The 72,089-nt window shown below is 42.1% G+C and overlaps 1 protein-coding gene and 3 pseudogenes across 2 annotated transcripts; 2 read left to right on the plus strand and 2 right to left on the minus strand.

The window, feature by feature from the left end:
• Positions 1–2,868: 2,868 nt before the first annotated feature.
• Positions 2,869–14,388, minus strand: LOC100601944 (annotated as a pseudogene).
• Positions 14,389–30,076: 15,688 nt separating this feature from the next.
• Positions 30,077–30,859, plus strand: LOC105739432 (vomeronasal type-1 receptor 45-like). Its single transcript, XM_012505346.2, has one exon. It carries the CDS (start codon positions 30,098–30,100, stop codon positions 30,857–30,859), a length of 762 nt encoding a protein of 253 aa, XP_012360800.2. The 5' UTR covers positions 30,077–30,097.
• Positions 30,860–32,880: 2,021 nt separating this feature from the next.
• Positions 32,881–34,099, minus strand: LOC100600931 (annotated as a pseudogene). Its single transcript, XR_004026664.1, has 2 exons — positions 33,272–34,099; positions 32,881–32,972 (listed from the first exon to the last, which is right to left on the minus strand). The product of XR_004026664.1 is annotated as a UMP-CMP kinase pseudogene (transcript).
• A 16,071-nt stretch (positions 34,100–50,170) lies between these two features.
• On the plus strand, positions 50,171–51,429 carry LOC100601599 (annotated as a pseudogene).
• Positions 51,430–72,089: the final 20,660 nt, after the last annotated feature.

A 72,089-nucleotide genomic window follows, 5' to 3' on the forward strand; every position in this document is an offset into this window, starting at 1 on the left:
TGATACCTCCAGCTTTATTCTTTTTGCTCAAGATTTCTTGGATTTTAGGAGTCTCTTTTTTTATTGTCTTGTTCCTTAGATCCAGGGACAGACTGGATATTCTGGATCTTTTCTGATTCCATATAAGTTTCAGGATTGTTTTTTCTATTTCTGTAAAGAATGTAATTGGCATTTTATTTATTTATTTTTTTGAAGACTGAGTCTTGCTGTCTCGCCCAGGCTAGAGTTCAGTGGCACCATCTCGGCTCACTGCAACCTCCGCCTCCCAGGTTCCAGCAATTCTCCTGCCTCAGCCTCTCGAGTAACTGGGATTACAGGCACATGCCACCTTGCCCAGCTGTTTTTTTTTTGTAGTTTTAGTAGAAATGGGGTTTCACCATGTTAACCAGAATGGTCTCAATCTCCTGACCTCTGACCTCGTGATCAACCTGCCTCGATCTCCCAAAGTGCTGAGATTACAGGTGTAAGCCACCACCCCTGGCCATATTATTTTCTTTTTAAAGACAGAGTCTCACTCTGCCACACAGGCTGGAGTGCGGTGGCACAATCTTGTCTCACTGCAATCTCTGCCTCTTGGGTGGAAGTGATTCTTGTGCCTGAGCCTCCGAGTAGCTGGGACTACAGATGTGCAACACAACACCCAGAAAATTTTTGCATTTTTAGTAGAGATGGGGTTTAACCATGATGGCCAGGCTGGTCTCAGACTCTGGTCCATCCACCTCAACCTCCCAAAATGCTGGGATTACAGGCATGAGCCACCTGGCCTCCTTGGTATTTTTTGTTTTTTGAGACAGAGTCTAACTCTGTTGCCCAGGTTGGGGTGCAGTGTCATGATCATGGCTCACTGCAGCCTCAATCTCCGAGGCTCAAGTGATCTTCCTGTAACAGCCTCTCAAGTAGCTGGGACCACAGTTCTGCACCACCACACCCAGCTATTTTTTTGTTTTTTTGTTTTTTTTTAATAGAAATAGCATCTTACTATGTTGCCCTGGCTGGTCTTGAACTCCTGGGATCAAGAGATCATTCCTCTTCGGCCTCCCAAAGTGCTGAGATTATAGGCCTGAGCCACTGCACCCAGCCATCACTGGTATTTTGATAGGGATTACACTGAACCTGTAGATTGCTTTGGTTGTACGACACATTTTATTTTCTTAGAAACAGTTTGATCCTTTCAGGTCTTGTTTTCATGATTTGTTTAGTTCCCTATCCAATGACGTGTGAATTATGAGCATTTCTAATTTGGCTGGCGAGATCAGCCACTGTTACCCACCCTGTGTGACTGTCCAGCACCGTTTCCTACAATCCTTTCAGGTGGTTCTTGCCCCAGCCCCAGTAGTGTCTTCACACACATGCGGTGATTGATAGTCTGCTGAAGACACTGGGAGGACCCTCTGCCAGTCTCTAGGGTTCTCTGTAAGCAGCTCTCTCATCTATCACTCCCTGTCTCATGAACTCTAGCTGTGTTGGTCTCTTTGGACTCAGCTCTGTCTCCTCAACTTGGGGAGTCTGCCAGGCTCGCCTGAGTTCCCGTCCCTGAGCAGTGAGCTGGAAAACAGGTTAAAGCACAGAACCTGGAAAATCCTAGGGCTTATTATAGTAGGTAGTCAGGCAGACATGAGCAATAGGTAGTCAGGCAGACATGAGACACTCTCCCCACCCCCAGGAATGCCAGGTGACCATCAGGTGATGGTCAGGCCATTGTTATACTGTAACAATTGGGCCACGTGTAGTGGCTCACTCCAGTAATCCCAGCACTCTGGGAGGCCAAGACAGGCAGATCACCGCAGGTCAGGAGTTCAAGACCAGCCTGGCCAACATGGTGAAACCCCCTCCCTACCAAATATACAAAAATTAGCTGGGTGTGGTTGTGCACACCTATAACCTCAGCTACTCTGGAGGCTGAGGCGGGAGAATCTCTTGAACCCAGGAGACATAGGTTGCAGTGAGCCGAGATCGCGCCACTGCACTCCAGCCTGAGTGACGGAGCAAGACTCTGTCTCAAAAAGAAAAAAAATAAAATAAAATAAAACTAAAGTAACAATTGGTCTCAGTGGGCCTGGGGGAAAGGCAGTCTCCTGATAGAAACACATGAAGGTGGTGATCAGCAGCTTCCCGATAAGATCTCAGGAGTTGGGCAAATGGGCTCAAGTAAGCAGAGTAATGGAAAATGGTAGAATCACGGGAGAAGAGATACAATCCCCCAGAAGCATGCCAATGTATAAAACCCCAAGTCAAAGGTTGAATGGTGCACTTGATCTCTCAAGTTGCCCACCTGGCTTTCTTCCAAGTGTACTTTACTTCCTTTCACTTCTAATCTAAAACGTCTCAGTTTCTTTCTCTGCCTCATGCCCTTCAGTCAAATTCTTTATTCTGAGGAGGCAAGAATTGAGGTTGCTGCAGACCTGGATGGAGTTGCCACTGCTAACAGGCTCACCTCATTTGTATCCACTGCCCTTCCTTTTCTGATGTTCATTGTTTTGAAAACTGTCATTGCATGTATTTTGCCTGGCTCTATTGTTTCAAGCAGGAGGTAAGTCTTGTCCTTGTTGCTCCACCTTGGCCGCAAGCAGAAGTGCTTTTCCCCAACTTTTACACGTGTACTTTACTCTTCTTTTTCTCATTTCTTGAGATAGAAGCTTACTTAGCTCAGTAATTATTCAAACATTTTGCCTTGATTTTTTTTTGGAGGAGATAAACCAATTTTATTTTCTATTATGTTTTACAAAAATCTAGACATAATGGATTTTTACAGAGAAAACAAATGATAATAAATGACAGTGCAAAAGAAATTATTTAAATTTGCTACTTTTTCCCCATGATATTAGGATAATCATTTCAAAGCACATGTGTCTGGCTTCAGAGTAGGATTCATTCACTGGCTAACGCCTGCCATAATACTACAGTTTTCAGTGTTTGTCTGCTTTCCTGGCTCTTGACAAAACTTTTGAGGTCTTCAAGAAAAGTAATGTACTCCTGTTGCTCCAGGGCTGTGCTGAGCTCCACCAACTCATCTGCAAAAGTGTTGTCCACCCCTTGGTCCACAATGAAATCCACCAGATGGTCGTATAAGGCTCAGTCCAGGGAATATGTGTTGACTGTATTATTAGCGTCCTCCCATTCAGACTGGCCAGTGGACTGAAAGCTAACTTCTCTGAGAGAGAAAATGTCACTCTCAGGCTTCTCTTCTTGTCCAACCTCATCCTCTGGATAGTGACAGTCCAGCACAAGGGCCTTCTTGCCATCATTCTCTATAACTTCAACCACACAATTGGGAGTTGATGTCAATTGAGGCTCCTGTTCTTCAACCTTCTGCCCTTGTGAGAGTTCCTTCTCACCGTCAAATGTTGGTGGAATGCTGTGTTAATGTTGAAAGTGACAGTAATCTTTTCCCCGGCAACCTTCCACACTAATTTAGCTTCTGTCCCATTCAATTCCAGCTCCCAACCTCCAAATATCTTAGGGAGGGTCTTATGCTTCTGGATTTTCCTTTCCTTCTTAATTTCATCACTCAGGAAATCAACAAAAACTTTGTCTCCTTTGGTGCGCAGCCACGCTGCAGCCAGAGCGGCGAGCTGCGGTCCCTGCTCACAGTCTGAGCAGCCAGAAGCGCCAGGCCCTCTGCCCAGGTGCCGCTGCAGGAACTGCTGGAAAGGCGAGTTGGGCGCGGCAGCGCAGAGGCCGGCCACGGCTGAGCGCAGCAAGCCTGGCACGCAGTGCGGCAGAGGCCGCGTCGCAGAGGGAGCTGGAAATACGTGCGGAGGCAAAGGACGACCAGGGCCTAAGCCGCCTTGATAAGTTTCTTTTTTTTTAATTTTATTTTATTATTATTATACTTTAAGTTTTAGGGTACATGTGCACAATGTGCAGGTTTGTTACGTATGTATCCATGTGCCATGTTGGTGTGCTGCACCCATTGATAAGTTTCTAATCCTAGGTACTAAGCGACAGGAACACGGACTGTAAAAACTCCACATACATACATTTATTACTTTTAACACTGTTGGATTTGTATAGTTCTTTAAATCCAAAAAAAAGGTAATCCATCATGTGAAATGCTTATAGGTTTTTTTGGTTTTGTTTGTTTGTTTTTTGTTTTTTTGCGTGTGTGCCAACATAGACCTCATCATTTAAAAAGTTTCCTTAACTGGACAAAAATGGATCTCAACATGGGTATTTATATGTTTTTAAACTTTTTCTTGTTGCACCTTTTAAAAATTGCACATTCTTTCAGTGTAATAAGGAGATGGGGGGAGAGAAATACAGAAATTAAAAAGGATGAGGGCAGATGAAAACAAGAAGGGGGAATAGAAAAGTAGTAGCTCATGGGTGACCCTTACAGAAATGGCGTGAACCCCTATTTCTGGATCTTCAGTTAGTTTCCATAGAATGCAACGCATGGCTAGTCATGGTCCACATGCATTCACCAGCCACCCCACTGATCTGATCACTGTCTGTGTTCGCTACTCTATAAAATGGTAAAGACAATATGTAACAACACCATAGAAGAAAACTTCAGTGTAAATATAGGTTTTTGGTATTGTTAAAAATGAACATGTTTGAAACCAGGGTTTCAAGGGACCATCCAGTTTTTCTCCCGTTGCCATAGAAAATCTATGTCCTAACTTCTGAACAGCTCTAGAATCTTGCTTCTTTTTACCCTAGAACCTGGCAACATTTTGGTCTTCGTTTTCTTTTTTTTTTTTTTTCCAAGACGGAGTCTTGCTCTGTGGCCCAGGCTGGAGTGCAGTGGCGCGATCTCGGCCTACTGCAAGCTCTGCCTCCTGGGTTCACGCCATTCTCCTGCCTCAGCCTCCCAAGTAGCTGAAACTACAGGTGCCCGCCACCGCGCCTGGCTAATTTTTTGTACTTTTAGTAGAGACGGGGTTTCACCGTGTTAGCCAGGATGGTCTCGATCTCCCGACCTCATGATCCACCTGGCTTGGCCTCCCAAAGTGCTGGGATTACAGGCGTGAGCCACCACGCCCAGCCTGGTCTTGGTTTTCTATAGCACTAACCTGGCTGAGGTTATTTTCTGCTTCTCTCTTTCCCAGGCAGTAGGCTTCTCTGTGCCCAGCTGGTAATGGGGCAGAGGTAGAGATGATTGTTCTCTTTCCAAAAGGAAATTGTTCTGAAACCAGTGAATTTTGTGTCCTTTTGGTAACACTACTGCCTTTCCTGCCCCTCTCTCCAGCTTTAACCTCATATTTTCCCCTTCCCTGCCCTTCCCTCCCCTGCCCTCCCCTTCCCTTCCCTTCTCTTCCCCTCCCCTCCCCTTCCCCTCTTCCCTCCCCTTCCCCCTTCCCCCTCCTCCCTCTCTCCCCCTTCCCGCCTTCCCCCCCTTCCTTCCCCTCCCTTCCCTTCCCTTCCCCTTCCTTCCCCTTCCCTCCCCCTCCCCCTCCCCCTCCCCTCCCCTCCCTTCCCCTTGACTCTTTGTTTTTTGGTAACAGGGTCTCACTCTGTGGTCCAGATTGGAGTGCAGTGGTGTGAGCAGGGCTCACTGCAGCTTCCGTCTCCCAGGATCAGGTGACACATCCATCTCAGCCCCTTGAGTAGCTAGGACTACAGGCATCCACCACCATGCCTGGCTAATTTTTGTATTTTTTGTAGAAACAGGATCTAACCATGTTGTCCAGGCTGGTCTGGAACTCTTGGGCTTAAGCCATCCTCCTACCTTGGTCTCCCAAAGTGCTGAGATTACAAGCATAAGTCACCAAAGCACTTTAATAATTATTAAAAACTGTGCACTGCTCTAGTCTCATAAAAGCAATAATGTATATGGGACTTCAGAAATTACAAAGGGCTTTCAGGTAGATTCTTCTTTGTCCTCTGTGATAACTCTCTGGGATGTGGTATTGATCACTCTCATGTTACAGATGATAGAGCAGCTGCTCAGGAGGCTGGGCATCTTGCCCAAGGTCATGTAGGAAGTAGGGATACCTTTAGCTAGATCTTCTCTCCAGAGCCACACCCTTTCTTCTAACATGTGCCTAAAAGCAATTTTATGTGTTTACAGAAAAGAAAACTACATTTCACTTTTCAGTTCTAATGAACATGATTATACGTAAGCTTTAAAAAAAGAAAAGGAAATGTGAGCCAGGCCTGGTGGCTCATGTCTGGAATCCCAGGACTTTGGGTGGGACAGGTGGATTGCTTGAGCCCAGGAGTTAGAGATCAGCATGGGCAGTATAGTGAGACCTCATCTCTACCAAAAAGAAAAAAAAAGAAATTCAGCTAAGTGTGGTGACATGCATCTGTGGTCCCAGCTACTTGGGAGGCTGAGCCAGGAGGATTGCTTGAGCCCAGTAGGTTCTAGGCTGCCATAAGCTGAGATGGTGCCACTGCACTCCATCCTGGGTGACTAAGACCCTGTCTCAAAAAATAAAAATAAATTAAAAATTGTGAAGAAAGGAAATGTATTGCTATCATTCAAAGGAGTGAGTTATGTGAGTAGGGTAAACTCTAGAAATCAGTTAGTTATTCTAGATCAGCAGTCCCCAACCTTTTTGGCACCAGGGACCGGTTTTATGAAAGATAATTTTTCCATGGACAGGGGCTGGGGAGGATGGTTTCAGGATGATTCAAGCACATTACATTTATTCTGTGCTTTATTTTCATTATTATTAATACATTGTAATATATAATGAAATAAACATACAACTCAACATAAAATAAAATCAGTGGGAGCCCTGAGCTTGTTTTCCTGCAACTAGACCGTCCTATCTGGGGGTGATGGGAGACAGTGACAGATCATCAGGCATTAGATTCTCATAAGGAGAACCTTCACAGTTCACAATAGAGTTGGCGCTCCTGTGAGAATCTAATGCCGCCACCGATCTGACAGGAGGCAGAGCTCAGGTGGTAATGCTGGCTTATCCAATGCTCACCTCCTGCTGTGCTGCCTGTCCTAACAGGCTGTGAACCAGTACTGGTCTGCAGACCAGGAATGGGGATCCCTGCTCTGTATTGTCTCATTCCTTCGCTTTACCTCTTTCTATCCTGCCATGGTAGGATTAATGACATTTTAGTTTGTAAAGGGATTTCTATCACAGGATGGGCAAGGCAGCAGATATTGAAAATTGGCTGGGATTGCTACTTTATTAGTGGTTCTGGCATGAGGTTTGAAAGCAATCAGTTTAACAAAGCTAACTGACTTTCTCTATGATTTTTTTCAAATTTCAGCTATTTGCGGTAGTTCTTCGTCTTTTTTTTTTTTTTTTGAGATGGAGTTTTGCTCTTTTGCCCAGGCTAGAGTGGTGCAATCTCAGCTCACTGCAACCTCTGCCCGCCGGGTGCAAGCAATTCTTCTGTCTCAGCCTCCTGAGTAGCTGGGGTTAAAGGTGCCCACCACCACACCCAGCTAATTTTTGTATTTTTAGTAGAGACAGGGTCCACTATGTCGGCCAGGCTTGTCTCTACCTCCTGACATCGTGATCCACTCGCCTCGGCCTCCCAAAGTGCTAGGATTACAGGCATGAGCCACCACGCCTGGCCAGTCTTCATCCAGAATCAAAAAACTGGAGGTTGTTATTCTGTTGCTGGAGAAGAGAGGGGACATCACCTGCATTGACCGGTACAGTGTACTTCTTCCATTACTCTATTTCTATCTTCCACAACTGCCAAAGCCAAGGGCTGCCTCCCCACTTTTACAGGATATAGAAACACCAAAAGCCTCAGATTGTGCTGTTGTGGAAATAGCCAGTGTTTAGGTGAATCACTTTATTGACAAGAAAATAAGCTAAAAAAGATTATTTTGTGCATTTGGAGAGTGAAGCGTTTGTAATAATCATATTCCAAAGCTATATCTCTTCTAATGTTAAAACTCAGCAAAAAGCTGCAGCAGAAACTTGGAGATAATAGGCTAGGGAACTGCTCAGTAGCATCAGACCCCAGCAAGTAGGCTACTTTGATGGGATTTACTTTATTAAATAGATAATAAGGAAATGTAGTCAATGCATGTGTTACTTGCCATTGACTACATCTGAAGCCCTAATTGCAGCAAAGGGATCTGAGCATGCAAGAAGAGTGCACTGAATGCACAGCTACTGTGTTCTCCAGAGAGCTTTTTTCTTTTATTTCTTTTGAGACAGAGTCTCTAGCTCTGTTATCCAGGCATGATCATAGCTCACTGCAGCCTTGACTTGCTGGGCTCAAGCAGTTTTCCCGCCTCAGCCTCCCGAGTACCTAGGACTACAGACACATGCCACCAAACCTGGCTAATTTTTATTTTTGTAGAGATGAGACCTCCGTCTGTTGCCCAGGCTGGTCTTGAACTCCTGGGCTCATGAAATCCTCCTACCTCAGCCTCCCAAAGTGCTGGGATTACAGGCATGAGCCACCATGCCCAGCTAATGTTTGCATTTTTTGTAGAGATGGGGGTCTTGCTATGTTGCCCAGGCTGTTCTCAAACTCCTGGGCTCAAGTGATCCTCCTGCCTCAGCCTCCCAAAGTGCTGGGATTACAGATGTGAGCCACCACACCATGATCCAGAGAGCTTTTTGAGGGAAGAAAAGACATCTTGAATTTCTTATTGGAATGCTGTGATGTTTCTCATTTTTTCACTCTTCTATCATTCCTTGTACTCTCTGCCCCCACTTTTCCTCCAACAGTCTCTTGAGTAGGATTTGTGGAAAGTGCGTCTGGTTGTTTTTTTTTTTTTAAGTTAAGATTTTATGAGTATTCTCATGAAATTAGGAGTTATGTGCGTATTTTGGAAGCACAGTTTTAAAACCTACAGCTGTCACTTAATAATTTCACTGTATCACTTCAAAAAAAATACTTGCACTCTTAAAGCATTTAGATGAACAAATTAGAGATAAAGGAACAATTCACATCCCAGAGCTCTGTAATGTCCTAAAAATGGTGCTTTATGTGTGATAGACATCATTCTCAAATGTCACAGAGTCTTTCCTTGGTCTGAAGGTTGCATTTCCCAAGTGTCTGTTTCTTTTCTTTTTCTTTTTCTTTGTCTTTTTTGTTGAGACAGAGTTTCGCTCTTGCTTCCCAGGCTGGAGTGCAATGGCGCAATCTTGGCTCACCGGAACCTCTGCCACCTGGATTCAAGCAATTCTCCTGCCTCAGCCTACCGAGTAGCTGGGATTACAGGCATGCGCCACCACACCCAGCTAATTTTTGTATTTTTAGTAGAGACGGGGTTTCACCATGTTGGCCAGGCTGGTCTTGAACTCCTGACCTCAGATGAACCGCCCACCTCGGACTCCCAAACTGCTGGGATTACAGGCATGAGCCACCACACCCTGCAGCCTGGTGTCTTTTTCATACTATCTTGTCCTCAGGAAAAAGGGCACACTTGGGTTCTAGTCAGAACCCTCCTCTTAGCCTCCATTCTGGCCTTGACCTCATTCTCTACAGCTATAAAAGTAATAAGTTGAATAATACTCTGAACAGAGAGATCCTGCAGCTCTGAGTTTTCATGGTTCCAAGAGCACAAATGAAATAAGAGCATCACCTAAATGTTATAGGAACGTGACACTCAACTGTTGTCTGGCCTGTGTGTGCGCATGTGTGTTTTAGTATTCTGGGAAGACAAGAATTACAGTGAATGTGCTTCCAAGCAATGACAAACAATAAAACTGGGTGCAATATGGCTGGCCATCTCTATGGCAACCTCTGTTGACCTGTGTATGCATGTTTTACTTATTTTGGTACACCACACTTTAAAATATAAATGATCTTATGTTGATAATCATGCATTTGTGACCATCAGTTATTTGTGACCGTGACAACTCTGCTATTGTTTTTGCTCTGGAATCTTAAAAAAAAGCTGTGGAGGAGTTTGGGGGAGAAGACACCAGGAGAGGGATGCCTCATTTTAACCTTTTCTGGAACAAACAGGTGATTACTTCAGAAAAAGATGACTTCAGTATCTACTTCCTCCCACCACCCCCAGGAGCTTTTCATGGTGATGTAGAAATACCTGAGTTGGCCCTGTCCTTTAAGCAGTGATATTAGGCTGGCACTCCTGTTCTGTCACCCAGGCAGGAGCACAGAAGCACAATCACAGCTCACTGCAGCCTCCATCTCCCAGGCTTAAAGGATCCTCCCATCTCAGCCTCCTGAGTAGCTGGGACTACAAGCATGCACCAACTTGCCTGGCCAATTTTTAAATATTTTATAGAGATGGAGTCTCACTACTTTGCCCAGGCTTGTCTTGAACTCTTGGGCTCAATTTTCCCACTTTCACCTCCCAAAATGCTAGGATTGTAGGCATGAGCCACTGCACCCAACCACCTCTGTATTTAAATGAGTCTGGGGGAATCTTTTTGGTGAGAGGCTCTGTTGTCTTAAGCTTATTTGGGACAACCCTTTGAGGGCCTCAATTGCTAATGTCTCATCATGGTAATTTAAGAACTGCTATGAAGCATCTTCAACAGCAATTTAATCATGATTAAACCAAATGGCCACGCAAACTCTGACATGGCAAATCTGAGGCGTCCTGAGGTCACAACTAAGACAATGAGTTATGGATTCAGACTATGTCTGGGTGCCATGACTCATGACTGCAATCCTGATGATTTGGGAGACCAAGGTTGGTGGATCTTGAGGCTGGGAGTTCAAGAACAGGCCTTGCTATGTTAGCAAGACTACATCTCTACAAATAATTTGTTTTAAAAAGTAGCCAGGTGTGGTGACACTTGCCTGTGGTCCCAGATACTCAGGAGGCTGAGGTGGGAGAATTAGTGCTTGAGCCCAGGAGGTTAATGCTGCAGTGAGACTAGGTTGCGCCACTGCACTCCAGCCTGGGTGACAGAGCAGGCCTCTGTCTCTTAAAAAAACATTAGATTCAGCCACAACATGTGCAAGGCACAGCATTTGAGAAGTCGCTTCTATCCATGGTCTGGTATTGGTTTTCATGCTGGTATTAGAAATGCATCAGTGCTCCCTAGGGAAGTAGCAAGCGTCACTGGCAACTGCCCCATGTGCTGTGAAAATGCACATTATAAGAAAGAGCCAGACATGGCCCAAGTCACTCCGTGACCCATGGGCTGTGATAAAGGTGTCATGGTGGCCACAGGAAGCATGATTGTTTTCTCCTTGTACATTGCAGAGGACTGGAAGTTGAAGGTGTGACTTGTGCTGTTGTCCCAGAAGCTGGCGCTTTCTCAGGTCCTCTTTTCTTGTGATACCTGAACAACCACTCAGAAAATGTGAATTGGTTACTCTCCAAAACTATTGTGAAAAAACAATGCTTTGGGCTTGAATGCTCCATCACAGTTTTCATCTCATCAAGAAACCTTAGGCCAAGCTTGTGCAATCCTCGGCCGGCAGGCTGCATGTGACCCAGGACAGCTTTAAGTGCAGCCCAACACAAATGTGTAAACTTTCTTAAAACATTATGAGATTTTTTGCATTTTTTAAAGCTCATCAGCTATCATTAGTGTTAGCGTATTTTATGTGTGGTCCAAGACAATTCTTCCAATGTGGCCCAGGGAAGCCAAAATATTGGCCAACCCTACCTAGGCTTTTCCAATTTAGCCCTTCCACATCTCCCACAGCAGGCCAGTCTGTCACACCAGTCTCAATGGCCAGCAGGGCTTTTCCTCACAGACTGAGAGCTGTGGTCGCTAAAGTGTTCAAAAGTGATGTTAACATACTCAAGGGTCTTTCTTAGGGCTTGAGGGTTCCAGCAAACATCTCTGCCATCTGTGTGCCTGCTTTCCTGCTGCTTCTGTTACTCCTGAAATTCTGACATCATAACCCATGGTCAAAGCAACTGACTTCTGTGGCTACTAGAACTTTCTTTTTTCTTCTTCTTTTCTTTCTTTTCTTTTTTCTTCTCTCTCTCTCTCTCTTTTTTTTTTTTTTTTTGTAAGACGGGGTTTCATCGTATTGCCCAGGCTTGTCTCGAACTCCTGAACTCAGGAAATCCACCCGCCTCAGCCTCCCAAAGTTCTAGGGTTACAGGTGCAGGCCACTGAGCTTGGGCCACTACTAGAACTTTCTTCCTGCTTTTCCCACTCTGCATTTCATGCTGCTATCGATGAAACTCAGCTTCTTATTTGTAGGCACTCTCAGAGTGAGAATCCATAGGAGGCTTTCATTCTCAGAGCATATAACCTCATCTTTCCTCTGGTTCTGACATATTTTTCTGTGCCCTTGTTACTGTGGTTATACCCAGAGAAGTAGCATTATGTTTGCATTTGTAAAAATTCCTACTTTTCCCCACAAAGGGATTTCACCATGGTTGGCTATTTTAACAGACAACATGTAGTACATACCATACATTTGTTTTCTGAGTCCTTGAAAATAATTTTCAGCTTCTGATCTGCTATATTGTTCTTCCCAGCTACAGTTTTTGGAAGTACAGCAGAATAACTTGCTACTCTTTTGAAGGTCATAATAATAAAACAAAACACACTCTTTTCTATCATCACCCAAAGAGCCCTAATGCATGCAACAAAGATTGCGAAATGGTCAGAGAATAGTTTGTGATACACAAAGGATGTCTTTGTTTTGTGGCAAAAAGCCGGAACATGAACACGTACAGCACAACAGGATTGTGACCTTTCTTCCTTCCTTCCTTCCTTCCTTCCTTCCTTCCTTCCCTCCCTCACTTCCTTCCTTTCTTCCCTCCCTCCCTTCCTCTTTCCCTCCTTCCTTTCTCTCTCTCTCTCTCTCAGTCTCCCTTCTCCCCCCCGCCCCCAGGCTGGAGTGCAGTGGCACGATCTCAGCTCACTGCAACCTTCTCTCCCGGGTTCAAGCAATTCTCCTGCCTCAGCCTTCTGAGTAGCTGAGACTGCAGGTGTGTGTCACCAAAACTGGCTAATTTTTGTATTTTTAGCAGAGACAGGGTTTCACCATGTTGGCCAGGCTGGTCTCAAACTCCTGACCTCAGGTGATCCGCCCACCTCGGTCTCCCAAAGTGCTGGGATTATAGGCGTGAGCCACTGTGTCCAGCCTTGACCTGGTTTCTTTATGTGAAACAGTTTAAATTACTTTCAACTTTAGTGTTAAATGGATTTTTTTTGAAAAGTTAATAATCCAAGTGTGGTGTGAATGGTATTATTTTAGTAGTTAGATGAATGAGCTACCAGATCCAAGTATTTCCCACTTTACCAAATAAAAGGGCATCCTGTGGAATTCTGCTAAACCAAGACAGGCCTTTCCACTGAGCAATAGTGACAAAGGTGTCTAAATATGTGAACTAGTGGCATTTTAAAAATTTAATAATATTATAGTACAAAGATGGTCCCTCTACATTGCCCAGCCTGGTCTTGAACTCCTGGCCTCAAGTGATCCTTCACACTTGGCCTCTCAAAATGCTGGGATTATAGGTGTGAGCCACCATGACCGATGGTGGCATTTTCGTCTTCTTCAAGGAAAACATTAAAAGATGAGTTGGATAACTTTGTGAAAGTTTTCGTTTCTTAATGACTATTTTGAAAGTATTTTAGAGAGAGATTGAATGACTTTCTGTGAAATGCCAAGACGGGCTGCTCTCAGAGATGATGGGAGAGAGGCCACTAAGGAAAGTCAGGAAAGCAGATGGACACCTGTGGGATTACAACCCTCATCTGCTGGGCGTTAATCAAATCTGCAGTGAATATGATTTACCTTATTAGCGTTACAGTGCAGTTGCAACATTTTTATAAATGTTTAGGCTGGACTTTTGAACATTTAGATTTCATTAAGTAGTACAGTATATTAAAATGATTTGGCCAGGCATAGTGGCTCATGCCTATAACTCCAGCACTTTTTGAGGCTGAGGCTGATGGATCACTTGAGCCTAGGAGTTTGAGACCAGCCTGGGCAACACGGCGAAACCCCATCTCTACTAAAAATAGAAAAATTATTCAGGTGTGGTGGTCCATGCCTATAGCTCCAGCTACTCAGGAGGCTGAGCTGGGAGAATCACTTGAGCCAGGGAGGTTGAGTCTACAGTGAGCCAAGATTATGTCCCTTCACTGCAGCCAGTGAAAAGAGCAAGACTGTATTTTGATATTTCCTTATAAATTGCATTTTCAGGATCAATTCTACATATTACAATTGCTCCAAACATTTTCTTGGGGAAAATGGTGTGAGGTGTGTTGTGTGGCTTCTGTACTTCCACGTACAGGCCTATGTTGCTAAGTGTATAGATATTTTCTGAAAGTCTGCGGTTCCTAGAAATCTAAGTTTTAGGAAAGTGTTTGTGCTCCATTTCTTCTTTATTTTTGCTTCTGGAATTAGGATTTTCTTGCTGCAAGTAACAGAATATTTGACCTGCAGTGTCCAAGATAATAGAAGTTTGTTTTTTTCAATGTCAAGGAGTCCAGTGTTGTTTTAATGGCTCAACAATGTCAAGCTTCTGGGCCAATTTTGTAAGGATTTTCTTAGCTTACACCTGATGCCTGAGAGCTTTGATACTGGATTCCCAATGACAGTGTCCATTGCAGCAACAGTGGAGTGAAGATTTATCCAGAAGAAGAGTTTATCCCAAAAATGCCCTGGCAGACACTTCCCTGTATGTCTCACTGGCTGTGATTGGGTCACATGCCCATGTCCTAACAATTACTGGTTGGCTTGCAAAGTGAGTCTCTGTTGCTTAAATCTTTTGTAATAGAAAGACAGTTGCACCAGTAAGGAAGAAAGGAGAGGAAAGGGCTTCATAAAAACCCACTCTCGCATCTTGTGCTCTCATTTGAGCACGTTATTTTTGGGATTAGGAGAGTGATTATGCACTATTGCATAATCAATGGCTCAAATGCAGATTTCTCTCCATCAAAGAGCATCTTTTTACTCTCACAGAGATAGGAAATGCTATGTATAAATGAGGTACTGAGAGAAAAAAAGAGAAAAAGCATGTGTCATTTACAAAATGAACACCAGCATGATAGAAAGCATTTCTAGGAAAGTGGTGGTATAACTTTGTGCCCTATGCTTCTGAGAGTGTATGATCCATGTTGAGTGAACTCATGTTTGCTTTTCTCCTTTCCTTCCTGTTTACCTGGGTGCCCCATACCGTTCTAGCAGTGGCCTTTGAATAGCTCTGGTAGGACCCACTCTCACTTGAGTTGTAGACATGGCCCTTCCTAAAGAGGCTTTCCCCCACTGAGTCCACTGCACACACCCATTACCTTCTGGTAGCATCTGTGTGTGGCAGGGGCACTGGACATTAGTAGAAGCATGTCTCATGTCATTTCCCCAACAGAGATATCCATTTGTTTAGAATAAAACGATTTCATCTACCCTTTCAAGGAAAGGGGTTCTGGGCTGGGAGAGACAGGAAGTCTTTAGGGGCTCCAGTCCTTCTTCTCATTCCTGGCATCACAGGGATTAAGATCGTGCCTGTTATGTTCCCTCCAGAGATGAAGTCTGGTGAGTCTTCATCAGCTAGTCTCTGGGTCAGTCTTGAAAATGTTGGAAGACATTTCTTGCTATTAGACTCTATCTTTCTTGCCTGCTATAGCCATAGCTAGTTTCCCAATGAGCAAGTTTGGGCTAAATTATAAATCACTTAGAATAGGTAAATACAGAGTAGTGGAAGATTTTTTTAAAAACACAAGCTCCACTTAATCGCCTTGCAGGCTCAGGTGGCTTGTGCCCCTGCCTGAGGCACCTGGTGGAATGGGCACTCACCACTGGGGCTTCTCTCCTGGTATCTTATCTTGCAAGGTTGAGTTTCCCAACAGGTGTGTTGTTCATTCATCCTGAGCCAGCTGTTTTTATGCCAAACCTATTTATGGCACTGCCATTTGTCGTTATAATTATGTTGTATAATGAAATATTCTAAAAATGAATGAAATATTTTAAAAGAGTTAGTGCGACTATAGAATAATAGCAAAAAATGAAAATCACTGCCAAATTATCTGTAAGCAAGATGACTGTAAATAGTGTGGGTTTGTTTTGTTTTGTTTTGTTTTGGAGTAGAAGGATCATGCACAAAGATAGCCTTCATGGGTATTAAGTTCTTGCCTTATTCTATAGTAACCAAAACCTTGAAGTTTCAGATGATCACTAAGAGTTGTTTTTTGCCAAAAAAGTCTCTGTTGTCTGTAGAACAGGACTGAAAAATGAGAGTTTAAGCTCTACAGCTAAAGCTTTGAAATTGATATATATTTCAGTTTTTTTGAATTAAAATAAACTGGTTAAAAAGCACTTTTTGAATTGTTTTCCTCTTTAACCGAAATTTTTTAATTAAACTTTAAAAGTTGAGAGTTTTTGCTGTATCCCTTTCTTTATACCTGGCATTTTTCTGTTTGAGGATGCCTTGGGATCTGTCAGTGAATGCCAGACAAGGTGCTCCCTGGCTGAACTGTGTAGAGACCAGCTCCTGTCTCCCAGTCCATTGCAGAGAAGGCAGGTTCAGGTGTGGGTGGGAGCAGGTGATGTGTTCTATGGATCCTGGACACTATGGCAACCCTGGGTCAACTGGTAGGCCCAGCAGGAACACCCAGTCCGATTCTGTTCAGTTCAAGGCCTGGAGCACTTCATCACCTGCAGAGATGCCAATGTGTCCCCATGCTTGCTCTGACCAAAAACTCAGCCAGTCTTGCTCAGGCTTAGGATTCCACAAATGGAGCTCACTCACCCAGCAAATCAAAGGCTGACCTGTTTTGTAAAAGATATGGAAGGGCTTTGAGTTTGTAAACAAATTTTTCTTCTCCAAAACTCTCCGTGTAATTATGAACATTTCCTATTTGGAAGTTTTCTTAACAGTGAGGATTTAGCTTTGTTTCCTTTTGATTTTTAAAAGCTCCTGTATACCCAGTTCCTATACCATTTTTCCCTATGCACGTCGGCATGTGTACACCAACATGCACTTTACACTTTACATATCTGCTATTTATAGTCAGTCTAAAACTAACTGATTTTAACCTGACACCAAAGTTTTCAAACTCTACTATGAATTATTACATAATGTTATAAATATATTTCAATTATACCTACATTTTGGCTAACAATATAACTATAAATAAGTCCCTGCAAACCATGGTTTTCATGCAATTCAGTCAAACTGAGGAGAAATGCTACAATACTGTTGGGAAGGGTGTGTTCAGTGATGTGTATATCAGTGTCGGGGGTCCTGTGAAGATGAAGGGCAGTAACATTGTTTCTTGACAACACTCACTACTCTAATAAAAACGAGACATTATTACAGTGATTTCTGCCTAACTGGATGTTATATACTTGGCCTCTCCAAGCAGTGACATTTGCTTTTCACATCAATGATCCAAGTTCAAATCATATTTTCTTTTTTTTTTTTTTTTTTGAGACGGAGTGTCGCTCTGTCCCCCAGGCTGGAGTGCAGTGGCACAATCTCTGCTCACTGCAAGCTCCGCCTCCCGGGTTCACGCCATTCTCCTGCCTCAGCCTCTCCGAGTAGCTGGGACTACAGGCGCCCGCCACCACGCCCGGCTAATTTTTTGTATTTTTTAGTAGAGACGGGGTTTCACCGTGGTCTTGATCTCCTGACCTCGTGATCCGCCCGCCTCGGCCTCCCAAAGTGCTGGGATTACAAGCGTGAGCCACCGCGCCCGGCCGTTCAAATCATATTTTCTATGTGACAACACTAGGCTGTCGTGGGTGAAATGAAGCTTGTCAGTTTCAGGCACAAGAGCAAGTGCTGATTTTTAACACTGACACTGTCAGAATTAAGACTGTCATTTCTGGGAATGAGAATGAAAATACACATATAATTAAATCTGTCAAATACGTGTTGGTTATTAAACTTGTGTGACCAGTTAAAGTTACATTATTTTTGGGACCGCAGTGTGTAACAGCAATGAGAGGTGGCCCATCCTTCACTGGAGTCCTCATTCCTCAAAAGAGGCTTCTACAGTGGCTGAGACTTAGGCTGTAAAAAGCTGGCTCTTACCAAGCTTTGTGGTCTGAAGGACGAATGATTTAGAGTCCTCATAACTTTATTTTTTTCAAGCCATCCCTAACTTATCTACTTGACATCTATGAGACAATATAAAAATAAAAACTATAGAAATAACTGTAATTTTAAATATGTATATTTAATTTATATATTTAAAAATATACACAACTTTGCAAAAGATGAATTTACAGGGTTTTCAATTTTTTCTTTACTTTTTTTTTTTGAGATGGAGTCTCACTCTGTCGCCCAGACTGGAGTGTAATGGTCTGATCTCAGCTCACTGTAACCTCCGCCTGCTGGGTTCAAGCGATTCTCCTGCCTCAGCCTCCTGTGTAGCTGGGATTACAGGCACTCACCACCATGCCTGGCTAATTTTTGTATTTTTAGTAGAGACGGGGTTTCACCATGTTGGTCAGGCTGGTCTCAAACACTTGACCTCATGATCCGCCCACCTTGGCCTCCCAAAGTGCTGGGATTATAGGTGTGAGCCACCTCACCCGGCCAGGGTTTTCAACTAATAAAGTATATGTATGGAGGAGTGAATCATGACATTGATGAATGAGTCTTTACTGAGTGCTGTTTTCTGATAGAAAACATTTATGTCTTTTATTGGGTTTTAATATAATTTAAGTGTTATTAATAGTTCCAAGGATGTGAATTATACTTTCAAGCAGTCACAAAAGGATAGGGGACCTTCAATCTTCAGTGGTTCATTTATTCATTCATTAAGTATGTATTGAGTGCCAGCTATGTGCATGCACTCTTCTAGGTTCTGGGAATACAGTAGTGAGCAAAACAAAGTCTTGCCCTCAGGGACTTTATATTCCGGTGTGTTTGGGAAGAAGACAGGAACAAATAAGTCAATGTACATGTGATGCTAGTAAATGCTCTGAAGTAAAATAGAGCAGATGAAAAGGACAGTGAATGCCAGGGTAGGAGTGGCCATTCTAGTATTCCACATATGGTGGCCAACAAAGACCTCATTACTGCCCTGAGGCATTATATGCTCAGCAAATTCAAGGTACCCTATGAAGGGCCATAGCTTCAGCGTTGTGAATGAAGGGGAGACAGAAGACACAGGTGAAGTGTGTGGGGTTGTGGACTAGATCTTGTATTGTCTTATGAATGAATGTAAGGATTTGGGCTTTTACTCAAGGTGAAATGGAATCATTTGAGGTGTTTGGAACCAAGAAGTGGTACGAACTGTCTTATGTCTTTAAAGGATTATGCTGCCTGTGTTGAGAATACACTCGAGGCAACAGGGACAAGGGGAAAATGTTATAGAAAGACCAGCAAGGAAGCTACTGCTCTAATAAAGACAAGATAATGGCAGAGAAAGATGGTGATAAATGGCTGTTGTATGCACATATCTTGAATGTGGAACTCATGGGATATTCTGATGGGTAAGTGTAGGATGAAGAGTCAAGGTTGACTTCAAGGATTTTGGTCTGAGGAAGTAAAGGACAAACCTGTTTGCTGGAGAGAAATAGGGTGGGTGAAGCATGCTTGCAAGATCAAAGTGGGGGAGACCAGAAGTCTGAGAAGATGTTAGATATTCAGAAAGAGATGTTACATAGTCAGTGGGATATAAGAGTTTCACACACAGGGGAGAGGTTAGGATTGGGGATAGTACAACTGATGTTTGAAGACACGAGAAAGGAATAATGGGGAGGAACCTCTTTAAAAAAAAATCACGTTTATGGGTTAGAAATGACGATGTGGTCTTCTAACTGAGTCTTTGATGCCATTTCTATGTAAAGCCAACACTGAGAATTTACCACTTCACACAGTTCTAGTAGAGTGATGGTAGTGTGCTCTTAAATGTCTGCTGTCAGGAACTCAATCCATTCATGGCAAGCATCACATGTACTTAGAATAACTAGCAGTATACAATCTGTAATAATGGAACAGAATCAAGGAAAGGGGCCTCAGTAGAGAGTGAAGAGTCATTAGCTCCTGTTCCCACCAGCAAAGCTTCATTTAGTCCAAATGCACAGTCAGTTCTTTGATGAATTTTCCTGTTTATACTTTTTTTGTTTGTTCTTTTCGGCATGTCATAATTTGCCTCAGTTAAAGCATGGTAACACTTGTAAATAAAGGTATACTCACTCATCTTCCTAATTCAACTTGAAATGTGTTTATTCTTTTTTAACCTCTCTTAGCATTTAAGATTATTTCTTAAAAATAAGAAAACATGATATTAAGCTACATACGCCATGCACAAAGCACCTGGCTAGATGGTATTCAACAAAATGTGCACATAGGTTAAAAACTGAGAAAACATCTACAAGATATTCCAAAATCTGACAACTTACAAGTGTGTAATAAGAACATAATTTAGTATTAGTAATTTTAATATTGTGGATGGTGAGATGGTTGGCTCTGTGTCCCCACCCAAATCTCATCTTGAATTCTAATCCCTATCATCCGCATAATCCCCACATGTCAATGGAGAGACATGTGGAGATAATTGAACCATGGGGGCAGTTTCCCTCATGCTGTTCTTGTGGTAGTGAGTTACTTCTCACGAGATCTGATGGTTTTATAAAAGGCTCTCCCCACTTCATTCAGCACTTCTCCTTTCTGCTGCATTGTAAAGAAGGTGCCTTGATTCCCCTTTGCCTTCTGCCATGATTGTAAGTTTCCTGAGGGCTTCCCAACCATGCTGAACTGTGACCCAATTAAAACTATAAATTACCCAGTCTGTGGCAATTCTTTATAGCAGTATGAAAATGAACTAATAAAGATGGATTTTAAAATCTGTGTAATAAGTGGACATTTTGATTTTCTATAACAGTCGATTACATGCAAGTAGATTTGTAAGAGTTTTATATTTTCTTCTTGGTACTCCAAGATTAAGATTAAGTTCCAGGTTCAGCTTTATGTTGTTGAAGAACATATAAAGCAGGGGAAATACTGAAAGACTTATGGTTTCAACACAAATATGCCATTGCCCAAAACGTGTTTGTGTAGACTAAAGGTTGCATTGTAAACTGGATGTTACAGTATTCCTGTTGAATGGCTGAGCAACGCAGGGTGCTAGAGGGAAACCAGAAAAAAAAAACTTGGTTTTAAATGTTGTCCTTCCATTGACAAACTCTATGACCTTGGACATCTTATACCTTAAAAGCTGGACACAAAGAGAATCTCAAACATCGTGCACAGGGCAGGGTACATAATGGGTTCTATTAAAAAAATAGCTGTTATTGCCAGGCGAGGTGGCTCATGCCTGTAATCCCAGCACTTTGAGAAGCTGAGGCAGATGAATCACCTAATGTCAGGCATTTAAGACAAGCCTGACCAACATGGAGAAACCCCGTCTCTAGTAAAAATTCAAAAATTAGCCGGTCATGGTGACACACGTAATCCCATTTACTTGGGAGGCTGAGGCAGGAGAATTGGTTGAATCCGAGAGGCAGAGGTTGTAGTGAGCCGAGATTGTACCATTGCACTCCAGCCTGGGCATTGGAGTGGATGCCGTCTCACAAAAAAAAGACAAAAAAAAAAAACTGTTATTACAGTTGGTCATTTAAATTGAAAGCACCAAGTAACAGAGACTGCCGAATTGAGTCACACATGGTGACAACATGAGACAACAAATAGAAATGTCATGTTCTAAGAGGGGTGCCCCATAAAGACAGATTTTAAATGTGATGCATATCAGTCACATTATGTCTTGGGTGCACAGACATGAACCATGTAACTTCTATAAATGATCAACCATTTCTTTACACCATTTTTCCATAGCATTTGCTATAGCCATATGTTTCTAAGTAAAGTCAGTTTCTCTTAGATCTAAAGAAACTTGTTCTAGGGAAAGTCATTAAAATCTTCCAAAATCAAAACAAGTTTCCAAAATAATTTTCCATGCTCTGAAACTAAAGGCCAAGTAAATGATGCAACAACTTTTCAGTAGCTCCAAACTCTCAATAGTCACTACACTGTGTTAAAGCCATTCTGTCCCTCAAAATGGTATTCAGGTATTAAGTGGTATTGAGGTATTCAGGTATTAAAATCTGAATCGGAGTTGCCTCCTTAGTGCGGGAGGCAGCGCTTCAGTCTCATAAAATCTTAATTTGAAAATTTCTTTGTCAGAACCACAATATTGTTTAACATTGCAACAACTATTATTTCAGGAAGGCAATTTGCAGGACACGTTTGAAATATATTACTCTACAGAAAAGAGGAAATAATTTGGGGAATGGCAAAGTAAAAGTAAAATCATTTCTTTAATATATGGTGAGAAGAGTCATATACACACATACATACTACTAATATATGATAGAGAAGTATCTAATTTAATCTGTAAGCATAGTAAAGTGTCAGGTTCTGTTCTTAGGAGACACCTCCTGCCTGTGGGTGGAATACATCAGTCCATCTGTCCTCCATCTCCAACTATGCAGGTATGTCTGGTTCATTGATTGGCTGCACAACAAGAATCTGATCTGCCTCAACAATTCCTGCTGTTTACAGCAGGTGTCAGTGCTTTATGAAGTGACACATGCTTCTTTCAAACAAAACAAACAATAATTAGTTTTGAAGTAATTCCAAACTTACAGAATAGTTACAAGGATAGTTACAAAATGTACAAAGTACCTTTATTAGATTCACCAACATTATACATTTTGCCATATTTACTCTTCTAATCTGTGTGTGTATATATCCCTCTTTCTCTCTCTGTGTCTCACTCTTTCTCTATCTCTGTCTCACTCTTTCTCTCTCTCTCACTCTCTCTCTATCCCTTTCTGTCTCCCTCTCTCTGTCTCTCTCCAACCAATACTTCAATGTTGTTTTCTCAGAAGAAAATCAATCTCTTACAATAACTGTACTGCAACTTTCAAATTCACAAAATGTGATTTAATGCCTTAATCACATGGCAGCCTACCACATTTCAAATGTTGCCAGAGGTTCCAACATGCTGAATTTCTCTTTATGCTGCATTCCTCTCTATGCTATATTTTTCTTGATGCTACATTTCTTTTTATGCTATATCTCTCTTTATGTTATATTTTTCTTTATGCTATATTTCTCTCTATGCTATATTTCCCTGTATGTGATATTTCTGTCTACACCATATTTATTTTTCTCCTGGCCAAGGATCCATCCCAGGCTCACACATGGAATTGGGTGGTTCTGCCACCCTGGTCTTCTTTGATCTGGGATGTTATTTATCTCTTCTTTATCTTTCACAGCATGAATATTTGTGAAGAGTGCAGGCTATCGCATGTGCCTCTTGAACAGAAGTTGTACCCCAGGACAAAGTCACCCCAAAACCTCAAATTCCTATGATTTATTCCTTCCTGGGAATTTCATTGCCATAACAAGGGCTGGACTCTCTACTTCCACTTTACAAAAGAAAAGCCGTGTTGATTCTTAAGAAGCACAAAAAGTGGCAGGAGAGAGCTGCTGAGAAGTTTCAAAAATGCATGTTTGGCCCTTGAATTTGGAGATAGTTATGGAGAGAATGGTGTGTAATTGTGGAGGTTAAATTCTTTTTTGTATCAGCCTTACTCAAGTCTACCCATCAGAGCAATGGGCACAAGCATGCATGCCCCAAATTAGGCCAGAGAGGAATGAAGCCAGCCTGTGGGGAAGAGGCAGAGGAATGAAGGCAGGGCCAGTTCAGTGAGGGAGGATGGATGTCCCTGGTGGTTATCCATGGAAGACATCCCCTCCAGCCTCAGAGGAAGTGCTAATGCCAAGTCGAAAGCACTGTTTAGGAGTGCTGGCCAGGCACAGTGGCTCTGCCTGTTATCCCAATACTTTGGGAGGCCGAGGAGGGCGGATGACCTGTGGTCGGGAGTTCGAGACCAGCCTGGCCAACATGGTGAAACCCTGTCTCTACTAAAAATATAAAAATTAGCCAGGCATGGTGATGGGCGCCTGTAATCCCAGTTACTCAGGAGGCTGAGGTAGGAGAATCACTTGAACCTGGGAGGTGGAGGTTACAGTGAGCTGAGATTGCACCACTGCACTCCTGTCTGGGCAACAGAGCAAGACTCCATCTCAAATAAAAAAAAAAGAAGGTACACCTTTGGCAGGAACTAAGAAAGTTACTCATTTTTAGTGGCTCCCTGACTGCTACTTTGGGCGGTTCTACTGAGGATCGGGGAAACAAACTCATGCATTATGAATGGTCCATTCCCTCAGAATGCCAAGGATGAAACTGCCAAATTTTTATTTACATTTCAAAAGGAAATGATTATTATCTTAATAGGTGCAATGTTTCCTTATTTTCAAACAAGGTTCTTAATGTTGAATTAAAATAGATTTTATGGTAATTTCTTATTACAAAGCAATACATGCACAGAAAAAGTTGGAAAATGCAAATAAAAATATGGAATATTTTTTAACATCTATATTTTAATATATTTACTATATTCTATATTTCTACAACTCAAAAAAATTGCAATTAACATCTCAGCATATCACCTTTCTTTTTCTACATACATGTGAATGTAATTTTTATTCAAATATGACAAAACACTATATCACTGTTTTTGTTCGCTTTTTTCATTTTACATATTCTGAATTTTTTCTACGTTAATAAACATTCTTCAGAATGCTTTTTCTGGCTGAAGAGTTTTCTATTTTGTAACTCTGCCACAGTTAACTTAATCTGTCTTTTTTTGTTGGGAATTTAGGATATTTCTAGTTTTTGTTAATGGTATAACAGAAATTGCAATAAATATAATATAACTAGTGTTTTCTAAATCCCTGTAATTATTTTTATGGTACTTTTGACAAGAGAATTTATAAGTCAAGAGTTAAAGGAAAACATTTAGAATATCATAATATTTATATCTAACTTGACCTATGTATATAAAAACATTTTAAATAATGGAGTTATTCTTCTTGTAGGCCAACATCATTTTAATAGACATCTTTGTTTTGATGTTTTTGTATTTTTCTTAACTTTTCTTAAAATAACCTAACTTTTGTCTCCAGATGCCAGCAACTTCTGTGTGCCTTGCAGAGCCAAATAAAATTCTTTCAAAGGCAATGGCCTGGTCTGTACTGTCTCAATAACTCCCTATGATTTCTACAAATGCAGAAGGCTGACTCTTTCCATGGTATCTTCTGCTGCTCCACCTCTGACCACACAGCCTCCCCCATTTCTTCCACTTCCCCACTTGCAGTAAGTAAATGTCCCCTTTGCGATTTGCTGTCTTTCCGCTTCCTCTGAGACCAGAAGGCACACAGATACTTGATGCTCAGCTTCAACCTCAATCTGGCTGATCACAGTGTTTTCCTCAATTAGGATAGTTCCTTGCTCAGAACGTTTCAATTGCAGCTGCTGAAAGAACAGTTATGGGCCTGGAGGGAAACGAACTGGCAGCATTTCTTTCTTAGAACCATGTCTCAGGGACCACAATCCACACGCACAGAATCACTCCAAGGCTCAGCTGCTGAGTATCTGCTTCTCCTTCACTACTAGTGAGTGCTCAAGACTCAGGTGAATGGTGGGAAGAGGTAGGATTTTCTTCATAGTGTCTGTGATTCTCTCATAATTTTATTTTTACTTCTCACTGAATTATGACTAATTAGTAAGAATTTCCAGATGAAACATAAATGTTATTAATATTATGAGCACACAAATTTACATATGTAATGAAATTTGTGATTTTATACTATCACATTTGAATTGAAACTTTACTAGGCTATTTTTGATTACAATAAATTAGTATAACAAAGTATTTTATGTATTTATGAAGAATTCTTTCAACACACAACAAATGGAACTAATTTAGAATAATTTAATCTTATATCTTTTTTACAGTTTAGAGATACTTCAATATATTTTAATACTTTAGCACTATTTAAATAATGATGTCATAACATAAAATCTTTTCAACATTTCACAATACCAATAATTTAGCAGATGACCATAAAAGACATTATGTTTTATTGGATTATAGTAATTGCTACCAGAAGGATTTTTTTCTTGATAACACAAACTATCCAGCACCGTCATTTTTTGTTATATATTAAAACTCAATAGTGTGAGTGACCAACTTATATGAATAGAGGCTGGTAATATCCAGTACAATTTCAAATATTTCTTTAAGTTTACATTGATATTTAGATTTTCTAAATGATCTAAAACATATAAGATGTGTGTATTCACTTGTATAAGATTAGTTAGGAGAGAATAATAATTTGTGAATAATTTAGAATTCCCTTATTACTAGAAAATCTTCTAAATTTAGTATCTCTTTTTATTCTTCTAAAAAGTTTAAATTGTAGGTTTCCCTATTAAACATATAGTCACAAAAAGTGACAAGTCATTTTTAACTCAATTGTTGAAATTCACAAGTTAACATTTTCTGTATTTAATACGGTTAATGCCTTTTAGTGTCTATGTATCTTTAAAATGGAAGACAGAGAGAAAGAAACCAAGACACTTTTGCAAACAGAAGAAACAAAATGACAATGACAGAAATTGTCCATTTTTTTTTACTCACAAGGGCATGAAAGCCTTAAGACGTTTGATCAGTAGCAAACTTTTCTATATCTGTACCATGAGAGAATTTTAAGTTTTTCTTAAATGAGTTCATGTTAAAAGCCCTGTACTTCATGTAGAAGAGGGAAGATGTCTGAAAAGACAGGTCTTAATGGACCCTAATCTTTCCTGATCAGGGTACCTGAGCAGAAAGACATGCCCTCCATTTCCTCCTTAATACAATATTTGACACAGTTAATATGAGCATAATTTTTCTGTTACTCTGATGCACAGGGATATGGTGGTAAAATACCTTGAAAGCATTTAGGAAAAAAAGTCCTATATTTTGCTCAAAATTTTAGAGTTTGGTAATCAAAAAAAAAATAAAAAAAAATCTGCACTGGCAGACATAATTTTATGATTTCCAAAAAGTTATAGCTCAGAATTAGTGATTGAGCCCCGCCCGGGTGGTTTTTTTGTTTCCTACCTCTGCAGTGACACTTTCTTTTCCCATGTTTTTTTTCTCAGATGAAGTGAGAATACAATGTCTTGAGATTGTGAATATCTGCACTTGTGAGCACTGTGCTACCATCTGCACTCTTTGCTAAGCTAAATTACAATAGAATAGTAGATGCATTCCAGTTTCATTTCTCAGTGGTATCTGGAACTTGCCATCAAGTACATTTGTACATTACACAAACGAAATTGTTTTAGCTGGAAAAGGTGACTCCCTTTTCTGATGTTGCCGGCTGTGTTTGTCAGTTTACCAGCTATTGCCAGTGAATAAAAAGACCTACTGCCCTGCCAACTAGGTCATGTGCAATTCTCATAATCACTTCATTCTTCATAATCGTAGTTGATGGCCAGTAATATGTTTTAGGACACTGTTCATAGAATATGGTGAAATTGATGAGAATATGACACTTTTGATTATTAAACCAGTAAAAATAAAACAAGGTGTTATTTATTTTCTGATATGGATTTTTAAGCATAAGTATATGCCAGGAAGAATGTAAAAAATCTATTAAGACATATCATTAAAATACAATTCTAAATAGTAAATATTATTATAATCCTGAAAAAATAGATTTAATCAAACTTTATCTTGTCCAAAATAGCATATTCTGTAATGCAAAATAGTGACAGGTTTGTGAATAGCTTCTTTCTCTCATGACAATCTTTTTTTCTGATGTCTGATCAAGGCTGTTGACTTTATAATCAGCCTTTAGTTACTGGTCCACTGAAAGGTGTTGTTTTCCCTAACATCCATGGTTGTGCATACCCTTTGGGGCTTACAGTATTAAGAATATCCTGAGATGAAAGTGAGAATAATGAAGATGAACTTTATCTATATTATCTGTCTTCTGAGAGTGCTCAGGGGCTTCACCATCAACCCAAAGGCAGGCTGGTTGCCAGATCTCATAGTGAGGGCTGAGATTTGCATTTAGAATTCTAAGTGTGTACTGCATCAAATAGGACCCGATTCCTACACTCACATCAACCTATATGACCTCATGGATTTTTTTCTTCTATTTAATTTCTCTCAGTGGTATACCATGTTTCCAGATCTCATGATTATTTTATGTTAGAATTGCCAGACTCAGCAAATAAAAATACAGAGCATACAGTTAAGTTTAATATTCAGAAAAAAAACAAGTAACTTTTTAATATAACTATAAAAATTTAAACATTTGCATGTAGTATTCCTATCATAACTATTATTATATATTACATATATATTCACTTTTTACTTATGTGAAATCCATATTTAATACTCTTATGCTTTATCTGTTGATCTCAATCCATAAGAATCATAGTCCTCCTCAGTGTCCAGGCTCAGCACCAATGACCTAGAGTCCCATTGAGTAGAAGGTCACATGAGAGTCATTTACAGAGTGGGGGCATGAATGAAAAATGGTGAGATGCATGTCTTTGGGGTAAAAAGAGAAAATATTAAAATTATTATTTATGTTACTTTTTCTATTACATTTATTCTCTGTCTTTGTTAGATAACCTACAATACCTGAAGAGTAATAATAAAAAGATTCTGGTATATAGTTATTAAATAATTCCATATATGTTAGTGATTCATACTCAAATTTTGCTTTACTTGTACTGGATTGTGAACCTTATAATGTGAAGATCATTAAGACTTTCTGTTGATATTCTTCTGGTGTTTCCCCTGAGTGCAATATGGCAACAGATTCCAACTGAGCTGAGGGTGCAAATGTACATTGTTGAGAACTATCAATTGGTTGGTTCTGTAAGTTGAAATAAATATGTCCCTTTAATAGATTAAGTGCTTGGATAAAAAGTAAAAATAATTTGCTGCAATTCTTTTTGATAAACTCATACGCATCAAGTGGTCTTAGAGCAATGTCTACCTCAGCCATTATTTTCTGAGTATGAGCCAAAAACACAGTTTATCACATAATCTGCATTGCCTTACGTATTTACACTTAGGGACCAGTGTAGTTTTAAGTGACCTTGAAAACAATTGAACACTTTTACATCTCAGAAGAAAAATAGAGTGCCTACAGATTTTGTTTCAGTATTATACAGCTGACTTGTTCCACGCCAGTATTGAATTGATTTAATAAAATAATAATGCCAGCATCCAGAGCAAATAACAAGAGAACAATTTTCAAATTATTCAGTAAAATTTCAGAAAAATTATTTTGATACAGAGATCTTTCAATTAACATATGATGAAAATTCCCTGTATTACTGAAGGGCAAAGTGGTTTTGAAGGCATGGGAGGGTATTTCGGTATTAAGTGAAGGCTCAAGAAAAAGATCTTCACATAAGCATTTTCATGTAAAGTTACGGACGCCATAAACTTGAGAAATGTGCTGCTCGTTCTCTTGAAAATTGAAAGCAGGGTTTTTAGTAATTCCTTTCTGAGATGATGAGGGTTTAGATAAGGAGTACCATATTAAAACTAAGCTTCAAGAGAACCAGGACCATTTTGAAAAGATACATACAGTTAGTACAGCAATGTTCACATCCTAAACCCAAGATCCTGTGAATATCTTAGCTAATATGACAAAGGAAAATTAAGTACAGATGGTGTCAAGGTTAATAAGCATCTGACTTCATGATAGATTATCTTCATCATTAGCAGAAACCCTATCTAATTAGAAGGGTACTTAAATATGAAACAGGGAGGCAATAAGAAAAGCATTAGAGTGATGGGATATTGGATCGATTCACTGCAACTTTTTTCAAAAAAATTTTTGGTGATTCTTTTTCCATTAGCACAAAGTTTACCTCAATTCAGTTGTAAAAGCATCCATGATTTATTTTATATGCATATTATTATGGGTGGTGAAAATTAAACAAAAAATACAGAAAGTAAAGAAATGCTTTTTGAGGAGTGAGCCACAGGTACTCTATGAGTATAGATAATGTGCACCCTACATAGATGTGATTGCGGATGTGTTGATATTTGATATATATATGAGTTATTTGTTATAAAATATAATACTCAGGCTGCATTTAAAAATTTTATATGAGATAGTCAGGGTTAATCAAGATAAATGGGTAAAATTAAAATATAAGGTTGGTAATAATTTTGACTATACAATAACTAACACTGATGGTAAGAAGTCTATTGCTTTATTTCAGATATATAAAATATAATTCCTCTTCATCATTAAGATGACCATGTTCCACTTAAGGTACTACTAACAATCGCCCTTCTTCTTCAAGCTGGTATTGGACTCACAGCCAACAACTTCCTCCTATTCTTCCGAATCTTCTCACTCCTTCAGGATCAGAGGCCTAAGCCCACTGACCTCGTCACCTGTCACCTGGCCCTTGTCCACTTAGTGATGCTCCTCATTGTGGTCTTCTTGGCATCTCCAGACCTGTTTGAGTCACTGTATTTTCAGAGTGACTTCAAGTGTAAGGCATTCTTCTACATGCACAGGGTGATGAGGAGTGTCTCCATCTGCACCACCTGCCTCCTGAGCGTCCTCCAGGCTGTCGCCATCAGCCCTGGCACCTCCTGGTCTGCAATGATTAAACAGAAGTTCACAGGTTCCATCTTTCACTCCTTCTTCTTCCTATGGGTTCTCAGTCTGTCTCTCAGTAATAACCTGTTCTCCTCTACTGTGGCTTCTTCTAATGGGACTAAGACCGATGTGCTAAGTATCGGCAAATACAACTCACTTTCTTCCGTAAGCTACATTATCAGGAGCCTGTCTTTCATGCTGCCACTGCTTAGGAATGTCTTCTTTGTAACAATCATGCTGCTCTCAAGTGCATGCATGGTAATTCTCTTCTCCAGGCATCAGAGACGATCCCAATACCTTCATAGAACCAACCTCTCTCCAAGAGCCTCCCCAGAGAAAAGGGCCACCCAGACCATCCTGCTGCTGGTGAGTTGCTTTGTGGTCATGTACTGGGTAGACCTTATTATCTCATCCTCCTCAGCTCTATTATTGGTTTATGACTCAGTCATCGTGAGTGTCCAGAGGCTTGTGGGCAGTTTCTATTCCACTGTCAGCCCTTTCACACTTATTAGTTCTGATAAAAGAATAATAAAAATTTTGCATAATGTGCGATATAAATGTACATTTTTAATAAATTAATTACAAAATAGTCTGAAAAATAGATTATTTTGACATTAGTTAAATTATCCAAGAAGTAGATGATTTGATATATAATTTTTTTTAAGGCCACAGCACAAAATTTATTGAGATTATTTACTAAATAATTCATATACATCCAACATCACTGAATGGAAATAACTTAATTTTTAAAAATAAGAAGGCTTAAATTGGGGTCTTTCAAAAAACTCAAAAAATTCTTGGTGACTGTATCTTTAACAAATGGAATGACAAAACTAGTTAAGTCAGATTATCTCAATCAACTCCAAAACTCAATGTTGCCAACATGTTTTTCTACTTAAAAGCAAACAAAAAGCAAAGACTCATAATTTAGTAATTACCATGTTTCTTGGTTTCTGTTCTCAAATGCCACAGAAAGATATCTGATGAAAGGAAGCAAAGCACCTAGACTCATCAGTCTTCTTCAAAACTTTAAGGTTGCTTTCACAATCTCACTATAAATATTTAGATTCCTATCTGACAGATTTCCTCACTTATGTGAGTAGGAATGCTCTCGAAACCTTAGTCTTTACTCTTGCTTCATACTAGAGCTGTTTATTTAAACCACCTCTGTATTTGCTGGCCTGCAACACTAGATAAGAACTCATTCCTATCTCTTCCAAGAAACCAAGATAATCTCAATATGAACTTTAGTGGCCAATATGTTATAGTATTTAGCAATACTTTGTTTTCTAATGGCAAGTATGTTGAAAAAATTATCATTAAGTGAATTTCGTAACACATAGAAATAAACGATTCTATTAAAATATAAAAACATCCATTAACTTGTCCTCACTATTTCCAGTGACTTTAAATATCAAATCTAATTATACAAAGACAAAATTATTTGCCCTATTTGACCCTGTGTACCAAATGATGTAAGTGCGGAAAATAAGAAACATTTTAAGATTTTAAATCTCATATTAAGAACCTTGGATACCACTTAGCATTGTGACAGAGGAAAAAAAAGTAAGGCGAAAACAAATTTCTCAGAGATTTTTAAAGGAAGAATCGATGTAAAAGAATATTCCTTTGGACTCTATAGCCTTTTAAAAATCATTTATCTTTCGGTGCTTCAACATGATGCCAAACAAAAATCTACTGAATAAAAATAGCAGGGAAGGGAATCAAACATTTATAAGATACATTTATTATTTTTCTGACCAAAGTGCAATGATTTTTAAATCTTTTTAAACAAATAACTATGAAAAAAGTATTCAAGAAAATAAAATACAAATGAGAAATTTAACTAGATTGCTTCTTCTAATTAATCCTAACCTTTTATTAAGTCTAGAAAACAAACAAAAGAAACCTTTGAAGTGTTACTAAAATGCTAACTGAATCATTTTAGCATAAATCTAGCCACATCCATTTCAAGGTTCCACTGTTAGGAATTTTGTTAAGATCAGCTGAATCATGAATAACACTATATAACAGAGTATAAGAAACACAAGCATTAGATGTGATCCTTGCCCCATACCCTTAGATTATGTCAGACCAAAACTGACAATTCTGCCAGGCTCTGAACCCCTAGTGCCCCCAACCCAAATCTTGGAAGCAAAGAATATGCTCTGTCATACAACTTTGTACAAGTTGTAGTAAAACAAAGCTTAAGTTTTCTCATCTTTCTATAGCCAATGGTCAGTTATTTGATAAACACTAAAATGCTGCTAAGAATCCATTTTGAGTTTTTTTACCAAACACATTGTGCAAGAACTGACTACACAAAAAGTTCCTTTGAAATCTGGTCCATAAATTCACTTAAGGTTGGAAATTTAAAACTTGCAAGAAAATAAGGAAATGGGTATCCCTACTAAAATGTTGTGATTACTAGAGGGATATATACGTGTACTCAAAAGTTTTGCTCACAGAAGGCACAAACTATAAAAGGGATATTGTTTTGAATTTAAAAAAAACTAGCTGATACCCTTCTTTGTTTAGTGAGCACCACAACTAAGGTGAAGTTAAACCTGAATTCACTGTCTACTCCTGTGACCAAAAAAAAGAACATAAAAAATTTACTTTGTTTTACCATGTACTTTCCAGCCACTAATTGAGGTGTAGTTATGAAAGATTAAAATTGCCTTAAAAAGGGGTCATGGGGCCGGGCGCGTTGGCTCACGCTTGTAACCCCAGCACTTTGGGAGGCCGAGGCGGGCGGATCACGAGGTCAGGAGATTGAGACCACGGTGAAACCCCATCTCTACTAAAAATACAAAAAAATTAGCCGGGCGTGATGGCGGGCGCCTGTAGTCCCAGCTACTCGGAGAGGCTGAGGCAGGAGAATGGTGTGAATCCGGGAGGCGGAGGTTGCAGTGAGCCGAGATTGCGCCACTGCACTCCAGCCTGGGCAACAGAGCGAGACTCCGTCTCAAAAAAAAAAAGAGGGGGGGGGTCATGATAGCAGCTATCAAAGCAATATTCAAGCATGATTTCAAGGATGCTTTCAGGTTTAGAATTAGCCTTCCTTGTCGAAAATCTGCACAACTTCATCAAAAACTTCATCAACAGATTTAAAAGCATCTATTTTCTTGACTTTCCCCATTTCTTCATATAAGTCAATAATTGGCTTTGTTGACTGAAGGTAGGTCTGAATTCTCTTTTCCAAGCTCTCTCTGTTGTCACCACTCCTACCACTACTCTTTCCCCTCTCAAGACATCGTTCAATACAGATCTCATTATTACAGTCAAAAAACAGAACGAAAGATACATCTGCCTTCCCATCCATGGTCTTGTTCCAACCTTGAAGGTTGTCTTGATTTCTCGGAAACCCATCAATCAAGAATTTCTTCTTCTGAGCATTGGCAGCCATTGTCTGATCCATTTCCCTCTTTAATAAACTGATGGTTATCTCAACTGGTACAATCTTCCCTTCTTTAACGTACTTTTCAATAAGTTCACCATACTGTGAATCTGGGTTCTTCCTTTCATCACGAAGCAGCTCTCCTGCAGAAAGGTGTGTGTAGCCATATTTCTCGACGATGCGGGCGCACTGGGTCCCCTTGCCGGCGCCGGGGCCGCCGAGGACGAACACGACCAGCGGCTTCATGAGACGTGGAGGGCAGAGGAGAATCGGCCGGCGGGTCTGCAGCAGAAAGCTAAGGCCCAGGACGTGGAGCAGCCGGCTGCGGCAGCGGCTCAGCATACACCGCGCCTCGGCCAGACGCTGAGGGAGCTGACAGCGGCGGGGCGGGGCGGGGAGGCGAGGCGGCGGGAGAAAGGGGCGGGCTCGATTTGATATATAATTTAATGACACTTTTAACCTATCTAAATTCTTTTGAAACCTATGCTGCCAGACTTAGTGGTTTCTTGAATTCAGTGTCCACCCTTATAGTCTCCTGTGTCTACAAGTTCTTTATCTTTAATTTTGATTCCCTAATTTTTCTATAAGACAACTTTTCTACCTTCTTGAAGTGTACAGTCAAGAAGCTCCTGTTGGTAAATACAATCTCTCTCCCTTTCTCTCTCTCTCTCTTTTTTTTTTTTTACTTTTTAAGATAATTTAGTTTACCCTTATTTATTAAACATATGCTAGCTATGTATCCAATTACAGGTTGAACAATACCTTTTTTTCAGAACTCTTAATATTTCTTTCTCAGTTTTCTGGGTCTGTACAGGCTGTGGAGATTTTACTCTCACCTTGTAGGTTATCTCTCCTTCTCATGGCTTTTAATTGTCTTCATTCTATTTAGTGTTATGCAGTTTGACTGTTATTTTGTTAAATATCTTTCTTTATTGCTGTCTTTTAGACACAGCACACTTCTGCATTTATGAGTTTATACCTGGTTTTTAATTTTAGAAATTTGAAAATAACTATTTTATTAGTGTGATTTATTATTTATATGGACTTAAGTAAAATAATTGTGCTTTGTTCCTTCTCATTCTGTTACTTATATATGTATAATTACATTCATATTGCTATGATTTTGTTTCTCTTACTGTCTTTGGCTACATTCATTCTGTTCAATAGTTCAATTCATTAATCCAGTTCACTAATCCTCTCGTCATCAACTCAGTCTAATTTAATATTTAACTCATACATTGTATATTAATATGTATTTAATTTATTCCATTTCTATTTGACTCTTTTCCAAATTTGCCTGTTTAGTTTATAATTTTCTGATTATTTTGATATCCCCTTTTCCCTATTTGCTTAAAAATTTAAACATATTTCCATATGCCTAGGTTTTGTGATGCCTAATTTCTTCTGACCCCTTTACCTGATGGCTTATTTTCTTCTGTCCTTTACAGTTTTTAATTTGCTTCTCACACAAATAAAGATCTCACATTAAAACAAAATAGTATGGCTCGGCTTGTAATTTTTGTTGAAAGCAGTAGTATATGTTGTATAAAACAGTATATTGGGGTAAATAGTTTTCAGGTTATCGATGAGCAGTTTTCCCTCAGATAGGCCTTAGCGTAGGGGTTTATGGTCATATAGATGAGAGGTGCGCTGGGATTGAAATTTGTTATGGCAGCAATAACCTTCTGAGCACCAGGGAATTCAAATCCTTTTCAGGATACTTTGCCAATATCTCCCAGGTTTGCTGTGCCTTCCCTTTGTGCCTTTTATCAGAGATAATCTCGTGCACAGCTGTATTTTACGGTCATTTTTACTCCTTTTTTTTTTTTTTTTTTTTTGAGATGGAGTCCTGCTCTTGTCATCCAGGCTGAAGTGCAATGGCACAATCTCAGCTCACTGCAACCTCCCCCTCCCAGGTTCAAGCGATTCTCCTGCCTCAGCCTCCTGAGTAGCTGGCATTACAGGCACCCACCACCACATTCAGCTACTTTTTGTATTTTTAGTTGAGACGGGGTTTCACCATGTTGGCCAGGCTGCTCTTGAACTCCTGACCTCAGGTGATTCACCTGCCTCGGCCTCCCAAAGTGCTGGGATTACAGGTGTGAGCCACTGTGCCCGGCCAACTCCATGTTTTTTAACTTGGTGGCAGGGGGTGGGGGAGTGAGGATATGTCTGTTGTTCTGAAGCCTCAGACAGCACTGTCAGCTGGGGTGTGTGGTTACTGACATGTAAAGATTTTCCTGCCCATCCTGTAGATGCAATGCAGGGCCAAGAGCAGATTTCCATTTCTCCCCCAGTAGTAGAGAGGCTCCTAGTCCATGCTTCTAACTCCCAGTGGAAGTGGGTCTGCAACAGTGCCCCGTAAATTAATGGTTTAGTTTATTTGTTGTTGTTGTTGTTTTGAGACAGGGTCTCACTTTGTTGCCCAGGCTAGTGTGCAGTGGCGCAATCTCGGCTTACTGCAGTCTCGACCTTCTGGGCTCAAGCGATCCTGCCGCCTCAGCCCCCCAAGTAGCTGCGACTACAGGCATGTGCCACCATGCCCAGTTATTTTTTGTATTTTTTGTAGAGACAAGGTTTCACCATATTGCTGGTCTTGAACTCCTGGGCTCAATTAATCTGCCCACCTCGGCCTCTCAGAGTGCTAGAGGTATAGGCATAAGCCCCACGCCTGGCTGGGCTTCAGTTTCTTTATGGGAGATGCATCTGTGCAGAGATGTGGATGTTGGCCTTGTTTCTCCACCATCAGCTGCTGTGAGTTTTTTCACGGTTCCCTCTGGCTCATGTTTGGATGTTCTTACACTGCACATTGGGCCTTGTATTCTATAGGAGAGATGGGAGAGCTGTGTCTCCAGAGTTGTAGCAGTGGGTGGGATAGTGGTCCCTCCCCATCAGCATTATTGGGGAAGCATTCTCAGGATTCTATCCCATCCTCCCTGACAGGCCTTGTAGGGTTGCTAGAAACACTCTGACAAAGGTGTAAACCTTATGTCTGTAGATTCCAGGGTTTCACCTTCTCCTTCACCCACCTACACACAGACACCAGGTACTACTTCAAAAGTTTTCGTTTAATTTTACCAGTGTACATGGTCTTTCCGGTGCACATAATAGCCTGGGGTCTCCATTACCTGCAGGCTTCTGCATCCCCTGATGTTGGGTTTGTTGTCTTCCCTGTGAATTCAGGTCTCTAAACGGCTCAGAACGAGCCATTCATTTATTTGCAGTTTCTCCAGCTTTTTTGTTTGCGTAATGTAGGAGCAACTCTTTGTCAGGTGTGTACATCTACAAACTTAACTCAGAAGTGAATATTTTTAAATACATTTCATTTCTATCATACTTTTAGTACTTCTCTATTATTACCTATGCTAATTGTTCTTCAGTATTTGTTATATTTGTATGTCTTTATCTCTCTATTTTAATTAATTAATTTATTTATTGAGATGGATTCTCACTCTATTGCCCAGACTGGAGTGCAGTGGCGTGACCTTGGCTCACTGCAACCTCCGCCTCTGAGGTTCAAGTGATTCTCCTGCCTTAGCCTCCCCAGTAGCTGGGATTACAGGCATGCACCACCACACTTGGTTAATTTTTGTGTTTTTTTAATAGAGGCATGGTTTTGCCATGTTGGCCAGGCTGGTCTCAAACTCCTGAACTCAGGTGATCCACCTGCCTCCTCCTCCCAAAGTGCTGAGATTACAGGTGTGAGCCACCACGCCTGACCTAGTTAGAAGTAATCTTATTTGTTTATTCTTAGTTTTGTTCCCTGGAATTTTGAAGTTAAATTCAAAATCTCATTGCTCAGACCAATGTCATGGGACTTCCACCCTATGGTTTTTTTTTTTTTTTTTTTTTTTTTTTTTTGTAGCAGTTTCAGAGTGTCAGGTCTTACATTTAAGTTTTTAATAAATTATGAGTTAATTGTTACATATGGTGTAAAATGAAGGTGTTATTTTATTGTTCTCTGTGTGAATACCCAGTTTTCCCAACACTATTTATTGAAGAGTCTGTCATTCTTTATTGTGTATTTTTGTTGCCTTCATCTAAAATCAATTAGCTGTGAATGCATGAATTTCTGAGCTTTTTATTTTGCTTCATTAACCTATGTGTCTGTTTTTATGTCCATACCATACTGTTTTGGATACTATAGCTTTGTACCATGTTTTGTTGTCAAGTAATGTAATGTTTGCACATTTTTTTTTTTTTGTAGCTGATATTGCCCTGACTCTTCAGGGCCTTTTTCGTATCATATAAATTATAGAATTTTTATCTTATGTCTGTAAAGTATGTCACTGATATTTTGATAAGAATTACATTAAATCTGTAGATTATCTTGTGTAATACAGACATTAAAACAATATTAATTCTAGAAATTCATGAATAAGGGACATCTTTCCATTTGTTTTTATTTAATTTTTGACCTCAATTCTTAAGGTTTTTTTTAGCTTTTAATGTAGAGATTTTACCTTTTTGATTCAGTTTATTTCTGAGTATACTTTTTGTATGTATTATAGATGGAATTGTTTTCTTGATTTCTCTTTCAAATACTTTTACATAGTTTCTTGTTAGTGTATAAAAACCCTGTTGACTTTTGTATGTTGATTTTATCTCTTGCAAGTTTACTACATTTCTACATTAGATCTAACAGTTTTTTAGTGGAGTTTTAAAGGTTTTGTATATAAAATTATGTGGTCTGCAAAGAGTGACAAGTTAACTTTGTTTCCAATCTGTATGCCTTTGATTTTTTCTCTAATTTCTCTGGCTTGGATATAGAGTATTGTATTGAATAAGACTGATGAAAGTGGGTATTCTTGTTGTGTTCCAGGTCTTATAGAAAAAGCTTGCAACTTTGTCTCATTTAATATATTATTAGCTGTTTATTTGTAATACATGAACTTTAATTGGTTTAGGTGAATTTATTCTAAACCTAATTTGTTGAGAGTTTTTCTCATGAAGGGATGTTACTTTGAAAAAAAAATTATTCAAATATTTAAATGTTATACTTGGTCCTGTGGTGTGTCTTTCTGATCAGAAGCTGAGATGTGCATCCATACCTACGGGAGGGCATAAGGGCATCATATCTCACATTCTGTCAAAAGGACCTGCTTATGTAGTCTACTGCGAGTGTCTGACTCCATAAAATAAATTGAGGCCCAGGAACTGTCATCTGCTTTCTTCATTGAATTATGCCAAGTGTCTGAAAAAGTGCTTAATATATACATGATGAATACGTAAGCCCTAACTCCCACCTCTTTAGATGTATCTGACTGTGCCTTTCTCAGCACCCAGGGATATCCATTCTCTCTGGGTCAAGGATAAAGTCCAGCTAAAATGAAACTCCATTGTCCTTTACAAATGTAAGGACAGGTTTGTCTTCTATATGCTTTTCCAATTATAGAGGGACATGAATCATTGAGACATGAGAAAAAGCCTCTTGGGTGAAAGAACAGAAAAAAATATATAAATATGAACAACCATTGCATGCCCAGCAGCCTTTCCACTGAGCCAGGCACTAGGGATCCACTTTTCATGTTTTATGTCATTCATTCCTCACAAAAACCATATGAGGTTCATTGTACAATTCTCTTCAGAGATGGAAACTGAGGCTGATAGAGATGCACTGTTATTCTGAAACACAGTAGCTGGTAGAGTCACCACTGTGCCTTGGAGAAAACAGATGCTTGCCTACTGAACAGCTGGTCCGGGAACTGTGGAGTGGTGGTGAAGTCCTGGTAAAAGTTCAAGAAAATGGTAAAGAAGAAGATAGTTTGACCCCGGAAGGCTGCTGCCAGGGACTGCATCAGCTTCTCCCTTGGGCCTGGCTTGGGGGTCGGCTTCATTCAACTCTCTAGGTTCTGGATAGACTCATATTTTTACTTGGGTGGGTGTGTAGGGGGGACAAGAAGGAACATACAGTGATGAGACCATGAAACACCAGAGGACGGGAATGTGTGGCTCAGACCAGGAGGTCCCCATCCTTTGGAGACTTGTACATGTGGAGGATATAGATGTCCATGGAGAATAATTTTTTAAGCTTCCAATGTCGAATTTGATGTGGAGGTAAAGAATAATTAATCCATTCATAACTTCAAGGCATCTTCATCATGCTGTATCAGCTGTAGAACAATAGCACTCTCCTGTATTAATAATCTTTATGAAGAGCACTATTCCAGAGAGTTCCCAAAAATCATTCTCAACGTAGAAATGAGAAAACACAGGCTTTGTGATATCAAATGGCTGCTCCAAAACACATGGGTCAGAATGAGAATCTTCCACGGTGAGGGTTGCATGAAATTTCTTCTAAGCTACCTGAGGCTCAGTGTGTTCCTGACATAAAGGGGAAGGGCATGGGGAAGCCACATTTTCTCTCTGTTTTAAAGACAGGGCACAGGGCAAGAAAGCCTAGCACAACCCTTTTGACTTAAAGCAACATAACTGAGTTTTCTAACCTCAAAGGGAGAGAAACAGCTACAGCAACCCCACATCTGGCAAAAGTGTCCATGATGGGAAACTCCAGAGTTGGAGAAAGCCCATCAGAGGGCCAAGGATCTGAGGAGATAACTTGGTAAACAGAAAACCCAAATAAGTATGAAACAACTGAAAGGTAACTCAAACATACCAGTTGGAAAAGTGGAAATAGAAACATAATTTTCTTTGTCACATTGATACCAGCTTGTCAAATAATTCAAAGAGTCTGGATTCAGAATGGCAGATACATTCAGAAACTCCTGTTGGCAGTGTACCTGTCACAGCCCTTCTGGAACAAAATCTGGCTTAGCTATTCACACTTTACATATGCCTATTCTTTCACTGAGTCATTTCTTTCCTGGGAGACTGTCATCTACCAGGGATTAGTACATGTTATGAGCTAAATTGTGTTCCCTTCCCAAAATGTATACATTCATGTTTTAACACCTAGTGCCTCAGAATGTGACTATATTTAAACATATAGTCTCTGCAAATGTAAGGTTAAGTGAATTCATTGGGACGCATCCTAATTCAACATGACTGGGGCCCTCATTGGAAGAGGCAGTCAGGGCACAGAAAAGCACAAGAGAAGATCTTGTGGACACAGAGATAGAAGATGATCATCTGCAAGCCAAGGAGAGACCTCAGAGAAGACACCCAGCCACCAGCTTCTGGTTGGATTACTAGCCTCCAGAACTGTGAGAAACTCAATTTTTGTTGTTAAAGCACTTCAGCCTGTGTTACTGTATTATGGAAGCCATAGCAAAGTGTCATAGCCTATTAGGACACACATAAGATGTTCCCTGAAGCATGAGTGAAATGGAAATAGAATTTATTATGTCAGGCTCCATCAGCATTAAAAAGCTAAATTACTGAGAAAAAGGCTCTCCCTTATGAAATACTATGAAGACATATGAGGGCACAGCTCCTGCCCAGACGGGGCTACAGGGATGAGTTCTGTGAGATGACTAATGCATAGAGTAATATAAGACACTTTCTGTGTAAGCTCCACTATTTGGATAAAACCCTTCTCTAGTAAGAGTGTACATTTTTAAATCTTAGAAAAGTTCTAGCAGAGAAGGCATTGAAGCTGCCTACTGCAGGAGATATCTGGGGTGGGTAGTTAAAACAATAAACATAGTAGCAACTGCAAAGATACTCGTGGCCTAGTGTAAAGTAAAAACAACACAAAAGTGTTTTCTTTGATATTCCTACAAGTATATGACTGGTGACTGTGCGCCTAAGTTGCTATTATGGACTAATGGATGCCAGATTCCTTTGGGAAGGGATTGTGGGACATTTAATTGAGGAAGTTCTAAAATATTTTCCAGGGAGTCCTCATATTTGGGTCTGGATCTTGGGCCTTCCCTGGTCTTTTGGGTCTCTTTGGAGACTCCACTGTACCCACTTTCACCCCAGACCAGCCCTGCCCATGGTTGTTGGCATGGTGCATCTGCTCTTTGTCCAATGAGATAAAGTAGCTGAACTCATCAAACAGCTCCTTATGGATCTCCTGCATGGAGCTCAGCAAAGAGAGTGCCTGGAAGCCCAGCCAAGAGGTGTCAGTGGCATGCCTGGCTTTCCCCACAGGGGACACCCCCATTGGAAATTCTGCCCCCCAGATAGGGCACAAAGGAACATTTGCATTGACCTCCTGCCAAGGAGAAAATGAGAGGACAGCTTGAAGTTTTTGAATAAACATCTGAACAGATAAAGGTGGTCCCCAGTACTCAACTTTCTATCCTGCCAGCCATAACCTGGGGTATAAATTTGACAGATGTACTAGCTTCTCAACAGCTGGAAACCTGCTCCTGTCAGAAAAGGACCCATTATCTCTTTCTTTCCCACAAGACATGGTGCTGAGGAGAGGTGTAGGGCTGCCCAGATGATATCAAAGGTGAGGCCTGGCCTGGTTGGGCCTGCCCTGCGTGGCCTTCTGTTACCTATGGGCACCCCCTTCCAGAAGAGCCAGGGTGAGGAATGAGCCAATGTTTACATCATAAGAAAATGCTGTCAGTTCAAGCCTTCCTGAGGTGAGAGCCTCAGAAATCCAAGACACAGCAGGAAAACATCTTGCTGTCTTCAGAGTCTTCTTACTAAACACAGGGCTATCTCTAAAATGAGGGTCCCAGGTTACCAGAGTTCCAAATTCTCTTGGAGTCTGTAACTAAGGAAGTGAGGTCACTTCAAGATTCCATCACCTGGGCTCCTTCCTTCAACAACACCGACCCACAGACCCTGCTGGGCTCCTGACTGCTCACCCTCCTTTCCCATGTAAACTCCCCACCTGTTCACAATTATGGGAACACAGCCCCTACGCCCCTTTCTCAGCTTCCTGAGAAAAGCTGGATGTGGTTGAGGACCCGTGTTTGAGACAGATCTGGGTCAGAACATCTTGTCTTACTATTTCTGTGACCTTAGACAAGTCAGTGTGTGTTTCAGGACCTTCTCTGTCACCCAACATGCACAATGGTAACAATGCTAGAATATTCTTCCTGGGAAACTCATCAGGTGTATATGAGGTAAAACTTATAAAACCCATGGTATGGCATCACAAGTAGATAATGTGCAAACTTAAAGATGCAAAAATTACCATAAGGGGTGGGAGGTGGCATGATACATAATCTCAACAGGCCTGGGGGCCAGCAGTGTGATCTTGGGAGAGTAATTTTCTCTCTGTGCCTTATTTTTAAGTTTGTGCCATGAGATGTTGAAATTAAATGAAATTCAAATATTGTCATTTTCTGACATTAAGCCTTCCAGTGTTTTTCTTTATATTTAGAATTAGAAGCATGTGCCTCACCTTGATATATAAAGTGAGCAGCTGCATAAAAGCTCCCAGCATGAAGAGGTTAGTGACTCACTTCTGACTAACAGAATATAACAAAAATGGTAGGATAACACCTCAAACTTCAGGCTGCCATAGCAAGGAACCATAGACTGTATGGCTGATAAGGAATGAAATTTTATTTCTTATAGTTGCAGAGTCTGGAAGTTGAATATCAAGATGCCAGTATTGTCAGCCTTTGGTGAGAGCTCTTCTGAATTGCCGACTGCAAACTTCAGGTTATATCCTCACCTGGTAGAGAGAACAAGAGAAATCTCTCTGAGGTTCCTTTTATAAAGCCAGTAATCTTATTCACGAGGACTTCATCCTCAGGACCTAATTATCTCCTACCTCCTAATATCATTACATTAAAGGTCACAATTTCAAGATATAAATTTGGGAGAAAATAGACCATCAGTCTATCATGGCTCCCAGGATTATATATGAAAATGTTGTAATTTCCCTTCTACTCACTGTGTCTTGTGTTTGCTCCCTCAATCTCTGTTCCTGTCTCTGTATCTCTCTGGGACTCTCTGTTGTATTCCTCACATTGCAGAAGCAAGCTCCAATGTTAATGTTATGAGTTGCTCTGTGTATGGGTCCATATGGCAGAGAACTGAAGGAGTGACAAGGCCAATAGACAAAGAAAAATAGGCTCTCAGTCTACGTTGAATTCTGCCAATAGCCACATGAGTGAGCTTGAAAACAAACAGCCTCATGAAAGACCCTGAGTCAGAGACACCCAACCAAGCTGTGCCCCTATTCCAGTTCCAACAAATTGTGAGATATTATTTGTTGTTTAAACGTGCTATGTTTTGGGGGCACTGTTTTCAGAGAAGACCAGATTACTACCCTCATCTTTCAGCCCCCTGGATCCTCCCTCTCTCTGTTTCTCTTTTCCCAAGGCTCCCTGCAGTGAAACTGGCCTTTTGCTATACAAAATGCCTATTTTTGGTATATAGAAGAAAAACAGTCAGTTGTTCAGCCCAGATAGTTCAGATAAATGTCCAAAGATACAGAAAAATTAAATCCATTTTATTTGTTTACCTTTATTCATGGGAACCATGATTTCTTCCTGTCCAGACCCAGTACTGATTCCCTCAAAAGCCTCATTGAAGAAATACAAAAACGATAATCCAGAAAATCTAGCTTTTTCCAGCATGTAATCATCATGTTTAAAGTAAGGAGCATGAATCAGTGAGAATGGGTTCAATATCTGCTTGAGGTGAGACAAGAAAATGCTAAAATTATTATCTATTATTTTATCAAATTTTTTGAACTATCTGGTTTTGATGTTTCGCTTGTCATGTATGCAGTATATTAATAAGATTAAATAGATATTCAGTTAATAAATGATTGAACATTTTTTAGTTCCTTCCAAAACACTTTTTTTACTAATACTGTAACCAGTAATACTTTGTGTACATGTGTCTTTTTCATATAATGACTTATTTTCTTTTGGGTTGGTATCCATAGGGCGATTGCTGGATCAAATGGTAGTTCTATTTTTAGATCTTTAAGAAATTTTCATACCGTTTTCCATAGTGGTTGTACCAGTTTATGTTCCCACCAGTAGTGTAAAAGTGTTCCCTCTTCATCATATCCATGCCAACATTTATTTTTATTTATTTTTTATTTTTAATTATGGCCATTATTGCAGGACTAAAGTGATATCTCATTGTGGTTTTAATTTGCATTTCCCTGATAATTAGTAATGCTTAGCTTTTTCTTTATATGTTTGTTGGCTGTTTGTGTATCTTCTTTTGAGAATTATTTATTAATCCACTTTTTGATGATATTATTTGTTTTTTTTCTTGCTAATTTTTGGGTGTTCTTTATAGATTCTGGATATAGTTCTTTGTCAGATGTATAGTTTGCAAATATTTTCTTCAACTTTGTTTCTTGTCTGTTGACTCTGCTGATTATTTCTTTGGCTATTCAGAAGGTTGGTTTTTAGTTTAATTAGGTTCCATTTACTTATTTTTGTTTCTGTTGCATTTGCTTCTGGGGTATCAGCCATAAATTATTTTCCTAAACCATTTCCAAAAGAGCTTTTCTGATGTTATCTTCTAGAATTTTTATGGTTTCTGGTCTTAGATTTAAGTCTTTGATCCATCTTGAGTTGATTTTTGTATATGGTAATAGATGAGAGTCCAGTATGGGGCAGTTTGGGTCATTGATGAGAGGCTGTGGACCTCTAAGGCCAGACCAGCTACAAAAAGTTTTATCTCCTCTGTTTTCTGAAGTTTAGCAATTGCAAGAAAGTATAGAACTTGAATGGAAGTCTTCCAGTGATACTGGGTCCCCAGGGCTTTGGACATTCCTCCTCGACCCAGAAGACAGCCACTTCTTTGTCACTTCAACAACAGCAGGAGCATGGATGTTTCCAAACACTTTCTACAACTCTCCTCTCAACACACACTCTATACCCCTTAGATGCCGGGTACTTGGTATTGCATGGTTAGTCAGTGACATCCCAGACCTGAGCCCTAAAGGCCGCAACACATACCCTGAAATGACTGAAGCACTGAGACCCCATTTCCTGACACCCAAACCAAGAGAAAAAGGCTGTTTTTGTCCTACGTTTCTACCATCTACCTCAAGGCCACATGATTCACAAGTGCACTTCATGGCTCAAACCACCAGCTCCTGCCCCACCTATGGCGGAGTAGACCTTTTTTTTTTTCTCCACACTTGCAGGGCAGTTACTGACCATGGAGAAAAAACAGTCATAAATTTTGGCCCTACTGTGAAATCTCAGTCTACCCACTAGACCCTAGGAACCATGTACATGATAAAGGATCAAGCCTTTCTGTTTGCTCATGAGAACTGCTACCAAAAAAAAAAGTGTGGTCCTGTTGGCACTCCATCAGGTAACGCATGTTCTTGCGGAGCCCGGTGTTAACCTTCAGAGACAAACTGTTCCTGGGTAGAGGTTTCCTACATAGCAGAGCAGCTCCTCACTCTGATATATTTATTGAAATCATTGTCATGAGCGTTTGTCCCACAGCAGTCAAGGGCGCTCCTCAGGTTCATACTTTTTTTTTGGGGGGGGACAGAGTTTCTCTCTTGTCACCCAGACTGGAGTGCAATGGTGTGATCTTGACTCACTGCAACCTGTGCCTCCCCAGTTCAAGCAATTCTCCTGCCTCAGCCTCCCGAGTAGCTGGGATTACAGGTGCGCACCACCATGCCTAGCTAATTTTTTCATTTTTAGTAGAAACGGGGTTTCACCATGTTGGCCGGGCTCGTCTCAAACTCCTAACCTCGGCTGATCCACCCTCCTGGGCCTCCCAAAGTGCTGGGATTACAAGCATAAGCCACCACACCTGGCCAAGGTTCATCCTTTCTTTCTTTCTCCACCCTGTGGGGAGCAGTGTTCATCGCTGTCCTGCTGTGAACCCTGCAGTATTGATGCTATAGCTGGTCTTTTGAGCTGTTTTTACCTGTGCCAGTAGAGTGGGCTGGAGGCCCCACCTACCCTGTGGGCTTTTGGAGGTGACCAATGCACCCCAAGGCTAGGGGACAGGGGGAATCCTGCCTCTATTCCACTTTCCTGGGGCTTGCTTACTGACTGGGATGGATTTTGGAAGTGGTTGGAGCTGTCCCCCCACCCCTGTTTTAGGGGTGGCCACAGGCCAGGTAATAGTGAGTATGAGTGGGTCAGGAAGGCTTCCTCTGTCCATGCTTAGATCCCTTCCCTATGATGGAGGAGAGAAGGTCAGACCTGAGCCTCCCTAGAGATGCTCCTCTTTGCCCAGTCCAGGTCAACCAACATGAGGTGTGGTGGGCTACCAGTGGCAGGCAGCGGATGTAACCACTCCAGGAAGTTATCAAATGGATATATGAGTGCCATGGCTACTACGTCTTCTCAAAAGGTCAACCAGATTTTAGGTCTAGGGGTGGAGTGGAGAGAGGGCCCACACTGGCAGGTGGGCAGCCACAGGTCCATAGGTGAAATTCATCCTTAAGGTGTAATGTGGAGGGGTCCAGAGGTTTATGCCAAAAGTAACATGCCATAAAAGTTACTAAAAGTAAATTATAGAACATTATCAATTATAAATATATAAACTAAACATCAACAATTACAATTACTGTTGTTATTTATCATTACTATAATTATTACCACTATTAGAAGCAGTAGTTGTTGTTGCTGCTGCTATTGTTGTAGGAATGGTAATAAAAACACTAGTAAAGCTCTACCACCTCCTTGCTGGCTTGCTAGTTTGCTAGTCTGGCACAGACTTAGGACCTCTAAGGAGGGAGGAAGGGAAGGGAAGTAAGGAAGTCAAGAAACAAAACTGAATCCTAAATAGTTTTCCCTCCAATTCCGGGGTCTTGTTTTTTAAGTTAAATTCTTGTTTAATGAAAACAAATAATCAAGTTTTTCTAGCCTCCATGTGTGTCTGTTTGACTGGAAGACAACAGAAGAGAGGCTTAGGTTCATGAAAAATGTTTAATCCTTCCTGAAGCCCGCGCCTGCTTAAGAGCCCCCTGCAGGGAGCCTCACAGGAAATTTTGTGAAGCTGAAGCTTTCAGGCTTCACTGTGGCCAAGGAAAGTTTGAATCAAGACTGAGGACGGGTGGGGCGCAGTGGCTCACGCCTGTAATCCCAGCACTTTGGGAGGCCGAGGCGGGCAGATCACGAGGTCAGGTGATCGAGACCATCCTGGCTAACACGGTGAAACCCAGTCCCTATTAAAAATCTAAAAAATTAGCCAGGCATGGTGGCGGGTACCTGTAGTTCCAGCTACTCGGGAGGCTGAGGCAGGAGAATGGCATGAACCTGGGAGGCGGAGCTTGCAGTGAGCTGAGATTGCGCCACTGCACTCCAGCCTGGGTGACAGAACGAGACTCAGTCTCAAAAAACAAAACAAAACAAAACAAAACAAAACAAAACACAAACAAAAAAAACTGAAGACAATGATCCTGTGTATTTGAAGGTAGCAGGTAGGATGGTGCTGGACTGCAGCTGAAAGGAAGGAGGCACATATCACTTAGTGAGTTAGTGGAAGCCTACATTGAATGACAGGGTTTGTTCATGAGAGAGACCAGATTCCAGTTTTATGAGCAGCAATCAGTAAAACAGACACACCTGCATAGCCGGAAATGGGGGACAAAGATAGAATGTATGTGCTCCAGCAGCAGACAAGGTGTCTACTAAGAACACACCTGCTACTTTACCTTAGAACTCTGTTCCCACAGACCAGGCAGACATTCTCATGTGAAAAACACCATATGGTTCCATCACAACCTGACAGGAAGAGACTGGTAGAGTATCCTTCTCTCTATCCTTTGCTTTCTCCTTCCCCATTTCTCTGCCTTTCTTTCTTTCCTTCTTTTTTTTCTTTCTTTCTTTCTTTCTTTCTTCTTTTTCTTTTCATTCTCTCTCTCTCTCTCTTTCTTTCCTCTAATTTTTTTTTTTTTAGAGGAGTCTGGCTTGTTGCCCAGGCTGGAGTGCAGTGGCACCATCTTGGCTCACTGCAACCTCCACCTCCGGGATTCAAGCGATTCTCCTGCCTCAGCCTCTGGAGTAGTAGCTGGGATTACAGGTGTGCACCACCACACCCGGCTGATTTTTGTATTTTTAGTAGAGACAGGGTTTCGCCATGTTGGCCAGGCTGGTCTCGAACTCCTGACCTCAGGTGATCCCCCCGCCTCGGTCCCCTAAAGTGCTGGGATTGCAAGCATGAGCTGCCACACTCGACCCCCATTTCTTTACTGTTCAGAAAGTATCTGGTGTAGGTGTACAAGCATACTGCAGTTTCTGTGTGCCTGGTTGTTTTTACTAAATGACCAGCGGCGTCTGTTGATTGACAGCCAGTGGAGATAGAGTGGGAACAGAGTCCCTTTCTTCAGTGGCTCCTCACTCAGCTCTTACCCGCATCTACTAGTAATTATTTTGCCCTCATTGATGTTAGAAACAAGTGCTTGGTGCCACAAAGAAAACCAGCACTTAGAAAACTTCTCAGCAAGATACATTTACTTCTGCAGAAGGGCGCTGCCTGCTTCCTTCTGATTGCAAGAGCACATCTAGCGGGGTAGGGTAGGGGTTTTTATCCGTAACGCAATTCCTGTTTCTGTGTCCTTTCCCCATTAGCTGGAGTCGGACCGCACAATCTAAGCTAACCCTATTGGCTACTGTTTGAAATTGAGTATGGCTAATTAGGCAGTAAGGGAGAGGCTGTACTTTGCTAAGGTGGGAAGGGTTGTTTACAGACGAAGTACAAGGCATGTCTGGGCACGCGGAAAGGTTGTTTACAGAGTAAGAGTAAGAGGTTTGCTAGTTACAGATTAAGCAGAGCAACGAGTGCTCCTTAAGAGATTCAGCAGGAAGGGCTGTGTACAGAGCAAGAAACACCAAGGAAGCTTTGAAGAAGAACTTATTGGTCTTAACCAAAACAAGCACAAATAAACAAAAAAAACAAAAATCTGCAACAATGTAAAAACTTTTGCATACATTTTTACACTGGATGATTTTAATGCTTTTTATTATTATAAATTCAAATAAATTTTGTAACTAATCTTTTGCATATCTGTTCCATATATTGTCATATATGGAATGTATGTCTCCAGGTAGGGATAGGTGTTTCTAAAAAGAAGAAGAAGAAAGAAGAAGAAGAAGAAGATGGAGGAGGAAAAAAGAAAAGAGGAAAGGAAGGAAGGAAGGAAGGAAAGAAAGAAAGAAAAGAGAAAAAAGGAGGGGGGGAGGGGAAAAGGAGGGAGGAAGGGAAGGGAAGTAAGGAAGTAAAGAAAAAAACTTGAATCCTGAATAGTTTTCCCTCCAATTACGGCGACTTGTTTTTTAAGTCAACTTCTTGTTTAAAATGAAAACAAAGAATCACGTTTTTCCAGCCTCCATGCCTGTCCATCTGACCGAAGACAACAGAAGAGAGGCTTAGGTTCATGAAAAATGTTTAATCCTTCCAGAAGCCAGCGCCTGCCTAGGAGCCCCCTGCAGGGAGCCTCGCAGGAAATTTTCAAGTCTTACTTAGCCCAGAAGGTGCCTGGGAGGTGAGGGGTTTCTGTCCTGTACCCCCATAGACGTCTCTTTATGGTAAGATTTCTATTTCTTTAGTATATATCCAATAATAGGATTGCTGAATCTAACGGTACTTCTGTTTTAAGTTCTTTGTGAAATCCCCACTTTGCTTTCCACAGTTGCTGAACTGAGCCCCCTCCCCGGGCCAGGCGCCGGATGGTGGGCAATGGCAGTGGAGAGTGGGCGGGGCCGCAGAGGACAGGGCTCTGCGCCTCCTTCCCTGTGTCTTGTGCTCAGGGTGGCCCAGGGCTGCGGTGGCGCGGGTACCCGGCCCTGCCTCTCCGGCCACGGGGGAGGGGGAGCCACGAGGGCGCTAGTGACGGCGGCATCAGCTGCGACAACGGCGGTGGCGACTCCTGCGAGGGCGCAGGGTCCCTCCGAGGGCCAGGCGGGGCTATGGGCAGAAAGACGCCCAAGCCCCGCGCGGTGGAGGCGGCGGTGGCAGCGACGGCGCGGGCTGGAGATGGTGGAGCGGAGGGACCCGGGGAGCCCTGCACGGACGGGGAGAACGTATTCACCGGGCAATCAAAGATGTATTCCTACCTGAGCCCCAACAAATGCTCTGGAATGCGTTCCCCGCTTCAGGAAGAGAGCTCAGTTGCGCATCACCGACTCAAATGCCAAGGAAACCATTAGCTGGAATCTCCAGGAAAAGAGAAGAGAAAGGAAATGCAAGGAGGAGCACCAGGAAGTCCGAGGAACAGAAGATCAAACATGCCAGAAGAAGTCCCCTGGCACCTTTTCCAAACCAATAATCTGAAACAGCAGAACCTCCCAAAACTCTAACCTCGTTTTGTGATTCCACTAATGCAGCATCGCCAAGCAAGCTCTGAGAAAGCCCTTCAAGGGCACAGAGCCCCGCCATCCCCCACTCCAGAAAAAAGCTCAAGGAAAAACGCAGCGACTCGCAAACTCTCGGATTTCTACCCTGTACGAAGCAGCTCCAGGAAGAGCAAAGGTGAGCTGCAGTCTGAAGAAAGGAAAATACCAGATGATTTGATTGAAGATGGGAAGAAAGAAGGAATGAAGATTGACCTCATTGATGGCAAAGGCAGGGATGCGATCGCCATCAAGCAGTTCTCCCAGAGTGACTTTGTGGTGAAATAACCATGAGGCCTCATCAAGATCGCGATGCCAAGATGCAGGAGGCTTTTTACACACCGGACCCTCCGTGAGCTGCTACATCTACCGTTTTCAGTATCTGAGCAAAACCTGCTGGATGCAACTAGAGACACAAATCCCTTAGGAAGACTGATCAATCACAGCAAATGTGGGAATTGCCAAACCAAACTGCAGGACATCGACAGCCACCTCACGTCATCCTCATCGCTTCCTGAGACAGTGAGGCCTGGAAGGAGCTCCTGTATTACTGTGGGGACCGCCCTAAGGCTCCCTGGAAGCCGACCGGTGCCTGAAGCATTAACCCTGGGCCGGGCACCCTCTGTGCCCCACCTTCCCTTCTTCAAAGGGCAAAGTGCCCTCAAAGGGAATCAATGTTTTTTTACACAGTTAATCTTAGCAGATTACTTCAGATGCTTTTAAAAAGTATATTAAGATGCCTTTCACTGTAGTATTTAAATATATGTTACAGGTTTCCAAGGTGGACTTGAAGAGATGACCTTATATTACCAAAACTTTTCTCTTATAGTTGTTTTTGGACTTTTTTGCATGAAGTCAAACGTTTGTGCTTCCCAGCATGCAGTCAAAGACACAGCACAGGTTTTAGAAGAAAGTCAAACATGAACATATTCTCCTTTCTCCAGTGGAAGAACCAGGACTGTCCCCTGACACCCCAATGTCCAGGGACAGGGTGTGAGGAAGATGCTGCCTCTCAACTGCCTGGATGGGATGTTTCCAGGCCCATGTTCTCCTAAAGTATGAACAGGCACTCACTGAAGCCTGTGAACATGTTTTTAAAAGGTTTCACAGTAAGCTAGGCTTCCCCTCTGGCTTTCTCCAAAGGTTACTGAGTCTGTGACCCTGAGCACTGGCCAGGCATAGATTTACTCTTCCAAGCTGCTGCTTTTCTGAATATCTTGAAGCATCAGGGTGCATAATGAAACTAGACGTGGACAGGGAAACTGTTGCTTACCTTCCCTGCTGCAACACGGTTTCCTGAAACTGGGTTAATTCTTTATAGACTGCAAACAGTAAGTTTATTTTAATAAAATAAGTAAAAAACACAGAAAACAACTTACAGATGTCTTCAAGTGAGTGAAGTGGCTGTGGATTTTGAGAGCTTTCTTTTTTGCTGTAGATTTTTATATATAAGGAAGGGATCCAGTTTCAATCTTATGTATATGGCTAGCCAGTTTTCCCAGTGCCATTTATTGAATAGGGAGCTTTTTCCCGAATTACTTATTTTTGTTGAATTTGTCAAAGATCAGATTGTTGTAGGTTTGTGGCTTTATTTCCAGGCTCTCTATTCTGGTCCATTGGTCTATGTGTCTGTTTTTGTATTGGTACCATACTCTTTTGGTTACTATAGCTTTGTAGTATAGTTGGAAATTGGGTAATGTGATGCTTCTAGCTTTGTTCTTTTTGCTTGGAATTGCCTTGGCTATTTGGGCTCTTTTTTGATTCCATACAAATGTAAAATAGCGTTTCTTCTAATTCTGTGAAGAATATAATTGGTAGTTTGATAGGAATAGCTTTAAATCTGTAAATTGCTTTGGGCAGTATGGCCACTTAAAATATTCTTAAAATATTGATTCTTTCTGTTTATGATGATAGAATATTTTTTCATTTGTTTTTGTCATATCTGATTTCTTTGAGCAATGTTTTGTAATTCTCATTTTAGAGATCTTTCACCACCTTGGTATGCTGTATTTTTAGGTTTTTTTTTTTTTTTGTGGCTATTGTGAATAAGACTGCGATCTTGATTTAGCTCACAGCTTGGATTTTGTTTGTGTATAAGAATGCTACTGATTTTTGCATATTGATTTTGTATCCTGAAACTTTGCTGAAGTTGTTTATCATTGGAGCTTTGGGGCAGAGACTATGGGGTTTTCTAGGTATAGAATCATATTGTCTCCAGAGATAGTTTGATTGCCTCTCTTTCCATTTGGATGTCTTTTATTTTCATCTCTTTCATGATTGCTCTGGTTAGGATTTTCAGTACTCATTCAGTATGTTGAATAGGAATGGTTAGAGTGAGCATCCTTGTCTTTTTCTGGTTCTCAAGTAAAATGCTTCCAGCTTTTGTCCATTCAGTAGGATGTTATCTGTGATTCTGTCATTGATGGCTATTATTAAGTTATTTCTTCAATGCCTGATTTGTTGAGGATTTTTAATGTGAAGGAATGTTGAATTTTATGAAGAACTTTTACTTATGGCTGGAACCATATATGACAGTCAAAATTTCAACTGTGGACTGCATCCATGAGAGATTCAGGACCTCAGCAGTGGGCATTGTCCATATATGAGGGTAACAAACTTAACTTTTGACTGGATATACATATGAGTCACAATTTAAATTGTATGCCAAGCCTTGTTTTGACATATTCTGTACCATCTGAGAGAATTATACCATATACTAGAGTTTCATAGTCCTCTGAGACTTCTGTGCAGTCAGGAAACCCAGGACATTACCGACTGCCCCAAGCCGAGCTACGGTCAATATCTTCTTTTGGATTGGTCTAAGTACAATAGTCAACATTGTACTTGTGACATAGATGCAGAAATTAGTCAACATCCAGCCTATTGCCAGATCCACATATGACAGTCACAATTCCAACAGTGGACTGCACTCCACTGCACTTCACACAGATTGTGTGAAGGTGACAATCCTAATTGTTGGCTGTATGTGTCTATGAGAGTCACATTCTCACCTGTCTGGTGGGCCCTGCTGTCACTCTTTATACAATCCAAAGGCTTTATAAAATACTTGTGAGTGCTGTAATCTTCTGTGACCTTTTTAAACTTAGGAGACCAAGGACCTTACTTGTTGCACTAAGTCTACCTATGAAGGTCAAAATGTATCCTATTGGCTAACTCCATGTAAGAAAGTCTTTATTATGACTGCTGCATGGGCCTAGGTACAGGTCACAATCCCACCTGTTGGCAGGACGATGGAGGAAAGTCACAACACCTGAATGCGGGGCCAGGGAAATGTCAATATTTCTCTGCAAACAGGGCTCATGCAGGAAAGTCACATCACCTTTGTTCTAAGGTCAGTAGTATGTCACAATTAGGAAGGAAGGAAAGAAGGAAAGAAGGAAGGAAGGAAGGAAAGAAGGATGGAAAGAAGGAAGGAAGGAAGGAAGGAAAGAAAGGGAAAAGAGCAGTTTCTAAGATGTTTATCAGGAATATACATTAAAACATATAAGCTATAGATTGGCTACATATTGTTCTTTGTATTAGAGATTCCAGGAACCTGAAGATAATGCATGAGGCAGCTAGTCAGGAACAAAATATCTTTAAACTAGGAATGGGCAAGGGCCATGGCTGAAGCCCCATACTCATGCTCTCAGGGCCTGATAAGCTTTGCAGACCTCACAGAGCTCAGACTGCTCTGAGATTTTCTTCTTTTCTTACCCTTGTGTTCAGAACACAGGAACACTTAACAAGAAGAAAGTTCAAATAAACTTGCTGAGCCACAAGGAAAATAGCCTGGCCGTGCCCTCCAGGAAGCTGGCCATCACGCTTTTTCCCCACCTTGACCTCAGCTTCCAATATGCACACACCCTGGATCACAAGACCAGCAAATCCACTCAACAAACTGAGGAGACAGAAGCCACAGAGGACCCTGGAACCACTGCAGGACCCCTTGGATCACCCTAGGATACACTCACAGCTGTTCTCAGCATTCAGGGGCCATTTATTCCCATCTTCACACAACACCAAAGAATTGTTAACAGTGACAGGGTAGACTAGCTGAAACCTGGAGCTTGGGACAGCTCATCACTGTAGTCCCTGGTACACATCTGCCCAGCTGCCACCCAAGTGAAGACGCTATTGTCAAGAAATCAGAGTCGCTGCAATGGTGGTACATCAACCTATGGTGCAACAGCAACCAGCCAATGAGAACTCAACTCAGACCCCTTTCATTACCAAGTGATCGGTTTAAACTTCACAGGATAAAATAAGATATTTTAATTAGCAATTAATATGGGCTAATAGAAAACAAATACAGAAATAGCTAACTCTACATTTTTCAGAATAGGCCATCCTAATTGTTTCATATACCTTCTACTATAATTCAAATAGGCTTTGTCCTATAATTTTGCAGTGGATGTTAAGATAAAATCATATTTGTTAAGTATGTGAAGATAAGCTTACCGTGGAGTTCTTCACTCAGTGTAATAACTTAGAGAACACAACGTTGCAGAGAAAAAAGCAGATGTTTTCGAAAGAATCATGACGGACACATTTTATGTGTTGAAATGTATATTCTTACATCCGGAAAATGTGCATCTTATTTTGGACTTTGGTTCATAGTAGGTGCTACTGTACATCTGCTGATGCTGCTAACTGGTTCTCCACCCTGCAGGTGCGGTGGACATAACCTGAGGTTACCACACTCTCCGCGACTAGGCTCCACTGCTCATGGTATAGCAGTGAGAAGATGTCAGGTGAGAGAACTGGACCACAGGCCCTGCCCTGCTGCCCCCAGGTTCCACCCCCACCTCCAGGCACACCTCGTTGCCCTGATGTGGTGCTCTCTGAGGAAGTCTTGCAGCTCTTCAACCCAGAGATGGAGGAAGTGGGGTTGCCGATGACCAGGCAGCAAAAAGCAAAAGGGCTGGGTGGCTGGCATGGCAGGCAGCTTCCTGTCCATTAATTGGGACTGAGTCCATTAGGGGCACTTCTGGCAAAGCTGCACAGGAAGGCCATGGCAGAGGTGGGGAGCAGAGGCCCATCCAACCCAACCCCCTTCCAAGGCTGCCCCTGACTACCATCCAGCCTCAGTTTATCCTACTCTATAGGGAGAATGTTAGCCTTTCAAGCATCTCTGCCTGGACTTGATAAGCCTCCCAGGAGCCTCAACACAAAGTCCCCCAACCCCAACCCTCACAGCTGGGCCATGCATCTTCTCTCCTTCGCCTCTTCTTCCTCCAGATGGCTGCTTCTGCTGAGGCCCAGGGTGCTCCAGCTGGGCCTGGGAGCCTTCAGGGCAAAGAAGCATTGTAGGGGGAGCCCCCACCTACTCAGGGAGGCACACTGTGGCAGGCCCACCAAGTGGGAGACCCAGAACTCATCAGGCAGCCCAGCTGCATGAGTGAGCTAGGAGAGGCCTTGAAAGCAGTTAACCAGGAGACACTCCCAGACACCTGCAGAACCAGGAGCCTCAGAGGCAGCCAGGTGGCATCGTTCTACACTGGAATTCGAGACCCTGCACCACCTTCTGCAGAGCTCCAGGCCCTGGCAGGCAATGGGTGAGGAGAACGCCTGAAGCCCTACCTTCTCCTCTTCCTGAAGTCCAGGGCTTCCTCCACCCCCACCCTCACAGCCCAACAGTTTTTTCCCTTCTACGGACTAAGGTAGGATCCACCTTCCTGTTTTGTCTCATGGGGAGGCTGGAGTGCCATCCCCCAGGATGGAGGCATTAGGGCCCCAGGACAGGGGAGAGGTAGCCTCCTCCCGACAATGACCTCATGCCATCCACCCTCGAAGATATGCCCACCTTTAAGAGGGGGCTGCCAAGGCACAGGTGGATATAATGTGGACAGACACTAGGAAGAGGCGCCTCCCAGAGCTCTGATTTACCCTCTCAGGACTCCAAGGCTGGGGGTCGGAGATCCCTGGGGTGACGGAGAGAGCCCAACAGGCTCTGGCAGGGGTGTTTCTCAGGACTGGAAGACCACAGTGACTCAATGCTGCCCACTGCCAGACAGTGCCTTCTGACAGGCGGCCCTCCAGTGGCCCACACAGCCTGAGCCCACCAGGACAGAAACACCTAACACCTGCCTGGGATGGCTGGGTGGGCAGGGGCAAGCAGGGACTCCGGGCAATGGCACCAGGGTGTGTGGTGGGGGCAGGAGCTGAGCAGGCAGTGGAACTGGATAAATGTTTATCCTAACCCAGATCTGATCCTCTCCTGGGATCAGCTTCTCTTGGAATCTACTACCCTGGGTTTCCCCCAAGATCTGTCTCTTTGGCTGGTTCCTCTTACCTCCTTGCCTGCTGCACCCCAGAGGGGTCAGGCCATACACCATCTGTCCCCAAGGACATGTAACTATCCCCACACATCTATCCCACAAGGACCCTCAACAGCACTTGCTTATCTCTTAGCATTTCCAGTATCAGAACTCCACATCCCAACTGTCTCCACCATGGCTGGGCAAAGTCCACCTGCGACTGCTCCAAGCCAAAATGGCTGGGCATGGTTCCCCTGAGCGCTCTCTCACACCCACAGCCCATCTGCGGAGAAATGCTGCAGCACCCTCCGTACAGCCCACAGCCACCCTCCCCTCCTGCTGGGCTGTGACAATTGTCTCCTGCTTCCCTTAACCGTTCACTCTAGCCACACCGTAGCAGCCACCTGAGCCCCCATGCCTGATTGTACTCACCCCTGTGGTGGCCCACTTCACCCGGAGCCAACATCAAAGTCCCCACAGGCCAGTGCTAGCCTCCTCACCACTCTTGGAAGCCTCGGAGCCCTGTGCCTCAGTCTCTCCATCTGCAGCATGGGTGTCCCCTGCCACCCACCCCCAGCCTGCTTTCCAGAGCCCAAGGCCAGGCATCAGAGCCATCCCAGTGGCCCGGGCCCTCCTTCACCCTGAGGAGACTCCTACCCTTGGTGTGACTCCAGGAAGGTTGTCCCCCAGTCTTCAGTCCCTTCTTGGCCTCTTGGGGGCAGGGCTGGGTGGGTGGAAGGCAGGCCCCACCCCAGCCAGCCTGTGTGCCTGAAATGTAGCTTCACTGTGGTCTCTCATCTTCCTCACCTCCCGAGGATGGTGCATCTGCAATGCAGGAGATGGTGTCAGTGGCTGGTGGCCTCGTGACAGCCCATGTCCAGGCGCATGCAGCATCTCAGCTAGGGGATAGAGTCTTTCTTTCCCAGGGCTCAGTCTCTGACCTGCCCCAGGAGGATTCCAGGTGCCCCTCACGCAGGCAGTACCTCCTGTGAGTACCCTCCTTTCTACCAATTATTAGAGAAACTCTGGGGTTGGGGTGCTACAGCCACACCTCTTGAGACCCTGGCAATTCCTCGGAGTGCTGGGTCAGACAGCTACTCCCTCCCCAAGCAGATGCTGGCAGTGTGCTAGGACCATCCCTCCCAGTTGATCTCCATTCAGGTGGTCGGTGGCCAGAACATTCCTCCTCTCAGCCAGAATCTTCTTCTTTTCCCACTCAGTCTGCCTCTTTCCACTTTTTCTGTCTGAAGAAGTGGCGAGTTGGAGGAATTAGCTAGAATGACCCATATCCCTCCCCAAACTCCCTGTTGGTGGGGGAGATGGAGCGAGGCCTGCAGAAAGACTAGCTTCTTATGCTCTTGTTGCTGCAACACCTTGCACTGTCAACCACCTGGATTCCCTGGGGAATCTCAGGCAAGGGCACGGAGAGTCCCAGCAGCCCTGCCCTTCTTTGCCTAACCAGTCCATTCCACCTCTCTTCAGGCTCATTCTCCTCACCCAGCCCAATCTCTACACTCCTACCCTCCAGCAAAGTGCCTTCCCCTCCCAGGGTCTTTTCCAAAACTATGGGGAGGAAGAAGGTTTGAGGTTTTGTCGCCCACCTGGGCCTGATAAACCAGGAAACATGAGAGAGAGCCCCAGAAAGAAAGACCAAGACTACAAAAGAGGCACAGAGAGAAGGCAGAGAACACAAAGGCAAAGAAAGACACAGAACAAAAAAGAAGATAATTCAGATGCTTATTACTGGCAGTCTTGTTAACTGGGACTTGAGTGTGGTAGTTAGGGCTGGGACTATTTTGATAGCTGGGTGATGCCAAAGTCTTGGTTAGTACGGTAACCATAGGGGCAGAGGCAGGGACGCTAGCCTAGCTCTAAGCCAGCAACTTTGGAAGTCTAAGAAAATGTTTTGTTGCTTTCACTAAATAGAGAAAATGAATTGGACATAAACCCTTCTACCTTGAGAATGGAGGATCTCGGAGGAGTGGGGGACAAAAATCAGTAATTGAGAGTGAGTTCCCAGGGACAAACAACCTCACAGCTGTGTAGCACATAGATATGATCCATCTTGGCTCATTTGAGCTTCTTAAAGCAGCAGGGAAGGCAATATTCATCCCAGATGAGGAAACTGAGTCTCAGAGGTTGCATAAAGTCACACATCTCTATGTGGCAAAGCTGGGTCCTTAAACCCAGAGCTCTGACTCTAGACACAGAGACCTTCCAGCTCCACCATCCCCCTGGGAAGCTCCTGAGCACTGCTGGAGGCAGGGATGGGATGCTGCAGGGATGACCAGATGCTCCAGGCTCTGCCTGCAGCCCCTTACCCCAGCAGGCACGGCCTGCAGCCCTCTATCCCAGCAAGCCCCTCCTAGTGAAACAGGCTGAGCACCAGCTCAGGGTTTGGGCATGAGGAGGTCTCAGTTTTACAAGAACAGCAGCTGGGAATATCTTTCTGGAACCCAACAAAAGTCTGCCTGCTGCAGTCGACACCTAATTCCTCACAAATATGCCAGGACTTCCTGGGGATCCCTGCTGCTCCCCTTCCTCCTGGATGTATTCTCCAAAATGCATCATGTTTGACAAAGCCTTCTTTCTAGGGTGTCCTCCTCAAATTTCCTCCTATTCTTCTCCTCCTTTCACTGAAACCCATCTTTCTGATTTTCAGAAAGGGGAAAGACAGCAAATGAATGACAAGGACAGGAATCCCTGATTCTTGGCTGAAGTTGGTGGTCTTTATGGGTAAGTTCATCTTTCTTCCCACTGTGTAATGAGCTTCCTGAGTGTATATTTACAGCACAAGGCTGGCACACAGGAGTCTACCGAATGAGTGAAAAATGAGCAAATGAATCAGATCCAGATTCTTGAGTGTTAGTTTCCATCATCCCCTCCAGCTTGGAGCTACCCAAGAGGGCCTGTTACTGTGACATCTTCAGCAGTTGCACAAGAAGAAAGCTGCACAGGAAAAGAGCTGGTTTCCGGAAGTCCCCCTGAAATGGGAAGAAGCCTGTGGGTATGCAAAGTGCCACCTGCTGGTAGGTTTAGCATGATCAGAAGGGAAGTGCTCCTTGTCCCCTACCTCCACAACACCCACTGCCTCTGGGTGGGCCTCACATGTGTGTCAACCAGCCGCCCTGCCCTGCCCCTTTTTGGCTTTCTGAAGCTGCCATGCCCAGGCTGGTAGAGTTTCATTTCTTTTTTTTTTTTTGAGATGGAGTCCTGCTCTGTCACCCAGGCTGGAGTGCAGTGGTTGCGATCTCAGCTCACTGCAAGCCCTGCTTCCCTGGTTCACGCCATTCCCCTGCCTCAGCCTCCTGAGTAGCTGGGACTACAGGCACCCACCAACACGCCTGGCTAATTTTTTTGTATTTTTAGTAGAGACAGGGTTTCACCATGTTAGCCAGGATGGTTTCGATCTCCTGACCTTGTGATCTGCCTGCCTCGGCCTCCCAAAGTGCTGGGATTACAGGCGTGAGGCACTGCACCTGGCCGAGTTTCATTTCTTGACTACCACAAATTTGCTTCTTGTTTTTCCCACTTGCTACAGGGTCTCCCTATGTCCCATGAAGCCTAGACTGGGGAATGGATGAGGGCTGGAGAGTCTCTTAAAATATCAGGTTTGTAACGGCAGGAGATGGGAGCCTGAGGGGCTCTGTGGGCCTGGGCTTGAGGGTCACTCCCAGCCAGGAGGTTATGCTGCTCCTTCCACTCATTCCAGATGCGCAGCTGCTCAGCCTGCTGGGCCTGCCATTTTGCCTATGGAGAAGAGGCAAAGTCCACCCAGGCGTGCATGGGGAGTAGGTGGCATTGCAGGTGCTGGACCCTGACAGAGCCACAAGAGAACTCATGGGGAATTTTCCTTCCCAGAGTCTTAGGACAGTGGCACTCTTCCTCCAAGTCCTTCAGCTTTCAGCAGGAGATAGCCCCACAGCAGGTGGGCCTCACAGAGAGTGCCCTGGCTAGGTAAGGACTGCCCACTTGCGGGCACTTGCGGGCACTTGCGGATGGCCCACATCCAACCTTACTCATGGCGAGACTGCCTGCGACGGTTTGGGAAATGTCAGGCAGGCTCCGCCTGAGCTCTGCCACTGTTCCTGCCCCTTCCCCACCCTGTTCTGCCATCTGCTTTGTGCTCTGTGCTCAGACAGGTGGCTAGGTCATTCAAGCCAGAGGAGCACAGCTGTGGAAAGGCAAGCTTGGTAAAGAGAAACAAAAGGAATCACAGCAACCTTCATGCTCAGCAGTAGAATAATATAAGATTTTGCAGGTCACACTCAAGTTCACCTCATTGGTTGGGGAGGAGTACACAAGGACAAGAGTGGACAACAGGCATGTGACCAGTCATTCCATTGCCAGGTCCTGAGTCAGGCCTTGTGGTGGCCTGGAAACTGATCAGACTGAGCTCTTGCTGTCAAGGAGCATCCAGTCTGGTGAGGAGAAAAGGCAGAGACCCAAGAAGACCCAGCCAGGGCTGCAGGAGCAGCTCAGAGTACTGCAGGTCTCCTGAAGGAGAGCCCACCTTGAGAAGGGTTTGGAGCTCCAGGGAAGGCTGCTTGGAGGAGGTGGGGCCAAACGAAAGGGATAGAGAACAGGCTGGGACCTGAGGCCACATTAGATGGGGAGACTCGATGCCTACAATCTTGTCTTTAAGAGAACTGAGCTCCCTCTCCTCCTACTTCCTGTTCTCAAAGTAAGCTTCGATCAGCTTCAGCAGCTCACTCAGGTCCTTCTTCATGTGCTTCTGGTGGATGTCCTCTGGGTGGATAGCTGGGGCGCAAAGTCTGCTACGCTGATGAGTCCAAGGGAAAAATGGGTGGGTTAGATACCCACCACCTCAATGCAAAAGGCCTCTGGAAGTGTTGTCCCTGGCCAAGTATATAAGTCAGTTCTCATAATGCTTTAAGAAAATATCTGAGACTGGGTAATTTATAAAGAAAAGAGGTTTAATTGGCTCATGGTTCTGCAGGCTATACAGAAATCTTAGCAGCTTCTGCTTCTGGGGAGGCCTCAGCAAGCTCTGATCATGGTGCAAGGTGAACAGGGAACCGCAATTCACATGGCCAGAGAAGGAGGAAAACAGAAAGGGGAGGTGCTGCACACTTTTAGACAACCAGATCTATCTCATGAGAACTCACTCACTATATGGTACCAAGTTGAGAGGGTGGGGGATTGCTAAACTATTCATGAAAATGACACCCCGTAATTCAACTACCTCCTACTGAGCCCCACCTCCAACACTGGGGGTCACAATTCTACATGAGACTTGGTGGGGACACAGATCCAAACCATATCACAAACGAAAGGGCAACTGCAGCCTGAAACCACGACCATGCTCAAGGGCTGGCACCAAGCCTGGCCTGCGCTAAACATCATCCCACCTGCAACCTGCCCTAACTTGAGGTTACAAAGTCTCTCACTCTTTGGGGGCCCTTGGGATTACTCCCAGCTCAGGCCTGCTCTGCCCACTCACATCAAATCTACTCTGTCATTTGGGGATCTTGGGTGGCACCAAGTTGGCCAGGAATGGCCTCTTGGAGAGAGGAATAATCAGTGATCTTCAACCCCACTCTGGACTCAGAAACTGTAGGTGTAGGGAACAGGCATGGCCTTGCTCCTTCCTGCAGCATTTTCCACCACTGCCTCAACCAGCCACAACCATGATACTGACATTGACATCAACAATAGCAGTCCTCCGCCTTGCTCAGCACCTGGGAGCATGCAAAGCTCTTTCACACATGTCATTTCATTTTGTGCCCATCTTATCCTTCATATGCCCATGGAGTAGGTACCATCAGTGTGATTTAGGAAAATGATGCTCATAGAGGTAGACCGACTTGCTAAAGACACACAACTAGGAAGCAAACAAGCTGTGACAAGATGACACACTTGTCTGACTCCAATTCCTGCTGGTTGACCCCGCACAATCTCCCAATGAACCCAAGAGTCCTGCAGTTTGGTCCCGGTCCTAACATATACGTAGTGTGTGACATGAGGCCCAGGGAGGTCACCAGCCCTGGTCCGTGGAGGTGAAATCTGCCTTCTGGTGTGTGGAGGTGAAATGAGATACTGTAGTGTACAAGCAGCCAGGAAAGGAAAGGGTGCAAGGGAAATGAATGGAACTGGGAGGGCTGGGCTGGGCTGGGCTGGTTTCCAAAGTCTCCACTGACATGGGAAGAAGCCTGTAGGAATGTGTGACACCATCTGCTGGTAGGTTTAGCGTGATCAGAAGGGAAGTGCTCCCATGCCCACCAAACCCACTGCCTCTGGGTGGGCTTCACAGGTGTGGCAACCAGCCACCCTGCCCTGCCCCTCTTTGGCTCTCTGAAGCTGTCATGCCTAGGCTGGCAGAGTTTCACTCTTTGGCTCCCCCAGATTTGCTTCCCTTTTATCCCAGGTCCCCGCTCAACCATAGAGGGTGTTCTGACCATCTTGTGAGATAAGAGTATCTCTCCAGGGCTGTGACTCATCCATCCCCTTCCTCTAGATGAATATAGCTCCATCTGTCCTGGGACGCACAATTAATAATGAAATATAGGGTGGAATTCAGCCTCTACTCTCCCCCTCAGGAAGAGGCCCCTGTTTAGTGCACAACTTGGACAATTGTGTATGGTGGTTTGTGCCCAGCACATTCCCAGCCCATGCCCACTGCTCCACACTGCATTCCTGTTCCACCATCATCCTCCCTCACGGAGCCTCTGCTCCAGGCTTTACCACAGGTGCATCCCACTCACCTGGGCTTGGGTTTGGACTCCCCCACTGGGCCATTTAGAAGAGAGAGAAGAACACAGCCACTTCCACAGGGTCAGAGGGCTCCAGATCCGGTCGCAGCTCTGCCTCTGATGAGCTGGGCCTCTGTGGGCCTCCATTTTCCCATCTGCACAGTGAGTCTTTTCCATCCCTGGGTAGCCCTGATTCCAGGAGCATCAACAAAAATTAAGGCAGCTGGGGTTGCAAATCCCACACTCTGTCTCCCATAGCAGCCCAGTGGGGGATGTTTCAAGGAATGGCTGAGTCCTTCAGGGCACACACAAGCTCAATGTGAAACTTTAAACAAAGCCTCTCACACTCATCCATTCTGAGCAAAGCAGCTTGGCTTCTCTCGGCCTTCACAGTGAGGAGGGATTCTTTGAAAAGGGCCCCAGTATTCCTGGCCCTAGACTCCCTTCCCAGGTTTTTGCCTAATGCTTGTCTCTGGATTTCTTGGTGGCCACAGAGCAGAAGCTGATGGGCATGATTTCAAGCCCCAGCTGGCTGTTTCCTCCCCTCTGGAGGCATGGCTGGGTCCACCTGGAACCCTGCTAGATGCTGCAGCATGGCAATGACCACAGCAGTGACCTAAGGCACGGACCATCCATGCATGAGATTTTAACCTAGAGGCACCTCACCCTGCAAGTTACCTCACCTGAGCTTCAGGTGTGGATGTGACTTTCGGGCCCAATTCCCCTGCCCAGACCAGGGGGCTGAACTTGTGTTCCCTCTCCCATCAGGCAGCACCAGTGCAGCTTCTGTGGGATGAGGAGGGGCAAATGTTTAGAGCTCAACATCTATAACCCTGCAAGTGCCACCAAGTTCTGTCCTTTCCTCCTTCGAACCCTCTTGCCCCCGCTCCCTGGAAAGAGCCCTGTGACATTCTCCCCCAAAGCTGCTGTGAGGGGTTGCCTTGCCACCCTAAAACCTCTCCTGATGCCCAACAGTCTCCTTAGCTTCCTCTTCTTGTCTATCTTCTAAACAAAACATGAGGCATCGATAAATGTCCTTCTTCTGAGTTCAAGCTCTCCCCAGAAGCAGCCTCTCCCATAGAAAAGTCCTTACCAAGGTGCACCCTGCAGGCCTAGGGGATCAGCAAGCTGTCTTTTACACACATGTGCTCCTGGGTCCCAGACTCTGCCTGACTCAGAAGAAGGAAACCAGTGCCAGATCAACATTTGTTGATCAGGCCATCAAGAGATGAATCTCCTTACAGACAGGAGGAGTGGATGCACGTGGGAGAGCGTGTTCCTGGTGGGTTTCCTGCTGCCAGAGGAATGGCTCTGGGGATTCTCACCACTCCCTTAAGCCCCGTGTACCCTCTGCCTCCTTAAGCCTTACCTTCTGCCTCCTTGACCTCAGCTTCTGCCTCAGCCTCATGGTCAGCCTCCTATTCCACTGCCTCCTCCCACTCTGCAGAAGTGAACCAGACACAGTAAACAACCAGGTCCCACTCACACTGTCAAGCAGAACCCAGAACAGAGAGCAGGCAGAGAGTAGTTGGGATGGGGTCAAGATGTCTAGATTCAGATGAAATTTGGGGTTACTGATGTGAATGATGGGGGGCTGCTCTGTTCCTGGTTTAGACTGTATGTACCTGGCTGCCTCTGCCCGGTCTATCTCCCCTTGTCCCAGCAACCTCCCTGATGTTGTAACTCCACCCCATTCCCTGCCTTCCAGCCCAGGGGTTCCACCCAGTGCCCGGCACCATGGGATCTTCCCTTCTTAAGGTGCACTGTTGGGAAGGCTTCTGTCCTGAATAAAATTTAAAATTACATATGTAATTCTCATTGACATTTTTATTGAACAGCACTGCTTTAGAGAATTCACTCATTCACCCTTTTCCTGTTCATTGGAATATTTTACATTCTTATCAGATTTTTTTGAAGAACTTCTCAACTATTTTGATCTATTTTCACTTAAGGGCTTCATGACTATTTTCTTTCTTTGAAATTATTGAGTTATTCTTTCCATGCACTAAGTTATTCTCAGACATCACAGATCTTAAATCTAGAATTTTTGTGAAAATATTTATTCATGGCCTCAGAGAATCTGATTAATTATGTCATGGAGCTGAGGCTTCTTTGTTTCTAATGACCACTCACTGATTAAGTATATAAAGTGTATATAACATACAGTCCTACTCTGCTTTTTCTCAAGTATCTCTGTTCATTTGGGATACATCAGATCATCATCTTACTTTATTTACTAAGCCATGGTTTTCAGTGTGAGGCTGTTTATCACCCTCTTTTATTAGATTTGTGTTATTATTTATTGTTTGCCCATTGCTATACAGGTATTGAAAACTGTCCTGTTACTGATGCCTTCCTGGTGACTTTCTTATGTGGTCTAGGACCTTCAACATCATTGTATGTCAAAAGCACTAGTTCTAAAATTACTATGGTATTTAGATAGATTTGATTCGCATTAAATGTATTAAGATAATTCTACTTAAAAATCATTATTTAAAATACACAATAAATTATATCTTTTGCAACCATTTATACTTATATAAGAATATTTAGATATTAACCCAAGAATGTGAAATGAATGTTAATAGTTTTAAAACATGTTTATGGGGTGCAGGGAAAACACGATCTGCAGTAAAAGTTGTCAAATTTTCTCTGCGTGTTTTGTTTTTCTCCAGCTTATTCTCTTCAATAGAAATTTCTTTTGAAGAAGTCAAATAAGATGTGGGTTCATATGTCATCAACTGTATGCCATGATTACATTCCTGACTCACCATTCCTATAATTTAAAAATCTCAATTATATTCTTTGATTGTGTATACATGAATATGTGTGTGTATATGTATGTATATATATTTGTGTGTATATGTATACACACAGAAATATGTATGTATGTGTCTATATATGTTTTGTACATATATACACACACGAGAGAGAGAGAGAGAGATCTATGTAGGCCTGTCTCTCAAGCTACTCACTTGCCACATATTACTTTTTCCTCCAAAATCTCAACCTTCATAGGGAAAAATGATGAAAGCAATTCACCACCCCACAGTCCTACAAGGCTGCAAATCCTTCAGGTTTCTCAATAGGGTTTCATAGTCCCTCTGGAAGTTTGCCAAGTCTCCTCCTTGGAAATTTTCTATTCTCTGATTCCTGCCAGATGCAGCACGATGTTGTTTTCTTTATGAAAGTTGCACCCTTCCTTATATAGATATGTTTATATATCTATGCACATGAAAATATATAATTTAATTTGCAAATTTATAGAATTTCAAAATATGAGTATATAAAGAGAATTAAAGAGTGTATATATGTCCATATAGCTATGCGTAAGTCATTATTTATCTATCTAATCTATCTATGCAATATCTTTTCAGAACATTATATTCCTCTACTCGGAAAATTATTTCAAATATTTTCTATGTATGTAAATTCAAATACACATGTATTTAGTTCAGGTATTTTTCTACAACTGGGAGCATAGTATATTTTCTGTTGATACATCTTTTTATTCTTTTTAAAATTTTTTTGTTATTTTACTTTTTTAAGTTCTGGGATACATGTGCAGGATATGGAGGTTTGTTACGTAGGTAAACGCGTGCCATAGTCATTTGCTGTCCCTGCCAACCCATTACCTGGTAGTAAGCCCAGCATGCATTAGCTCTTTTCCCTAATGCTCTCCCCACCCCTGCCCAACCTCGATAGGCCCCAGTGTGTATTGTTTCCCTCCCTGCGTTCATGTGTTCTCATTGCTCAGCTCCCACTTCTAAGTAACAACTTGGCGATGTTTGGTTTTCCGTACCTGCATTCGTTTGCTGACGATAATGACCTCCAGCTTCATCCATGTCCCTGCAATGATCTCATTCCTTTTTATGGCTGCATAATATTCCATGGTGTGTATGTACCATATTTTCTTTATCCAGTTTATCACTGATGGACATTTGGGTTGATTCCATGTCTTTGCTATTGTGAATAGTGCTGTAATGAACATACACGTGTATGCATCTTTATGATAGAATGATTTACATTTCTTTGGGTATATACTCAGTAATAGGATTGCTGGGTCAAATAGTATTTCTGGCTCTAAATCTTTGAGGAATTGCCACACTGTCTTTCACAATGGTTGAACTAATTTACATTCCCACCAACAGTGTAAAAGCATTCCTATTTCTCTGCAACCTAGCCAGCATCTGTTGTTTCTTGACTTTTTAATAATTGCCATTCTGAATAGCACAAGATGGTATCTCATTTTGGTTTTGATTTGTATTTCTCTAAGGAACAGTGATGTTGAGCTTTTTTCATATGTTTGCTATTCAAGTATTTTTATTTTTCTGGAAAAGTATCTGTTCATTTTTTTGCCCACTTTTTAATGGGGTTTTCTTGTAAATTTGTTTAAGTTCCTTGTAGATTCTGAATATTAGACCCTGTAAATTTGTTTAAGCTTCTTGTAGATTCTGAATATTAGAGCTTTGTCAGATAGATAGCAAAAATTTTCTCCCATTCTGTAGGTTGTCTGCTCTGATGATAGTTTCTTTTGCTGTGCAGAAGCTCTTTAGTTTAATTAGAATCCATTTGTCAATTTTTACTTTTGTTGCAGTTGCTTTTGGCACTTTCATCATAAAAACTGCGCATGCTTATATCCTGAATAGTATTGCCTAGATTTTCTTCTAGGATTTTTATAGTTTTGGGTTTTACATTCAAGTATTTAATCCATCTTGACTTAATTTTTGTATAAGGTGTAAGAAAGGGGTCCAGTTTCAATTTTCTGCATATGGCTAGCCAGTTCTCCCAAAAGCATTTGTTAAACGGGGAATCCTTTCCCCATTGCTGGTTTTTATCAAGTTTATTGAAGATCAATTGTTGTAGATAAGTGGTTTTATTTCTGAGTTCTCTATTTTGTTCCATTCATCTATGTGCCTGTTTTTGTACCAGTACCATGCTGTTTTGGTTACTGTAGTCTTGTATTACAGTTTGAAGTTGGGTAGCATGATGCTTTCTTCTTTTTGGTTAGGATTGCCCAGGCTATATGAGCTCTTTTTTGATTCCCTATGAATTTTAAAATAGTTTTTTTTCTAATTCTGTGAAGAATGTCAATGGTCGTTTAATGGGAATAGCACTGAATCTATAAATTGCTTTAAATGGTATGGCCATTTTCACGATATTGATTCTTCCTATCCGTGAATATGAAATGTTTTTCCATATACTTGTATCCTCTAATTACCTTGAGCAGTGGTTTGTAGTTCTCCTTGTTATTCTTAACTATAACAAAGTACAAAGTACCATACTATATTTAACCATGCCCTATTGATTGCCGTGAAGGAGGTTCTTAACATCACAAACAATGCTGTGAACAGCATTCTTGTGGATATATTGTTGTGTTCATATTTTAATTATTTCTCAAAAATAGATTTCTGTAAGTGGGATTCCTTGGTCAATGATTTCACATTTTTACCTTTAGTTGATATTGTATTCTAAAGAAAACCATCCTGTATTACATTCAGATAATAATAAAAGAAATACATGTTTTCTTACACCTTCATCAGAAATACATATAACCAAATTTTAAAATGAATGCCAACCAGATAGGGAAATAATAAATCGTTGTAGGTATTTTAAGTTGCCATCTCTGACTTTTGGAACGTTACTCTGTGAGAAGTGGCATGCCCTTGAGTTTCAGGAGCAGTGAGGTACTTTTCTTTCTCTTCTAAGCCACATTTATCTGTTTAGGATTATTTGCATATGGCTTTTGATTCCTCTCTGACTTCTAAGAAAAACATATTTTCCAGTTTTCCTTTTGGATCACTTCCACTTTTCTAGTCGTTTCATCTTTCTTGACAAACAGTATAGAGAAATCTCCCTCAGGCCTGCCTGCCTTCACCTCAGCAGCTGGCTCATCTACCATACACAGTTAAATATTGCTTCTGTAAAGAACATAACAGAAGCACACCCTGAAGCGCCAAAGGAATAATCACCTCACCCTCTGTTCCTCTTGCTCTTGGTTAGTTTCTATCACCTTGTTATTAAGGATTGGAAAAGCTGTTTTCTTCATTATATTGAAGTAGTGCTTTTGAAATTTTTCTACCAAATTTTTCCTATAAGAGAAGAATTAACTTGCAAACAATGATTTGTTTATCTTATTCCAAACTTCTGAGTAGATTTAAAGGAACAGGAACACTTATGATTTTCTTCTGTCAGTTCTTTTACTCTCTGACACAGACTATTTTGGTTAAGAAGCATTTTAATAAGATGCATGAAGATCAAAATCATGATAAATTCAACTCAATTCGATTTCACAAAAATGTATATATTGCATGCTAAACTATAATTAACAATTATAGTTGTCCCTCAGCATCCATGAAGGATTGATTCCATGACCCTCTGTGGTTACCAAAGTCCATAGATTTTCATGCACCTTATATAAAATGGTTTAGTATTTTCACATAACTTACGCACATTCTCCCGTATAAGTGAGCAGAATCATTATTGGGCTGTCCTTTTGTTACGTCTTCCTTGTAAGATCTATTGATCTGTGAGAATTTCAAGAACAAAGAGAGAACAACGGATGAAGTTCTTCGTAAGAGTATGATTAATGTACAAATTCCTGTAGTTAATTATTTTACTTTGGTAGATGTGCAATATGAACAGTTTGCTAAAATCTAAGAGGTTTCTATATTTGAAATCCTCATTGACAAATCTTTATGTTAGTATTAGTTCCATTGTTGAAACTTTTTGTTTTTAAAAATAAAACAGAATCTCTAATAAGTTTAAGTAGTTTTAATATTAATGGAGATGGAGATAAGTTCTGACTTTTATTATTATTATTAAATCAAAAGGGAATTAGCGTGCATCATAGGCCTAAATTTATTTGTGATAAATTGGCTCTTATTAAAATTAAAACATCTAATCTGCAAAAGTACTCTTAAATAAAATGTAAAAGTAATCCATGGATTAGAAGGTAATATTCACAATACATGTACCTGACAAAGGATTTATCCGTAATATATAAACACAGCAAGAAGAAAACAACCCAATTAGAAAATAAGCAAAAAATTCAGGCAGACATTTCACAGAAGAAGACACATGAAATGGGAACAGTGGCAGTCCACCTGTAATCCCAGCTACTTGGTAGGCTGAGAGGGGAGGATCTCTTGAACTCAGATGTGTGCGACCAGCCTGGGTAACATAATGAGACCTGATCTCTCTCTCTCTCTCTCACACACACACACACACACACACACACACACACACGAAGGCTAATAAGCACATACACAGGTTTGCAACATTGTTAGTCATCAGGAAAATGCAATTTAGAACCACATGCTATACAGCTACATACCTACAAGAATGGCTAAAATTAAAAAAAGGAAGTATTACCAAGAATGCAACTGGAAATCTCCTATGTTGTTGGTAGAAATGTGAAATAGTCTGGCAGTTTCTTATAAAACAAAATACATATGCACCTCGGTAGATCAAGCCATTCCACTTCTAGGTATTTACCCAAGGAACAACGAAAGCATATGAGCGTATGACCACATACAAATAGTCATATATATATATATATATATATATATATACACCTATTTGTAATAGTTCAAAACTACAAATGATACAAATGTCCACAAACTAGTGAATGAACAAAATATAATATTAATTATATAGCTTACATAAAAGTGAAATACTCACCAATAAAAATAAACTAATATACACAATTGTTTAAATAAATTTCAAAAAATTATGTTGAGTTAAAGAAGCTAGACACAAAACAATAAACATTTTATGCTTTTATTTAATTAAAATTCTAGAACAGGCAAAACTATAGTGATGGAAAGCAAAATAATGGTTGCCTGGGGTTAGGAGGTACAGAAAGAGACCAGGATAACTTCTGAGGGTGATGGAAGTGTTCTGTAACATAAGGATGATAATGATCACACAGGGTTGAATTCATTTGTCAACATACATTAAACTTACATTTAAAATGAGTACTTTTTATTGCATGTAAATAGTTGTCAATTTAAAGTAAACACGTAAGTATAGGACATAATTGTTACAGAAGTGTAGGGTTGAGAGAGATCATCAAGGGCTGGCAGTGTAGAATGTAGAAATGTCAGTTCTTGTTGAATGATATGAAAAGCAGCTGAAGGCAGCGGGAAAATTACACTGGTCTGAGAGTCAGATAATCCAGCTTTGGGGATGATTTCTCTAATTCAAATTTTAGTACAGAATAGAAGGGGCTGAAAGATGCTTCTCTGCATGCTTAAGATAGAGCGTAATGCAGAGCCAGAC

Source organism: Nomascus leucogenys, chromosome 2 (genome assembly GCF_006542625.1).
Source record: "Nomascus leucogenys isolate Asia chromosome 2, Asia_NLE_v1, whole genome shotgun sequence".
NCBI lineage: Eukaryota > Metazoa > Chordata > Mammalia > Primates > Hylobatidae > Nomascus > Nomascus leucogenys.

Coding starts and splice junctions, on each gene's coding strand:
- LOC105739432 (XM_012505346.2), top strand. CDS start 30,098: ATGCTCCTCATTGTGGTCTTCTTGGCATCTCCAGACCTGTTTGAGTCA.